Here is a 70191-nt window from a genome sequence, read left to right as displayed (position 1 = left end):
AATTGTAAGTAGCGGAGTAGTTTGATAGCAAGATAATTTGTAACGAGCAAGTAACGATAGTAGTAACAAAAGTGCAGCAACGTAGCCCAATCCTTTTGAGGCAAAGGACATGCCAAAACGGTCTCTTATGATAAGCAAAGCATTCTTGAGGGTACACGGGAATTTCATCTAGTCACTTTCATCATGTTGGTTCGATTTGTGTTCGCTACTTTGATAATTTGGTATGTGGGTGGACCGGTGCTTAGGTGTTGTTCTTACTTGAACAAAACTCCTACTTATGATTAACCCTCCCGCAAGCATCCGCAACTACGAGAAAAGTATTAAGAATAAATTCTAACCATAGCATTAAACTTTTGGATCCAATCGGCCCCTTACGGAATAGCGCATAAACTGGGGTTTAAGCTTCTGTCACTCTCGCAACCCATCATCTAATTGCTGCTCCACAATGCATCCCCTTACTCCCAAATATGGTGAAGTGTCATGTAGTCGACGTTCACATGACACCACTAAGGGAATCACAACATACATACTATCAAAATACCGAACACATATCAAGTTCACATGATTACTTGCAACATGATTTCTCCCGTGACCTCAAGAACAAAAGTAACTACTCACAAATGATAATCATGCTCAAGATCAAAGGAGTATTAAATAGCATACTGGATCTGAACATATAATCTTCCAACAAATAAACCATATAGTAATCAACTACAAGATGTAATCAACACTACTAGTCACCCACAAGCACCAATCTACAGTTCCGGTAACAAGATTGAACACAAGAGATGAACTAGGGTTTGAGATGAGATGGTGCTGTTGAAGATGTTGATGGAGATTGCCCTCCCCAAGATGTGAGAGTTGTTGGTGATGATGATGACGATGATTTCCCCCTCCGAGAGGGAAGTTCCCCCGGCGGAATCGCTCTGCCGGAGGGCAAAAGTGCTCCTGCCCAAGTTCCGCCTCGAGACGGCAGCGCTCCGTCCCGAAAGTCCTCTCCTTGTTTTTTCTAGGTCAAAATGACCTATATACCAGAAGATGGGCACCGGAGGTGGGCCTGGATGAGCACAACCCACCAGGGCGCGCCTGGACTCCCTAGCGCGCCTAGGTGGACTGTGCCCACCTAGTGGGCCCCCTCTGGTAGTTATTTGCTCCAATATTCCTCAAATATTCCATAAAAAATCCTCGTGAAGTTTCAACTTGTTTGGAGTTGTGCAGAACAGGTGGCCTGACGTAGCTTTTCCAGGTCCAGATTTCCAGCTGCCGGAATTCTCCATCTTTGTGTGTACCTTGTAAATTATGAGAGAAAAGGCATTAGAATACTCCAAAAAGCATTATTATGGATAAAACATCATAAATACCGGTAAGGAAACATGATGCAAAATGGACGTATCAGACTCCCACTTCCTTCTCTCTCCCCCTCTTTCCTTTCCCCCTTGTCCATACAAGGAAGGGGGCGCAGGAGGGCAGGAGCCCTAGGGCCGGCGGCTAGCCCCTAGGGGCACGCCATGGCTGCCCTGGTTGCCTCCCTGTCCCCTCCCACCTATATATACATGGGGAGGGGGCGCCACACAAGGACACGACATTGTCTTAGCCGTGTGCGGCGCCCCCGTCCACCGTTTACTCCCTCGGTCATATTTTCATATTGTTCTTGGGTGATCGTAGGGCAAATTTTTTGTTATCTACTACGTTTCCCAGCAAAAATATTGGTGCAAACATCTACTAGAGGGGGCCACCAGCTTCCCACAAGGCAGGGGCACGCCTACCCCCCAGGGCGCGCCCTAGTGCCTTGTGTGGCCTGCGTTCGACCGTCTGACCTAATCCCAGTCCTATAAGTTCCGTCTTCCCAAGAAAAAAAATAAGAGAAGAAGTTTCATCGTGTTTTATGATTGCTTGTATCTGCGTTGGTATTTCCCCGAAGAGTAGAGGATGATGCAGCACATCAACGGTAAGTATTTACCTCAATTATGAAACCAAGGTTATCAATCTAGTAGGAGAACCAAGCAACACTATGTAAACGGTACCCGCACACAAAGAACAAATACTTGCAACCCAACGCGTAAGAGGGGTTGTCAATCCCTCCTCGGTATTGAGATGGATTAAATTGTGTGAGATTGGATACATAGATCTGAAAAAAAAACACAAAAAAATAAAAAAGTGCAGCAAGGTATTTTTTGGGTTTTTTGAAATAATAGATCTGAAAACAATATGATAGGAAATAGACCCGGGGGTCGTAGATTTCACTAGTGGCTTCTCTTGAGAAAATAGCATACTGTGGATAAACAATTACTGTTGGGCAATTTATAAAAGAGCAAATAATTATGACAATATTCAAGGGAATGATCATGTATATAGGCATCACGTCCAAGATTAGTAGGCCGACTCCTGCCTGCATCTACTACTACTACTCCTCACATTGACTGCTATCCAACATGCATCTAGTGTATTAAGTTCATGGAGAAACAGAGTAATGCAATAAGAACGATGACATGATGTAGATAAGATCTATTCATGTAGGAATAGACCCATCTTTTTATCCTTAATAGCAATAATACATACGTGCCTCGCTACCCCTTCTGTCACTGGGTGAGGACACCGCAAGATCAAACCCATCACAAAGCACCTCTTCCCATTGCAAGAAAAATCAATCTAGTTGACCTAACTAAACCAAAGTTTCGAAGAAGAAATACGAGGTTATAATAATCATGCATTTAAGAGATCAAGGAAGACTCAAATAATATTCATAGATAGATCTGATCATAAACTCGCAATTCATCGGATCCCAATAAACACACCGCAAAAAGTCATTACATCGAATAGATCTCCAAGAACATCGAGGAGAACATTGTATTGAGAATAAAAAAGAGAGAAGAAGCCATCTAACTATTGCCTACGGAGCCGTAGGTCTAAGGTAAACTACTCACGCATCATCGGAGGAGCACCAATGAGGATGATAAACCCCTCCGTGATCATGTTCCCCTCCGGCAAGGTGCCGGAAAAGGGCTCTAGATTGGATCTCGTGGTTCCGGAACTTGCGGCGGCTCGACTCCCCTAGAGTTTCCGGAATATTTGGGAATTTATAGAGCTGAGAGGTGGCGGAAAGGACTCGCGTGGGCCCCACCACCACCTGGGCGCGCCAGGGGCTCTAGCATGCCCTGGTGGGTTATGGGCCCCACGGGCATCCCCTCTGATGCTTCCTTGGCTCCCAAGTTTTCTTTTGGTCCAAAAAATATCCAAAAAGTTTCGTGACATTTGGACTTCGTTTGGTACTCATATTCTGCGAAGTAAAAGACAAGCAAAAAACAGCAACTAGCACTGGGCACTATGTCAATAGGTTAGTCCCAAAAAATGATATAAAGTTGATATAAAATGAATGTAAAACATCCAAAGGATGATAATTTAACAGCATGGAACAATAAAAAATTATAGATACGCTGGAGACGTATCATTTTACGATACGGAGCAGCCGCCACCTCGTGTTTTTTATCAGGATGCCTGATCTGGAGTCTGTTCTGGGCTTCGAAGGGGGCAATTCATTGTCGTCGTCATCAACGACCATTCTTCATCAACAACCTCATGATGCTCACCACTGAGAGTTTGTAATTTCATCATAGTATATGATGACCCACAAGTATAGGGGATCAATTGTAGCTCTTTTCGATAAGTAAGAGTATCGAACCCAACGAGGAGCAGAAGGAAATGACAAGTGGTTTTCAGTAAAGCAATGTCTGCAAGTGCTGAAATTGTAAGTAGCAGAGTAGTTTGATAGCAAGATAATTTGTAACGAGCAAGTAACGATAGTAGTAACAAAAGTGCAGCAAGGTAGCCCAATCCTTTTGAGGCAAGGGACATGCCAAAACGATCTCTTATGATAAGCAAAGCATTCTTGAGGGTACACGGGAATTTCATCTAGTCACTTTCATCATGTTGGTTCCATTTGTGTTTGCTACTTTGATAATTTGGTATGTGGGTGGACCGGTGCTTAGGTGTTGTTCTTACTTGAACAAACCTCCTACTTATGATTAACCCTCCTGCAAGCATCCGCAACTACGAGAAAAGTATTAAGAATAAATTCTAACCATAGCATTAAACTTTTGGATCCAATCGGCCCCTTACGAAATAGCGCATAAACTGGGGTTTAAGCTTCTGTCACTCTCGCAACCTATCATCTAATTGCTACTCCACAATGCATTCCCTTAGGCCCAAATATGGTGAAGTGTCATGCAGTCGACGTTCACATGACACCACTAAGGGAATCAGAAGATACATACTATCAAAATATCGAACACATATCAAGTTCACATGATTACTTGCAACATGATTTCTCCCGTGACCTCAAGAACAAAAGTAACTACTCACAAATAATAGTCATGCTCAAGATCAAAGGAGTATTAAATAGCATATTGGATCTGAACATATAATCTTCCACCAAATAAACCATATAGTAATCAACTACAAGATGTATCTAAAGTTCCGGTAACAAGATTGAACACAAGAGATGAACTAGGGTTTGAGATGAGATGGTGCTGTTGAAGATGTTGATGGAGATTGCACTCCCCAAGATGGGAGAGTTGTTGGTGATGATGATGACGATGATTTCCCCCTCCGGGAGGGAAGTTCCCCCAGCGGAATTGCTCCGCCGGAGGGCAAAAATGCTCCTGCCCAAGTTTCGCCTCGAGACGGCAGCGCTCCATCCCGAAAGTCCTCTCCTTGTTTTTTTCTAGGTCAAAATGACCTATATACCAGAAGATGGGCACTGGAGGTGGGCCTGGGTGAGCACAACCCACCAGGGCGCGCCTGGACTCCCTAGCGCACCCAGGTGGGTTATGCCCACCTGGTGGGCCCCCTCTGGTAGTTATTTGCTCCAATATTCCTCAAAAATTCCTTAAAAAATCCTCGTGAAGTTTCAGCTTATTTGGAGTTGTGCAGAACAGGTGGCCTGACGTAGCGTTTCCAGGTCCAGATTTCCAGCTGCCGGAATTCTCCCTCTTTGTGTGTACCTTGTAAATTATGAGAGAAAAGGCATTAGAATTACTCCAAAAAGCATTATTATAGATAAAAACATCAGAAATAATAGTAAGAAAACATGATGCAAAATGGACGTATCAACTCCCCCAAGCTTAGACCTCGCTTGTCCTCAAGCGAAAACCGAAATCGAAAAACATGTCCACATGCTTTGAGAGAGAGGTGTCGGTAAAAACAAAATACAGACATAGAAGCATCATGTTCATTATTATAACAACAACAAATTTAAATAGAAGACTTTTATCATAGAACTTTTCATGAATAAGTGACAATTCATCACACAATCGAAGTATAAAGCAAAAACTCTATTAAAAACCAACAAACTATGTTCTCAGTCAACTTTGCAACTACAATTCATCATCTTTTCAGGAAGGGTCACGTATCGGAGCCTTTAGGCAAGTCCACATACTCAACCATCATATAGTCTTCTATGATTGCTAACACTCACCGCGTACACATGAGCAAAATGTTTCAACCGGACACATAGAAAGATAGGGGCTTATAATTTCGCCTCCCAACTTATTCACCTCAAGGGTGATGTCAACAATAATAACTCATGCTATCTATATTCTACTGGACATATGTGCCTAGATCTTTCCTCACCACATGATGCTTGCCAAAGGAGAAAAATAAAAAGGAATAGAAGGAAAACTTTGACTCTTTGCATAAAATTAAATACATAAAAGTAAAAGATAGGCCCTTCACAGAGGGAAGCAGAGGTTGCCATGCGCTTATTTGTTTGTATGTTCAACCCCTTAGTGCAAAAGAATGTCACGTTACATTGCCCCTTGTGATAGCGACCTTTACTATGCAATCTGTCGCTTTTATTCTTCACCATCACAAGTTCGTGCAACACTCAACTTTCTCTTACACTAAATGATCTCACACATTTAGAAGCAATTTTATTGCCTTTTTGCACCGATGCAACTTACTTGAGGGATCTTGCTCAATCCCTAGGTAGGTATGGTGGACACTTGAAAATAAGATTTGGGTTTAAAGGTTTTTGGATGCACAAGTTGTATCTCTACTTAGTGCGGGATTTTTGGCTAGCAAAGATAGGGGGCAAGCACCACATGTTAAAGGATCTATGACAATATGACTTCTATGTGAATATAAACAAGCATAAACCATTAAGTTGTCTTCCTTGTCAAACATCAACAATTTTGGCATATAATATTTTGATGAGGGCTCACAATCACAAAAGATTTCTAGGATAGTATATTTATATGTGAATCTTCTCTTACCTTAGTTATTCTTTCATGAGTTGCATCACTGACTAATGCTATGTTTGTCAATCTCTAATAAAATTTTCTACTTATACTTTTCCTTATGTGGTGTCATCACCTACCATAAGATTAGTATATGATCTTTTTGATTTATTTCATTTCTTTTATTTAATTCCTTTCTCTTTTTTCTTTCTTATTTCTTTTCTTTTATTTGCAACATGAAAGTAAAGAAAGCAAAACTCAAACTAAACTATATTATATAACTTGCACACGATTACAAGGATAGATCACTATGCAAACTCTCAAAGAAGAAAGGATCGAACTAAACTTTTATTCTTCTAAAGCAAAAGATCGAACTAAAATAAGTAAAGGCAAAAATATAGTGGGATGATACGATACCGGGGCACCTCCCCCAAGCTTGGCGGAAGCCAAGGGGAGTGCCCATACCCGATACTCAATTCTCCTTTGGTGGTGAAGAAGATGGTGGTGGTGATGAGGTAGTGTTCTCCAATATAACCATGGGTAGATCCTTCAAACCTTGAATCTCCCGAAGGGCTTGGTGAATTAATTCACTGTTTATCTTCACCTCAGCCATTATGTGTTTATTCTCCGGGCCCCATGGTTTTGTTCCTGCATTGTTTTCTCTTGGCCGGGATATGTCCCAGTTGGACGGTATGTGCCTACGAGGAGTGTTCTTGAACCCATAATTGTGAATCGAATTGAGAAAATTATTACGATGTAACCTGTGTAAGGGCCTCCTCGGTGGGAGCTCTTCTTGCTCTTCCAGGATCGCTTGATTGTTCGATGATCCCATGGCTTGATGAGGATTAGGGTGAGTAGAGATGCCAGCTAATGTACCCCTCTCGGGGCCGGAGAGTGAGTCCCAAAGGGACTTTCCTCTTCTTCCTCCATAGCAACCTCTTCAGCTTCATCCCTCCTTAGATCTTCCTGAACCAACCTTATGTCTCCTTCTCCATTGTTGAAGGGTGAGGAAGACATGACGTTGGTCTAGTTGAATCTGTCAGGAAATAGCAAGGAAAAGAAAACAGAGGATTTCTCCACGATACGGTGGTTAACAGGTTCGGGAAGTATATATAGATTTTTTTTATCTTGGAGGACAAGCATACGGTAGAAAAACGGATTCTAGAAGGTGTTCCAGGTGGGCACAACCCACCAGAGCGCGCCATGGTGTCTTGTGCCCACCAGGGTACGCTTCCTGGAAGTTTCTTATTTTCCTAATTTTCTAAATATTCCAAAACTGATAAAAAATATTTTTTGCGGATTTTTCGGAGTCCGTTTACTCACCGTATCACGTACCTCCTTATTTCACGATTTTGGAGTGTTCTGGAAGGACTCTTTTATGTGTTCTTCCGGTGTCAAAGTTTGGATAATATTACTTTCAACTAATGGGCGTACCTGAGATATAATGTTTTATTCGTTGCCCATTGACAACCTTCGGGTTAGTACCTTCGGCATTATTTATTTTGATGGCTCCAGACCGATAAACCTCCTCGATGACATATGGGCCTTCCTATTTTGAGAGGAGTTTTCCTACAAAGAATCTGAAACGCGAGTTGTACAAAAGAACATATTCTCCGACTTTAAACTCGCGCTTTTGGATACTTTTGTCGTGCCATCTTTTAACGTTTTCTTTGAATAATTTTGCATTTTCATAAGCTTGGGTTCTCCATTCATCAAATGAGCTAATCTCAAATAACCTCTTTTCACCGGCAAGTTTGAAATCATAATTGAGTTCTTGATTGCCCAATATGCTTTATGTTCTAACTCAAGAGGCAAATGACAAGCTTTTCCATAAACCATTTTATAAGGAGACATACCCATAGGATTTTTATATGTTGTTCTATAAGCCCAAAGTGCATCATCTAATTTCTTAGACCAATTCTTCCTGGACCTATTGATAGTCTTTTGCAAAATTAATTTTATTTCTCTATTGCTATGTTTAACTTGACCACTAGACTGAGGATGATAAGGTGATGCAATTCTATGGTTAACATCATATTTGGCAAGCATTTTACGGAAAGCACCATGAATAAAGTGTGAACCACCATCAGTCATTAAATATCTAGGGACTCCAAACCTTGGGAAAATAACTTCCTGAAGTATTTTAATAGAGGTGTTGTGATCAACACTACTGGTTGGAATAGCTTCTACCCATTTAGTGACATAATCAACAGCAACCAAAATATGTGTATACCCATTAGAGGAAGGAAAAGGTCCCATGCAATCAAATCCCCAAACATCAAATGGTTCAACAGCAAGTGAATAATTCATAGGCATTCCTTGACGCTTACTGATATTACCTATTCTTTGACATTCATGACAAGATAAGACGAACTTACGGGCATCCTTGAAGAGAGTAGGCCAATAAAATCCAGATTGCAATACCTTGTGAGCAGTTCTATCTCCAGCATGATGCCCTCCATAAGCTTCGGAGTGACATTTCCGTAGGATTTGTCCCTGTTTATGCTCAGGTACACAACGTCTAATAATACCATCCACTCCTTTATAAAGATGTGGGTCATCCCAAAAGTAATGTCTTAAATAATAGAAGAATTTTTTCTTTTGTTGATAAGTAAAGCTAGGTGGTAAATATTTAGCAACAATGTAATTAGCATAGTCAGCATACCAAGGAGTACTATGAGCAATGTTTACTGTAGCTAACTGCTCATCAGGAAAACTATCATCAATAAGTAGTGGGTCATCAGGCAAATTTTCAAGCCTAGATAAATTATCAGCTATGGGGTTCTCGGCTCCTTTTCTATCAGTGATCTATAAATCAAATTCTTGTAACAAGAGAACCCATCGAATAAGTCTAGGTTTAGCATCTTTCTTTTCCATAAGATATTTGATAGCAGCATGATCGGTGCGAACAATTACTTTCGAATCAACAATATAAGGTCTAAATTTATCACAAGCAAACACCACTGCTAAGAATTCTTTTTCAGTAGTAGCATAATTTTGTTGAACATTGTCTAGAGTTTTACTAGCATAATGAATAACATTCAATTTCTTATCAACTCTTTGTCCTAGAACAACACCAACATCGTAATCACTAGCATCACACATAATTTCAAAAGGCAAGTTCCAATCAGGTGGTTGAACAATAGTTGGAGAAATTAAGGCTTTCTTGAGTGTTTCAAAGGCTTCTAAACAATCATCATCAAAAACAAAAGGAATATCCTTTTGCAAGAGACTCGTAAGAGGCCTAGAAATTTTAGAGAAGTCTTTGATAAATCTTCTATAGAAACCAGCATGACCTAAGAAACTACGAATACCTTTTATATCCTTAGGACATGGCATTTTCTCAATTGCACCAACCTTGGATTTGTCCACTTCAATACCTCTTTCAGAAATTTTATGACCCAAGACAATGCCTTCATTAACCATAAAGTGACACTTCTCCCAATTCACGACAAGATTTGTTTGTTCACATCTCTGCAAAAGTCGATCAAGATTGCTTAAACAATCATCAAAAGACTTCCATAAACAGAGAAGTCGTCCATGAAAACCTCAACAATCTTTTCACAAAATTCAGAGAATATAGCAGTCATACATCTTTGAAAGGTAGCAGGTGCATTACATAAACCAAAAGGCATGCGTCTATAAGAATAAGTTCCAAAGGTACAAGTAAAAGTGGTCTTTTCTTGATCAAGTTGAGAAATAGGTATTTGTGAAAAACCAGAATATCCATCAAGGAAGCAAAAATGTGTGCGCTTAGATAATCTTTCGAGCATTTGATCAATAAAAGGCAGAGGGTAATGATCTTTTCTAGTTGCTTTGTTTAGTTTTCTAAAATCAATTACCATTCTATAGCCTGTAACAATTCTTTGTGGAATAAGTTCATTCTTATCATTAGGAACAACAGTTATACCTCCTTTCTTAGGGACACAATGAACGGGACTTACCCATCTACTATCAGCTATAGGATAGATTATACCTGCTTCCAGAAGTTTTAATATTTCCGTTCTTACCACTTCTTTCATCTTCGGATTTAACCGACGTTGGTGATCAACAACGGATTTAGCATCAGGTTCCATATTAATTTTGTGCTGACATAGAGTGAGACTAATGCCCCTTAAATCATCAAGAGTATATCCAATAGCAGCTTGGTGCTTCCTTAGAACTTTCAATAATCTTTATTCTTCATGTTCTGAAAGGTTAGACCTAATAATAACAGGATATATCTTCTTTTCATCAAGATAAGCATATTTCAAAGTATGTGGCAATTGTTTTAATTCAAACACAGGATCACCTTTAGGTGGAGGAGGACCTCCCGGAGTTTCAATAGGCAAATTGTGTTTAAGCAGAGGACGTTGTTCAAAGAAAATCTTATCTATTTCATTTCTTTCATGCATATGTAAATCATTTTCATGGTCTAGCAAATATTGTTATAGTGGATCAGTAGGAGGCACAGCAATAGAAGCAAGTTCAATTAATTCATCTTTACTAGGCAATTCTTTTTCATGAAGTTTTCTACTAAACTTGGAAAAATTATACTCATGAGACTCATCACCAAAACTAACACCGATAATTTGTTTCTCACAATTTATTTTAGCATTCACGGTGTTCAAGAAAGGTCCACCAAAAATAATGGGACAAAAGTCATCTTGTGGGGAACCAAGAACAAGAAAATCAGTAGGGTATTTTATTTTCCCACAAAAGACTTCAACATCTCTAACAATCCCAATTGGTGATATAATGTCTCTATTGGCAAGTTTAATAGTAACATCTATATCTTCTATTTCTGCAGGTGCTATGTCATTCATAATTTCTTGATATAAGGTGTAAGGAATAGCACTCACACTAGCACTATGTCACATAAACCATGATAACGGTGATCTCCTATTTTAACTGAGATAACGGGCATGCCAACAACAGGTCTATGTTTATCCTTTTTATCAGGTTTGGCAATTCTAGCTGCTTCTTCACAGAAGTAAATAACATGCCCATCTATATCTTCTTCCAAGAGATCTTTAACCATAGCAATACTAGGTTCTACTTTAATTTGTTCATCAGGTTTAGGTGTTCTAATATAGCTTTTGTTAACCACAGTTGAAACTTTAGCATGTTCTTTATCCTAACAGGGAAAGGTGGTTTCTCAATATAAGCAGAAGGAACAACTGGATCAACGTTATAAAGTATAGTTTCTTCTTTAACTGGTATCGGTTCTTTGATTTCTTCTTTAACAGGTGGGTGATATTTAAACCACTTCTCTTTAGGGAGATCAACATGAGTAGCAAATGATTCACAAAAGGAGGCTACTATCTCAAAGTCAAGTCCATATTTAGTGCTAAACTTTTGGAAAGCATCAGTATCCATAAAAGATTTAACACAATCATACTTAAGCTTAATACCTGACTCTTTACCTTCGTCGAGTTCCCAATCTTCAGAGTTGCATTTCATTCTTTCCAAAAGATCCCACCAGAATTCAATAGTCTTCTTCATAAAAGAACCAACACAAGAAGTATCGAGCATGGTTTGATCATTACGAGAAAGCCGAGCATAAAAGTTATGGATACTAATTTCTCTTGAGAGCTCATGATTGGGGCATGAATATAACATTGACTTCAGCCTCCCCCAAGCTAGAGCGATACTTTCTCCTTCACGAGGCCAAAAATTATATATATAATTCCGATCACGATGAACTAGATGCATACCTTCACGAGGCCAAAAATTATATATATAATTCCGATCACGATGAACTAGATGCATAGGATATTTTTTTTGGTGGAACTCCAATTTCAACCGATTCCAATTCCAAGATCCAATATCATCCCATAGCCTATGCCATGCCAATGCTTTTCCCCTTCAAAGATAAAGGAAAAACCTTTTTCATAACTTCATCCCTGGGTAAACCTGCAAGCTTAAACAATTCACAAATTTGTTCCACATATATCAAGTGCATATCAGGATGTTCAGTTCCATCTCCTGCATAAGGATTAGCTAGTAGTTGTTCTATCATACTCGAAGGAATTTCATATTCAATATTTTCAGTAGGTGCAGTAGGTTGAGGGGTAGCTAATTGTGGTTCCGGTCAAGGTGAAGATACCCTGAACAAACCCTTACGGAATAGCGCATAAACTGGGGTTTAAGCTTCTATCACTATCGCAACCCATCATCTAATTGCTACTCCACAATGCATTCCCTTAGGCCCAAATATGGTGAAGTGTCATGTAGTCGACGTTCACAACTTCACACGACACCACTAAGGGAATCACACCATACATACTATCAAAATATCAAACACATATCAAGTTCACATGATTACTTGCAACATGATTTCTCCCGTGACCTCAAGAACAAAAGTAACTCCTCACAAATAATAATCATGCTCAAGATCAGAGGAGTATTAAATAGCATATTGGATCTGAACATATAATCTTCCACCAAATAAACCATATAGTAATCAACTACAAGATGTAATCAACACTACTAGTCACCCACAAGCACCAATCTATAGTTCTGGTAACAAGATTGAACACAAGAGGTGAACTAGGGTTTGAGATGAGATGGTGCTGTTGAAGATGTTGATGGAGATTTCCCTCCCCAAGATGGAGAGTTGTTGGTGATGATGATGACGATGATCCCCCCCCCGGGAGGGAAGTTCCGCCGGCGGAATCGCTACGCCGGAGGGCAAAAGTGCTCCTGCCCAAGTTCCGCCTCGAGACGGCGGCGCTCCGTCTCGAAAGTCCTCTCCTTATTTTTTCTAGGTCAAAATGACCTATATACCAGAAGATGGGCACCGGAGGTGGGCCTGGGTGAGCACAACCCACCAGAGCGTGCCTGGGCTCCATGGCACGCCCAGGTGGGTTATGCCCCACCTGATGGGCCTCCTCTGGTAGTTATTTGCTCCAACAATTCTCAAATATTCCATAAAAAATCCTCGTGAAGTCTCAGCTCATTTGGAGTTGTGCAGAATAGGTAGCCTAGCTTTTCCAAGTCCAGATTTCCAGCTGCCGGAATTTTCCCTCTTTGTGTATACCTTGCATATTATGAGAGAAAAGGCATTAAAATTACTCCAAAAATCATTATTATAGATAAAAACATCATATATAATAGTAAGAAAACATGATGCAAAATGGACGTATCGGCATACTAGAGGTAGATGGAGATGGATAGGATTTATCATGTAACCGAGTCAATTTGTTAGGGCTTGATCCCTAGTATCCACTACGCTCTGAGATTGATGTTGCTATAACTTTGCTATGCTTAATGCTTGTCACTAGAACCCGAGTGTCATGATTTTAGATCCGAACCCATTATATTTTCAAGAATATTTTTGAGTTCTTGATCCTATCTACAAGCTATATGCACCTATTATTGTCCTAAACCCTAGACACCAAGGTGACAATAATTGGGATACTCTCCGGGGATGACGGTAGTTTGAGGAGTCCATGTATTCACTTAGAGTTAATGCTTTGTTTCGGTTCTTTATTAAAAGCAGCGCCTTAATTACCCTTAGATTTCCATCAGGACCCAATTTCCACGGGAGGGTAAGACAAAAGATGTTATACAAGTTCTTATTATAAGCACATATGACTATATACGAAATACATGTTGACGTATAATTGATGAATTGGTGCTATTGCATATCGCTCTAGGTTTGTGACTGTTACATGATGAATTCCATCCAAATATCCATCGCTATTCCATTCCTACGCTTTGCTCATATATCTGTGTTAAGTTACTACTATTGCTGCTGTTGTTCCAATTACCACTCCATCCGTCCAGTGAAAAATGTACATATAGAAATTTTGAAACAAAGTATGAAGTAGAGTAAAAAATGCATTGGGAAGATGCAAATCACCATCTCTCTCCTTTTTAATTACCCAACCCACGGTGAGCTAAGTGCATGTAGAAATTAAGGAGACCATGTGTAGAATATTATTGGTCTTGATTACCGTGTGTTGAGAGAAATATATTTTTTCTACTTTAAAATGCATTGAAAAGATAGAAGTACACTCTTTTGTGGACAAATTTTAAAGCCAAATGTACACTCTTCACCGGACAGAGGGAGTACAAATCTGTTACTGTCACTGTTACTGTTACTATTGCTGCTGTTACCGCTGCTATCAAAACTATCATATTACCGTGCTACTAATACTTTGCTGCAGGAAAACAATTTCTCAGGTGTGGTTAAATTGACAACTCAACTGCTAAGGCTTATAAATATTATTTGGCCCTCCTTGTGTCGAATCAATAAATTTGATGAAATACTACCCTCAAAGACTGTTGCGATCCCCTATACTTGTGGGTCATCACGCAGCCGGATGTGGAGGCGACACAGATGATCACGGACGAGAACGGGAGTTGCGTGTCCTTCGCGCCGCCAACGACGTTTTGTTGGCACGACGAGCGTGCTGCCCCATCCACGCCCATCGTCGACCTCACGTCCACCGGCGACGGACAGGTTGCGGCCTCCGACAAGAGGATTATTCCATGGGAGGCGGCGGGGCCTCGAGTCCCAAGTGGGCCGATCTGTGTCTCATGTCCTACTCTTCCTCGCCTGTAAACACACCTTCACTTCACGGGTCTTATCCTCGCCGGACATGGACATGACCAACGCCGGAGGGAAACAACAAGAACTTGGAGGATGGGCGCCATCGTAGATTTAGAGTAAGGTCCAATTGCTTTTCTAGTGATATGTTATAAATGTAATGAATGTGCTTCGGTCTAAATGAAAATAATTGAATTGCACGTAATTCATCCAGTTTGTTGAAATAAAATGTATGTGGATATGGTTGGATGGCTAGCTTCAAGTCTCTCCTAAGACGACTAATGGCCCCATGCCAAGCCAGGAACATGCGCCCACGCGCACATCGGCGGAGCGTCGGCGGGACAATCCCGGACCTTGGCCCTACCCTTCTAGAGGAATTTTTGCCGGATAAGGATATGCTTATTTTTTGCTAATTGCTCTGCTAATCCCTCCAACGACTCTAATCATCCTAGCTTTTTTATATGTCATACACTCTGTTAGAGTAGTCATTATGGTATACGACTTCTAGTCCAAGTCAGTTTTGTACCCCTACCCCAAATCGGTTTGTACCCTCTTATATACTCTTGTATGCCGCACCAAATCATCAATAAGCAATAGTTTTATTCAGCTTTCATGGTATCAGATACCGGTCCCAGGGTTTAGGGTATGGCTCCGCCAACGCCACCGCCGCCGCCGCCGCCCGGCTACTTCGAGCGCCGGGCCGCACTCATCGCCAAGGCTGCCAACGCCGCAGCCGCTTCTCTCTCGGCCCTCACCATAGCTCCACAAAACTATCCTGCACCCATCCTCGCCGCACCAATATCTCTTGCTGACACAATCTCCGACGTCAGCCCCTACATCCCCATAGTTCTTGATCTCGCCGCCCACAACAACTACCATTGGAGACATCTCTTCGATCTCCACCTCGGCCGCTGCAACCTGCGCTCGCATGTCGCCGCCAACTGTCTTCCCCACCCCGACGATCCGCAATGGTTGAAAGACGATCTCGCGATCGTCCAGTGGTTCTACACCCGCATCACCACCGAAATCTTCAACATGCTCGATCACGACGGCGCCACCGCTGCCAACATCTGGCACTCCCTCCGTCAGCTCTTCCAAAGCAACACCGACGCTCGAAAAAACGCTCTCCACACCGAGCTTCGCAATATGGTGCAAGGAGACGCCCCGGTGAACCTGTTCTGCCAGCGCGTTAAGACCGTTGGTGATGAGCTCCGCGAACTCGGCGATACAGTTAGCGACTCACAGCTAATCAATATCGTCGTCGTCGGCCTCAGCGAAGACTTTGACAAGCAAGCCTCGTTCATACCAATGATACGGCCCCCTCCTACCTTCGCTGAAGTTCGTTCCTTGCTACAACTCGCGGCGGAAACACAAACTCGCAAGGACTCTCGCCCCAAGGTCTTTCATGCTGCAGCTCATCCTCCTCTGCCGTCTACACCAGCGCCGCCTTCCAGGCCGGCTCCTGCCGCCGGGCCGTCCGCATCGTCATCTGTTCAACCGCCCCCAGGCTGGCGTCCTAGTCCGAACTACCACGGCAAAAACCCTATCTACAGGCCGTCGTCGACTCGTTCGGTTCCGCCTACGACATCACCAGCACCGAGTCCTGCACCACCCACCAGTGCTTCATCTGCGGTTGCATGGCGGCCTCCTCATGATCCTTGGACGGGGCTTGTTCAAGCATGGCCCATGCCCTGGTCCGCTCCGTCCATCCTCAGTGCTCCGCCGGCATACTCAGGTGCCTGGCAACCCGGCCTTCGGCCGCCTACTGGTGCTCCCGGGGTTCTCAACCCCCGACAGCCGGCCAATGCCTATCACGCCGCCCCGACGTATGCTCCTTATGGTCATTACAGCACCGACAGCGGCGCCTACTACACACCTCAGCCGGCCGTGCTCCCGACGCCACCCCCACCACAGCCGGCCAATGCCTACTACACTCCCCAGCCGGCCCTACTGCCTTCACCATCGTATCCGCCGGCACTGCTTCCGACGCCACCCTCACCTGCGACGCCGAGCTGGGATCAAGCTGCCTTTCTCCAGGCCATGAATAACTTTGCTGCACAAGGAAACTCAGGTACGGATTGGATCTTTGATTCAGGGGCCTCTAGTCATATGTCTGCATCTAGTAATTGGTTATCTTCTTGCACTAAATCTCCTTTCCCTTCCATTATCCTTGGAGATGGATCATCTATTCCTATATATTGTGTTGGTCAAGCTCAACTTCCCTCTTCCACCAAACCTCTTTTACTTCGCGATGTTCTAGTTGCACCCGCCCTCATTAAAAATCTTATCTCTGTTCGCCAATTTACTTGCGACAATCTAGTTTCGGCTGAATTTGACCCTTTTGGTTTATCTGTGAAGGATTACCTGACCAAGGCCGAGATCGCTCGCTTCAATAGCTCCGGTGATCTTTATTCTCTTAATGGAGTTCCTGCCGCCACCCCTCCAACATCCATGCTGGCCTCCGTCGATCTCTGGCATCGTCGCTTGGGCCATCCCAACCCCGCCGTCTTAGCTTCTATGCTTAGTGAATTTACCATACCATGTAATAGGGACTCTCATAATTCTGTGTTTTGCGAGTCTTGTCAATTAGGCAAACATGTGCGTCTTCCCTTTAGTTCCTCTAGTTCTTGTAGCACTTATCCCTTTGAATTAATACATTGTGATTTATGGACCTCTCCCATTGCAAGTGTTTCGGGTTTTAAATACTACCTTGTTATCCTAGATGATTTCACTCACTTTGTCTGGACTTTTCCTCTACGCAACAAATCCGAGGTCCATTCTCTTTTTCTTAATTTTCAACGCTATGTGTCTGTTCACTTCTTCCTCCCAATTCGCTTTATCCAATGTGACAATGGTCGCGAGTTTGATAACATTAAAAATCGTACTTTCTTCTTACAACATGGCATCCTGCTTAGGTTCTCATGTCCCTACACCTCCCCTCAAAATGGTAAAGCAGAACGCTCTCTTCGCACCCTCAATGATATAGTTCGCACTCTCCTCATTCAATCATCTATGCCTCCCAAGTTTTGGGCTGAAGCCCTACACATGGCCACCTTCCTTCTAAATATTCGACCTTCCAAAGCTAAACCCAACACTACTCCCTATTATTCCCTCTTTCTTTCCCACCCCGACTACTCCGCGGTTCGTGTTTTCGGCTGTCTCTGTTTTCCCAATGCCTACGCCACTTCTGCAAATAAATTGTCACCACGCTCTATCCCATGTGCTTTTCTCGGCCTCTCTGACCAGCACAAAGGCTATCGCTGTCTCGACCTTCACACCGGACACGTTCATGTCTCTCGTCATGCCACGTTTGCTGAGCACATTTTTTCTTTCTCACAACGCACTACTACACCATCCAACACCCCTAGCTCCGCAAACACCCCCTCTCCCCGTCCTTTCCAACTATATACTCCCCTACCTGCCGAACACAACTTATCACCACCACCACTAACACCCACCATAGTCAATCCCAACCATACACTCACCCCACCCAAGACGTCCCCAACACCCCCGACCCCTGCTCCCTCCCCAACACCCCCGGCCCCTACTCCCACTCCACCACCCAGCCCTGCTCCCACTCCACTACCCAGCCCTACTCCTTCGTCCGACTCTTCCGCTGCGCCGGACTCACCAGTACCCACCTTACCCCCTCGTGCTATTCCTACAGCAGCCCCGATTAATGATCATCGCACGCGTACTAGGGCCAAATCAGGATTTCATCAACCCCAAGACCGCCTAAACCTTCATACCTCTGTATCTCTCACTTCTCTTCCAAAGAATTACAAAACTGCTCTACTTGATCCCAATTGGGCCGCTGCCATGCAAGAAGAATATAATGCTTTACTTCAAAACAACACCTGGCAACTTGTTCCTCGTCCTCCCAATACAAATATTGTTTCTGGCAAATGGATTTTTCGCCAAAAGTTTCACTCCGATGGGAGCCTCTCACGATATAAAGCCAGGTGGGTTTGTCGTGGCTTTTCTCAGCAACAAGGAATTGATTACGAAGAAACCTTCTCTCCTGTTGTTAAACCTAGCACCATTCGTACCGTTCTTAGTGTTGCTGTCTCCTCTTCATGGCCCATTCACCAACTTGATGTTAAAAATGCTTTCCTCCATGGTTCCCTTCAAGAAACTGTCTACTGCCAGCAACCTCTGGGTTTTGAAAATCCATCCTTTCCAACTCATGTATGTCTTCTTCAGAAATCTCTCTACGGTCTTAAACATGCCCCACGAGCTTGGTTTCAACGCTTCTCCTCCTTCATTCAAACAATAGGCTTCACTCCATCTCTCTCCGACACCTCTCTTTTTGTGTATCATCAAACTTCTGACACTGCCTATTTACTTCTCTATGTAGATGATATCATTCTTACCGCCTCCTCTCAAAAATTCTTAGATCATATTGTCTCTCTTCTTAGATCTGAATTTTCTATGACTGACCTAGGACTCCTTCATCATTTCTTAGGCATTGCTGTTGTTCGAGATTCCTCCAGCCTTTTTCTTTCCCAACGCCAGTATATTCTTGATCTTCTTAATCGTGCTGGTATGCTTGACTGTCAATCATCTCGCACTCCTGTCGATCCTAGTTTTAAACTTTCGGCTACCGGTGAACCCTTTTCCGATCCTACTCTCTATCGTAGCCTAACAGGTGCTCTCCAATATCTCACCATTACTCGTCCTGAAATCTCTTTTGCTGTTCAAAAAGCATGTCTCTATATGCATGATCCCCGGGTTCCTCACTATAATCATGTTAAACGCATTCTTCGGTATTTAAAAGGAACTCTCAATCATGGTCTCCACCTCAATAATTCTTCTCCAAACTCGCTTACCGCATACTCTGATGCAGACTGGGCTAGTTGTCCTGACACTCGAAGGTCCACTTCCGGTTTTTGTCCTGACATCCTAGTTTTATTCAGCTTTCACACTCATTTGCCACCCCTGATATTTGTTTCACGCTCCGCGCAAAAGCGTGAAGCAGGTCGGAACCGTCGGGATGTCACAGGTGACACCGGAAACTAGCTGGACAGCAGTTCCAAACGCGCATCGAGCCAAAAACCAACCATCAAGCCCGAGAAAGCCGTGCCGCTTTCCCACTGATGTCCTTGGCCCACAAAACTATGGATGGTAGTACTGGGAAAAAACCGCATCATCCGTCCAAGTCCAGCCTGCCGTGCCATCGCTTCCCAGTGGACTGAACAGAAAACAGGACACGGGCAGAAAGGCGTGAGCTAACCGGAAAGCGACCTCGCAGAGCGACAGCGCATGGGGCTATCGATAGCTAGGCGCTCGCGTTTGGTTGCGGGAATCCGCGGCGGGTCACGAAAAGGCACGCGGCGCACCACTGTCTCGGCGGCTATCCGAAGCGAACCCGAGCCCAGCCGCCCCAGCCGAGTGAGCGAGCGACCCCAATTCCGTCTTATCCCAAGGATCGATCGGAGGGCGTAAATGGAGACCAAGTTGCGCCCCACCCCTCAAAAAAAAAAAAAAAGAGTTGCGCCCGCCTGCCTGAAATGGATTCACCAGTCGCAGCAGCGGTCCATTTCGGCGTCTGGCGCAGTCAACCGCTCGGGTCGTCCACCCACGCCTCCGCCTCCACCTCCACCTCCACTCGCGCACTGGCGGCGGCGGCGGTTGCGCAGGCTGACTGCTTCCTTCCGAAGGAATCCTTCCCCAGGTGCGGTGCGGCGGCTGGCCAGGCTGATTGGTAGCTGCCCCTCTCCCCGTGCGTGTATGCTTCCTAGCCGAGCGAACGAGCGAAGAGAGCGCCTCACTCCCGGGCGAACGGCCAGGGTCCTTCCCGAGCGCGACAGCTAGGGTTCCTAGCCGCCGCCGGCTCTCCGCCGCGGCGCCCCCAGCTGGCCGAAGCCTCCGCTGCTGCCCCGCCGCCGGCACAGGAGCTACGCCGGCGACCAGTCCATAGGCAGGTAGACACCACTCCTTTCGTCCTTCCTTTTCCCTCATCCCCCTGCCTCCTTCCTCTTGGATCGTCTGTTTGTTAAATTTTTTGTCCTGATTTTTGTACTAGATGAGCACTTGCTGTAGATTTGATATCGTGAGCGTATAATTTTGATTATTCCTTGATGAGTACTGCACTTGCTGCATGATTTTTCCAGTGCATGTTCAAGTTTACATGTGAAAGGATTTTGCTTCATCAGGTGTTTGTGTCTTTGTGATAATGCTTCTAGGGGCAAATGTTTACAAATTGTATGTGCAATACTCGAATTAATGTCTTCAAGGCAAGTGAACATTGATTTGTACTGGTTTATGCTGTAGCCAACCATCTTCTTCTCTGATGATAGTGTACTTGAAATACCCATGCTTTTGTTTTTCTTTTATCGTGTGCTCCACACTGATCTGATTTTGTTTAACCAGGTAGCCGATGGATTGCTGCTACTGTGATTAATCTGTGCATATTTTCTAGCTGGGCAACTTCTCATAAGGAAGTCAATTGGTGCTACAGTGACAAATAAAAGGAAAGATGGAGCTGATCGGCATCATTATCACTTTGGCATTTCTGCTCTCATTTGCAGCGTCTGATCGCCAAGGTCCACTTGCATGTCTATCATCTGTATAGTCATTCCATCCTTTTGGAGCATATTCACAATCATGGATTAGATTAATTAATCAACATATATTCTTATGATTAACAGTGAAATATAATTTGTTTCCTTAGGTGATGCATTATATGATATGAAGCTGAAGCTGAATGCTACTGGCACACAGCTTACAGACTGGAATCAAAATCAAGTTAACCCTTGCACTTGGAATTCTGTTATTTGTGACAGTAACAATAATGTTGTGCAAGTGTAAGTTGCAGTTCTGGATCTCTCACCACTTTGCTTACTTTGTGTACTGCGAATATTTTCCCATAGATCATGTAGCCAGAAGCTGGGATTTATTTCGTTTGCATTCCATATCCATTTCTGGTAGCTCTTATGATTTGTACAAACAAGTCCAAGTATTATTTGAGGTGCATCTATTTTTGAAAAAGAGGCAAAAGATTCGCCTTATCCACTAATTAAGAAGGGAAGACAAGGTTTGGAACATAAGAGGAACCAAACTATATTAATACAAAGCCACTACTCCCCCGGCAATAAAGTACTCAAATGCTTTGACCCCGCGAAGAACCAAAGCTTTGCCTTGCACTTAATGTTTGCCAAAATAATTAGTGGTGCCATAGATTTCTTTCGGAATTCTCAGGCATTTCTCTCATTCCAAATGGCCCAATTGGTGAACATTATGAGGGATACCATCGCCTTGCTTCGTGTAGCCGTGTTGATCCACCAACTTCCGGTAGAATGATGAGTCGCTTATTGGGAGGGGTCGATGTCTGTGAGTCCTAACCAATCCTTGAGCATCCGCCAAAACCTCAATGAGCGTCGGACTCGTACTCACGCTTGCACGAAGGGCAAAGGCCACAATTTTTCCAACGGCGCCGCTCCAAGCGGTCGGCCGTCCACACCCTATTTTGGATAGCATGCCATGCAAAAAAGTTGACCTTTGGGGGAGCCTACACTTTCCGAATGATTTTGTTCATTGGGAGTGAGGATAACTCCCAAGAATTAAGCCTTGTATGCCTCCGCTGCCGAAGTATTCCCTGTTAGAAGAGAACTTCCAATGGATGGAGTCGTCAACATCCTAGTTCAAAGGAACTTGAGCAAAATGAGACCAAAGCTCGACGAATTCGGGACGTGGTTCCAAGAAAGACCATTGCTCATGCCAATCACTTTTATCCAAGCATCCTCATTCATGGGCAAGTTGACTTCCAACTTTTTGTGCTTGGAGGCTTTGAAGATGAGCGGGGCGATGTCTTTTGGCTTGTGCCATGCAACCACGGGGAGTCCCACCTTGCACTTCCCGCCCGTGACCATATCGGTCCTCGACCAAAGAAATGCTCTCTCAACCTTGTTAATACTTTTTAGGATGGGGGTGGGGGGTGGGGGGGGGTGACAAGTGGCGTAAGGTGGCGATCGTTTGTGAGAGGATCGATTCCACAAGCACCCCATGACCAGCCGAAGTGATGTTCATGCCCTCCCGAGCAACGAGCTTCACTGCGATTTTGTCCTCGAGGTGTTGAAAGTCTATCCGCCTGCGCTGCCACACCGAGAGCGGCAGGCCTAGATATCTCACGTGGAAGGAAGTGCGTATGTCAGGCAGCCCCTCGAGGATGTCCTCCAAGTCCAAGTACCCACACCAGATAGGCACAACCGAGCTCTTGTGGAAGTTTGATTGCAACCACGTCACCTCACCAAACCCATGTAGAGTACGGGCAAGGTTTTGGATATCTTCCTTTAGTGGTGCCATGCAAACAGCCGTGTCATCCGGGTATAGGTATGTCCTGAAGATGGTGCCACGTCCCCAGATTTTATGGAGGGGGCAAAGCCTCATGGCCAAGTCGAGAATTTGTTGCAGCGGGTTGATGGTAATGATGAAGCAGCGACGATTGCGGATCTCCTTGTCTAAGACCCTGGCCATGCGTAATTGAAGTGCTCAGCACCCTATTGAAAAGAGAAGTGCCAAGGAGGGCGGCAATCCAATCCTGAAATCTGCTAGGGAAGCCCCTCCGCTGAAGAATGTCAACTATATAGTCCCAACGCACCGAGTCAAAAGCCTTCCAGATGTCGAGCTTGAAAAGGAGGGATGGAGTTTTGTTTTGTGAAGATGTCGGGCAAGGTTCCTAACATACATAAAGGTTTCTAACATACTCGTTATGAAACTATATGACAGACACATATATACCTCCACTTTCTATAAATGCATTGTAACACTTGCTAAGCCTCCATATGGTTCTGTTTACCGTGTTATTCATATTTCTTACTAAGACATTCAATTTTATCATGAGTTAACCTGATACCCTCCTGCAGAACATTGGCTTCTATGGGGTTCACTGGAGTTCTGTCGCCAAGAATTGGAGACCTCGAGCATTTGAATGTTCTGTAAGTGTACTCGTCTAGAGCAATAGAATATCTTTTAGATGTTAAGTGGTTGTTGTGATGGAATAGCTACTGTATCTTACTCCTTTATTTTGCTGAAAAGACCACTCTATGTCTCTATCTTATGATTCTATAGGAACAGGTGTGAGAATGCTGACTATATTTCTATGCTTGCTAGATGAAGTGATGGTCGTATTGTGTCATGTGATCACGTTCTCCAACTTTTGTTAATCTTTGTGGTGCATGACATTGCAGGTCCTTACCTGGTAACAAGATTACCGGTACCATACCAGAGCAGCTTGGGAACCTATCTAGTTTGACAAGCTTAGATTTGGAAGAAAATCTGCTGGTTGGAGAAATCCCAGCTTCTCTTGGCCATCTTTCGAAGCTCCAACTCTTGTATGTATCGGAATTGTTACTACTTAATGTCATGAACATCAGTCATTTAACATTCCCTGATTCCCATTCACCTTTTGTTCTGTAACCAGGATACTAAGTCAAAACAGACTAAGTGGAACTGTTCCTGATACACTGGCAACCATCTCAAGCTTGACAGACATGTAAGCAGCAAACTAGTAATATTAATATTCGTGATTTCTGTCCACAAGAGCTCATATATATTATTCTTAATCTCCTATCATATACAATTAATTTCTTTCTTATGATGGCAGTCGGTTGGCCTACAATAATCTCTCCGGTCCAATACCTGCTCAACTATTTCAAGTTGCACGTTACAAGTAATGGGGGGTCATTATAACATTTAATTCTATGTGTGTTAATTAGAAGGTCTAACAAAGGTTTATTTCTTTCACAGCTTTTCTGGCAATAACTTGACTTGTGGAGCAAACTTCGCTCATCCTTGTGCATCAAGTTCGCCTTACCAAGGTAACCGGCCATATTTTCTTTTGTTTTTTCCCTGGGTCATATTTTTCTGTTCTGCATTGTACACTTGTCAAATAGCACGAAATGCAGAGTGTTGATTTGATGTCTGTAAAATGATTTTGAGGCATATGCTAATTTTATCACTCTTTAATAGGTTCATCCCGTGGTTCGAAAATAGGCGTTGTCCTTGGAACAGTTGGTGGAGTGATAGGGCTGCTCATCATAGGGGCTCTGTTTATTATCTGTAATGGAAGGAGAAAAGGTCATCTGCGTGAAGTTTTTGTGGATGTATCAGGTAGTGTATATGGTGCTTTGTTTGTTTTCATCTTTTTTTCCCCTGTAGTCTTGTTCATTAGCTTATCGAAACGAAGATGTGGTTTACTGGTTTATATATGCATACACAGCTTTTTTGTTACTGGCATATTATGGTTACTGAACCACATGTAACAGTGTTTCTGGCTATTATGGAAATAGTTAGTGTCCAGCATCTTTTGCGACTTCTCTGTAGCACCATCTGTGTTTTTGAGGCCCAATGTCCAGCTTACAATTTTGAAGTTTTCATGTGTTGCATTGCATTGAACTGATCAATCATATGTAGCTGAATGCATTCCTCGTATGCAGAGGCCGAGATTTTTCTTCGATTTAACTAACAGATCTGATAACTTCCACAGGTGAGGATGACCGAAGAATTGCATTTGGGCAGTTGAAAAGGTTTGCATGGCGAGAATTACAACTCGCTACTGATAACTTCAGTGAGAAAAATGTTCTTGGACAAGGGGGCTTTGGAAAAGTATATAAAGGAGCACTTCCAGATGGCACTAAGATAGCCGTAAAGCGGTTAACTGATTATGAAAGTCCTGGTGGGGAGGCTGCCTTCCTGCGTGAAGTTGAGCTGATTAGTGTTGCAGTTCACCGGAATCTTTTAAGATTGATTGGGTTCTGTACAACACAAACGGAACGTCTACTTGTTTATCCTTTCATGCAGAATCTTAGCGTAGCCTACCGTTTGCGAGGTACTTTCTTTCTTCTTAACCAATCAACCAGTTGATTTATCTCCTGCAATCCCACGGTTGTGCTACTCTATGAAGTTTCTCAGATCCTTCATCAATGTGCTTAAAGATTCTGTAACTGGTCTTGGACCTTCATTTAGGCTTAGTAACTTTTAAAAATTTAGATAGCTTCCTGTTGAAATCTTTATATTTCGTATGCTCTGTTTGCTTTACCAATGCAAGATGCCAGCATGCATAGACTTGTTTCTAGTAAGTCGTAAAATGATCTAGACAGTTACTTGGTAGGCAGTATAAATCCTGAGTAAAGAATAGATAGACCAAGATCAAAATGCAATATCAAATAATCTTCCGAGATATACCATCCAGGTAAGTGATGAAAGAAAGGAAAAAGGCCAGTCAGTAAAATCCAACATCCAGTGTTTATTAAATGATTAAAGTGAGTGAAATGCAATTTGCTTCTACATCCAGAACATGATTTTTCTTAAATGTTTTTCTAGTCTGCTTCGTTTTTGTTGTGGACATTCATTACCTTTCAGTTTACAATGACTAAATCTATTTGTTAGTTTTTCTGTTTTCTTTCCATCTGTATACTTTTCTCTTATGTGCTCCTTGTGTTGAATGGTGCAGAATTTAAACCTGGGGAACCAATATTAGATTGGAACGCAAGGAAACGAGTGGCTATAGGCACAGCGCGTGGACTGGAGTACCTGCACGAGCACTGCAATCCTAAGATCATACACCGTGATGTCAAGGCCGCGAATGTCTTGCTTGATGAAGGTTTCGAACCAGTTGTGGGCGACTTTGGCTTGGCAAAGTTGGTGGATGTACAGAAGACATCTGTGACCACTCAAGTCCGAGGGACTATGGGTCACATTGCACCAGAATATCTGTCCACAGGGAAGTCATCTGAGAGAACAGATGTTTTCGGCTATGGTATAATGCTTCTTGAAGTGGTCACCGGGCAGCGCGCCATTGACTTTTCACGTCTGGAGGAAGAAGATGACGTGTTGTTACTTGATCATGTAAGTCAACTCCACTTCCCACCCCATCTAAACTTGATTGATTCAAGCTGCTACGGAGTAAGCTTTGTGTATGAAGAACTCTATGGACAACAACTTAAGAGACTCGCACTAGTTGAACAAAAAGACATGCATTCTTGGTAGAGTAGCACTACACGACACTAGTTAAAATAAATCCTGGATGCCGCAGCATATGATCTAAAGCATAATGTTCGTGCCGCAAATGTGCAGGTGAAGAAGCTACAAAGAGAAGGGAATCTAGACGCCATCGTGGATCGCAACCTGAACAACAGCTTCGACAGGCAGGAGGTGGAGATGATGATGCAGATCGCGCTGCTGTGCACCCAGGGGTCGCCCGAGGACCGGCCCTCCATGTCGGAGGTGGTAAGGATGCTGGAAGGGGAAGGCCTGGCGGAGCGGTGGGAGGAGTGGCAGCAGGTGGAGGTGACGAGGAGGGAGGACTACGAGCGGATGCAGCAGCGGTTCGACTGGGGCGAAGACTCCATCTACAACCAGGACGCCATCGAACTGTCCGCCGGCAGATAACCGGCGTCAGACTGCTCGCTGTAGGTAATAATGCCATTCTTCGTAGCAGGGTCGGAGTCTTGTATATTGTGATGTTGTCGTAAGTCAATGTTGCTGACTGTATATTCGTGCTGCCTCCACGAAACCTTGGTTTTTGTGCCGGGGCGTTAGCTCTGGACTGGACAGGCAAAAAAGAGGAGTAGATATGCAGGTGCTGCCGCTGGGGTGGCTTGAAATGAAAGTTGAAACTTTTATATGCACCATCTGCTTGGCGAGGCAGCACGTGCTTAGTGTATGTAAATCGATTTGTTTTGCATAGCCATTTGCCGACCCTTCATGCGTGGCTCCATATGGAGTTGGTTCTGCTGCCGCGCATCTTGCTTTGCTCCAGGGCCGAGCACACCTACAGGCTACAGCAGCAATAACTTTTGTACTGGGCAAACGAGATGGTGGGATGCAGGCGTGGCTATCTTTGCTGGGTGTCACCATAATTGGAGTGACATGTATCTAATAAACCCGTAGTTTCAACCATGGGGAAGATCAAATTTGAATATTGTTATTGTTCGGCTAATCAAGCGACACATGCGATAGCTAATTACAGTTTTTGTAATCACTTTTCTAGTGTTTGGACAAATGAGCCACCAGATTGTCTTGGTTAGTAAGTTCATAGACAGTATTTTTATCGTGTGATTAATAAAGCTAGTCATGATGGTCTTTTCTAAAAAAACCTCTTGTCACATTACTGCCGACACACCTGAGGAACACACCTCCACCCACCATGCAGGCCATGCTCCCGGACTTCTTCGTTGAACCGATGACACTCATGCCGTCAGTATGACCACGCGTTGTTGACATGTCGCACCGTCGGAGCAAGGCACCACACCGATCAACACGTGGTTGTATCGATACTCGCCCTTAAAAGAGGATGACATGTATTGATACTCGCCCTTACAAGAGGAAAAGACCGAACGATAGGTGAACGAGATGCTAGGCACCAGGGTGATCGTGCACATCATGAGCCCATACCCTGCTCTGTTTCTCCCGGTGATAAAGAAGGATCCGCAGCTTGAACACTGTCTCACATTGAAGAACAAGTTTCCCCTTCAAGAAGAAGGCCGATCTCCATCCCATGCTGGCGTACAAGTACTTCGGGTCATTCGCGGTCGAAGAGCGTGTCAGAACGATGGCCTACCGCCTGAAGCTTCCACAAGGCAACTGCATCCACCCTGTCTTCCACGTCTCACGGCTCAAGTCCTTCATCCATCACTGTGCGCCAGTGTTTTCGGAGCTGCTGCGCATTCTCGACCTCACAACCACCTCGCTGACACCAGTCGCCACCTGGACTGCCGCATGACGAAAGAAGAACAACGCTCCGGTCGTCCAACTTCGGCGCTGTTCGGTATCGCTCCGCTCCACAACTCCGAGAGTGGAGTTGGCGGAGCTGCAGTTTAAAATGGCGGAGTTGCAGTTCCCCGCTCCGCAGATTCCGGGAGCGGGTGATTACAGAACAGGGGCCTTCGTCTTCAATGGGATACGCTGCCAGCTGACACCGCAACATGGGAAGACTATGACATGCTCCGACGGCGGCCATCTTGAACGGGGGATTCCTCTTAAGGAGGGGCAACTGTCACGCCTGCAGTGCAGAGTACCGAACCTGCAGCGGACTTAAGATTGCAAGGGAGCTGCCTCTTGCGGCCGTGGGCCGTCGGGCTTGTAACGAGGGACCGAGAGTGGCCCAATGGGGGATCGGCCTAGTGCGTGGCTGTGTTCTTCTCAAAAAAGAAAAAAGGAAGAAGAAAAAGTGTGTGGCTGTGTTGTAAACTGTAAAGTGTAAACCTTGAGGTTTAAAAAGAAATGAGAAGCGTGTGCTCTCCTCTCACCTCCGCCGTCTCCTCCCTCAGCTGCTCTCCTCTCCTCTCACCTACCCTCCAGATCGGGTCGTAACTCGTAACAGGGATCAGGGTGGCCATGGCTCCGGTGAAGCTGTACGGCATGACCATGTCGTGGAACGTGACGAGGTGCGTGGCGGCCCTGGAGGAGGCCGGCGTCGAGTACGACGTCGTGCCCATCGACTTCGGCGCCGGCGAGCACAAGACCCCCGACCACCTCGCCAGGAACGTACGTATGCTTACCGCCTTCAGTTTGCAATGCCCTCCATATATGCTTCTACTCTAGTCTCAAAAGGGTTTCCGGTGCGTTTCCGGTGCACTTGACTGAAACCCATGCCTGCTTGGTGTTCTTATGAAGCCCTGACTAAAATTTCAGAAACGAACACATGCAACATATGATCTCAGCAGGAGACCTAATCAACTGGTCATCAAAACAAGCGTTAGTTCCTAAGGGTCCATAGTGGTACTATTCGAAATTTCAGACTTGGCTTCTAAGCATTTTTTGCCTTTTGAGCAGATCTTTCCACACTCTGCTTTCTCGATCCCTTTAGTAGCTACAGTTTTGTTGAATGCGCAATTAGCCATAAATTTGAATGTCGAAGTATCTATGCATACAATTAGTCTGCTACTACGGGGTATGTTTAGCGGCTGTCTGTTCACCGGTGGTTCTATACTAAAAGAAGCATGTACAAGAAAATGGAAATGTTTGCATGTTATCTTGTTCATATAGGTTTGACCAACCGATCTTAGTGTTATGTAACTGTGGCATTTGATGATTCCTGTTTTTTAGAGGTGTGACATCCGATTGACAAAAACCTCACTGTCTTCATATGGTCCTCTGCAGCCCTTTGGTCAGATGCCGGTTTTGCAGGATGGCGACTTCTACGTCTGGGGTATGATGCTAACTCTTGGAGATGTGTCTCTTTTCCATCCATTGTGAATATAAACTTAAAAGGGACAAGATGCTCTAAGCATTATTGTTGCTTTGCTGTTGATGTTGCTGCCTTATTTCCCAAAAGTGTGTCTAAGTTGGCATTTCCAGTTTTCCACCTTCGTTGAAATATAATGGTACCTAAGCTGTCAGTCTAAGATAGCGTGATGCAAAAAAGTATCAATTATGTATAAATTGTCAGCTGTTACTATATTAGGAGCCCCCCCTCTTGTTTTCCTTTTCGATTTTATTATTTGTATGTTTTCCTTGATGTTGTAGTCACTTTGGCAGCAGGCTCCCATTGTTTCATCAAAAGAAAAAAAAGGAGTACAAATTTTGGGACTTGGTTGCTATGTGAAACAATATTTCCACTAGGCAAATAATGAAATGTTTTTCTCATTATAGAAACCAAAGTAATCGCGGAGGACCAAATCATAGGGAAGTACAACACAACATCATTTCTATGAAAGGGACGTGGTCGTTCTTGGATAAACGATGACCCACAATCTTATTAGAATGAAATGGCATTTGCTACGTACTGAATTGCCATCAACCTATTCTAGTATGCTCAAAACATCAGCTTAACCAGAAAAGAGAAGAAAAATCACATGTCTTAGTTATCCAGGATTCGAGGCAAATGCATATACTTATGTTTGCTTTAGAACAATTTATGTTAGAATCGCGTTACTACCGTTGCTGATTATCACAACTCTGATTATGTTTTTTCTTTTCTTGTTAGAATCGCGTGCTATTTGCAAGTACACATGCCGCAAGAACAAACCGGAGCTGTTGAAGCAGGGCAACCTCAAGGAATCGGCAATGGTAGATGTGTGGCTCGAGGTGGAGGCCCATCAGTACACCGCCGCACTGGAGCCCGTTATCCTCGAGTGCCTCATCCGTCCTATGTTCGGGCGAGCCACTGACCAGAAAATTGTTGAGGATAACCTTGTGAAACTGAAGAAGGTGCTGGAGGTGTACGAGGCGCGACTGAGCAAGTGCAAGTACCTGGCTGGAGACTTCCTCAGCCTCGCGGACCTTAACCATGTGTCTGCTACCGCATGTCTGGCGACTACACCCTATGCTTCTTTGTTCGACGCGTATCCGCATGTGAAAGCCTGGTGGTCTGGCCTGATGGCGAGGCCGTCCGTCCAGAAGATCACTGCACTAAAGAAGCCGTATTTTCAGAATAGTGTCTAGCACAGTTTTCGCCGCGGCCCACGAAATAAGCCGGGCTGTCTCCCGACGTTTGTCGTGTCCAGGCGCGCGTTGTTGTAATAATTAGACAACACCCCACGCGTTGCTGTGAGACTTTTTAGCAATAAACTGTGAAATGATTTATTGCTAAAAGATAAAAAATAAAATCTATGATGTGGAGGGTTTGCATGTGTTTGATGATGGGGAGGTTTTGCATGTGTTAAAAAAAGATTGCATATGATTGATGATATGGAGGCTTGCATGTGCTAGAATGAAAACCAGAACAACGGCGCAAGCGCCAAGAGAATCTTCAGTTTCTCTCTTTCCAAATGTTTCACATGATATACATCGCAACAATAGTCTTCCATTTTCTCTCCTTGGATTTTGCCTTTTTTCTGTTAGATCAGTCCACCAACCTCCCAACAGGCGTGTTGTGTTCAGGTAATCTGCCTCTTGCCTCCACCCTACGATAAAACATCATGCTAAAAATTAAGACTTTCTGAGTATGTGCAAGATATATTGACCCTTTCTCATCTTCACGAAATAATCTATCAACCACACAATCATATGATTGACATATGTTTGCCATGAACATTCCCACACTTGGCATCAAGTAAATGCGCGGCGAAGAGACTTGACACCATAACAAGGCATGGGCTCTTTGGCATGAGGTTTGACACCATAACAAGGCATGAGGTTTAACGTCCAGTTGATGCGTGATATGAAGAGAGGTTTGACACCATAACAAGGCATGAGCTCGTTGTTGTGTCGAGATGGCATAGCAAGGAATGAGAGGCCAGGACGATGTGTGAGCTCTAGATCAAGGCGATGTGCGAGCTCAATGGACGGGGTGAGGGGGAGGGGGCGGCCCCGTGTCTCCGCCCTCTGATAAAGCATCAGGGGTATAAAGTCAGACCTACCGAGTATGTGCAAGAAATATTGTCCCTTTTTTCCTCCACCAAGGAATCTACCAACCATACCATCATATGATTGATACAGCTTTGCCATGAGCATCCCTACACTTGACATTGGGTTGACACATGATGAAGAGGCTTGACACCGTAACAAGGCATGTGCTATTTGTGGCGTCGAGGTGTTGACATGGCATACAAGGAATGCTTGAGGCCGGGACGAGGTGTGAGCTCTAGATTAGGGCGATGCATGAGCTCAATGGAGGGGGGGTTGCCCCTGGCTCCACCCTCTAATAGTAAAGCATTGGAGGTATAAATTCATATCTACCGAGTCCGACTATATGTAAGATATATTGTCTCTTTTTCTTTCTGACAAAAGAACGTATCTATCATACCTTCATAGTATGATTGATATATAGCTTTGCCATTTCTTCTTTTTCCACGGAAAAGAATACAAGGGGCCTCTGGGTCTGGTAAGCACTACCACTACGAAAAAAGAACAGCACAGCACATGCCACAGAGCTCACACACAACTTTGCAACCTTCCTTGCCTTTACTTTGGGCGACGGTGGCTCGCATACCCGGCCTAGCTAGAACATCCCGCAGGATCAACTGCCAGGTGTCCCGTGTGACATGGCTCGCGATCGAGCGCAAACCTTCGGGCCTAAGAAACATGCATGGCAGCTCGGCCCAAAGTCGACACCCAGCGGAATGGTCGGAAAGAGCGGAAAGGAGAGGAGAGGAAAAGGACGTGGCCGCCCGGCTGCCGATATAAAGCACATGGCCGAAGGAAAGCTCACCCCGCACTACTTCTCTGGCGTACGTAGCGCGGCCACACACACACACCAGCAGCTATCGTCGTCGAACACTGGAGCCAGCCAGCAGAAGAGAGCGCGCACTAGCTCCAACCTCCACGAACACTTCGCCGATCGTTATGATGGCGAGTCCGGCGTTCTTGCTGCTGCTCTTGCTGGCCGTGTCGATCAGGGGATCAGGTGAGTGAGATATACTTACGTGGATTTCGCCGTTGTGGCGCGGTGGTGAGTGGCTGCATGTATGTGACGCCGGTTGTGTCGTGTGTGTGTGTGTGTGTGTGTGTGTTTCCGGCCCGTGCAGAGGCGGAGTGGTGCGTGTGCAGGTCGGACGCGAACGAGACGGCGCTGCAGGAGACGCTGGACTACGCGTGCGGGCAGGGCGCGGACTGCGCGCCGGTGGCCACGGGAGGGAGCTGCCACAGCCCCGACTCGGTGGTGGCGCACTGCTCCTACGCGGTCAACAGCTACTACCAGAGGAGCAGCCAGACCAAGGGCGCCACCTGCGACTTCGGCGGCACCGCCACCCTCTCCTCCGCCGACCCCAGTACGTACCGTGCCTTCTCACCCTGTCACTCGTGACTCCATCCATCAGCATGTTGGTTTCTTGTTCTATCGATCTCACCATGCATGTGTGTTCATAACGTCTGCAGGCTCGGGAACCTGCAAGTACCCTGCAACCGCAAGGTAATAATCCCTTGTACCCGGGCAAATCATAACGAGTACTGTAGTACTTACCAAACATTTATCATTGCATGATGAGCTGACGTATTTTCCCTATGTAAATTGCACAGTGCGGCTGGGACGAGCACCGGGAACGGCACAGGGACAGGCTCCGGCGCCGGCACCAACTCGTCTTCCCCGGGCTCGACGAACCCAGCTACGCCCGGCATGGGAGGGAGCTTCACCACGCCGATCGGCAGCGCGTCCGGCCCTACGGCGAGCATCATAGGCCCCGAGAGCAGCGGTGTCGCTGCCGCTGCGGCCGCTTTCGCTGGCGTCCGTGGCCTCGTCGGCGTCGCCGTGGCCTCCGTCCTCGCTTTCTAGGTGCGGTGTTGATCATGAAGCAGCGAGAAACGTAGTGCATTCTTTTTAATCATCTCCAATTCCTAGTGCGTTGTTGCTTTGGTGGAGACGTGCTGTCGTTCTGCTTTAGTGTTTGTCTGTGTACGCCTTTAATGCTCTTTTAGTCCATGTATATGGAGTTTTATTTCTTTGCCTCATGTCGATGTCGTATTTGTGTCCCGTGAAACAATTTGCATCATGGATGTGATGTTACTGCATTTTTTGCCTGGCGGATGATGTTATTGTGCCATTTTTTAAACCAAGCTCACTTTATATATCCAAAACGGGGTTTGCTAAGATTGAAACTTAATCAAGTCCTAGTCGAGGTGGTGCACGAACCAGACATGATGTCCAAAATTACTCCGAGCATCTCCATTGAAAGGCCTTGTGTAGGCGCTTAAAGAGGAAAAGATAAATATTTAAAGAAAAGAACTGCGAAGCGCCTATTAACCCAACGCTGAGCGCTGTACATGCCCTTAGGCGCTAAACTAGCCACTGATCAATCACTGCACACACACACGGTTTCTACAGGCACGAAGAAAAAAAATGTTAAGCGGCCGCCTCCACATGTTGCATCGATGCCTTGGTAGGCGTCAGGATTAGTTAGCTTAGCTACCGACCAGCATGAAGGAAATAAATCGTAGCGTTCACCCCTAGCGTCCTATGTTGTACGTGCCTCAAGGACCTATTCAAAGAAATTCTAGTTGACGGGATGGTTTGTGCATTCCGAATTCCATGCTCCATCATATGGCATTCAGATCAAATCATGAGGGCAAAACACAAGATTTCAGTCAAGAGAGTTGTTTTTCTAAGCCCAAGCACATTGTAGCCCTTATCCTCATCCTCCAACATTGCTTTAAAATATGTGCTAGTTAACTAACTTACTATATGAATGTTTATTCCTTTTGTTTTTCTCAAATAAAATAATATTTAGAGAAACAAAAAAGAGAAAAGCTCATGAACGGACCGTGATGCAGAAAATAGGTGGCTAGATAAGGGGGTTTCAGTGTTCCTGGGTTCTACCACACCTTTCCCTTAAATCAAAGAAGACAAGTGCTAGGGTACGATCCGAAGGAGTAAGCAGAGGCACCACAAACATATGCAAGCTAAGTTAGTCCAAGTGGATTTGGCCCACACCTTAGATGTTGTCACACTAAAAAAAGCACAAGAGCGTTGTATTCATACTCAAGACTTATATCACTTGATGCTGATATGTGAATTAAAATTCAAAAAAGTTTAACAAGAGTGTCATAGATGACTTTAATCTCTTTAAAATCCTTCATCCACTCAGCATTACCGAGTTGTTGCGCATCTATATCAAAGGTTAGTCTTTCAGGATTAGCCAAACTTAACATGACAGTTGTCGAAGCAAAACATGTCAAACAAACACTAAGATAGGTAAAAATTATTTGTGTAAACAAAATCATAATCCACGGCAATACCAAACACTACCTCAGTTGCTTCACTCAGTTAGGTGATTGATATATCATGTTTGCTGCATTTGCACTCAAGTCCTCTTTGCTTTCACTTTGATGTCATATTGAATTGCCAACACATTCAAAAGTCTTAACTTATGATATGATAGCCAGGGTCACGTGTTACACTCCAAAACAAGCACATATTCATCTAGGTGAAGTGCGAACAAATAATCGAATTTTAAACTGGTATTTTTGAAATGTGTCCTACACCTGTCTGGCCTTGGTTGATGAGCCACTTGCATAAATTGTACTTGTCTCTGTGCTAAAGTAAGAGCTCAATGAATTCCATCCTTGTGGAGGCCACACAAATGTTGGTTTCTTAGGAGGAACGGTCGGCGGTAGCTTTAATTTGGTGATAACCTGCACCACTTCCGCCATGCTTGGCCGGTTCGACGGGTTTGGGTTGGTGCACGCCAAGCCAAGCAACATTAGGCGTTTGGCGTCATCATCGTCAAACCCCGCCATGGCAAGCACGGGATCCATGGCATCGAGCAACTTTCCCTCCCAATGGAAACGCCATATCCAGTCTGTGATGTGACCTTCAGACGGGACATCCCTGTCGAGCGCTCGTCTACTGGTCACGATCTCGAGGACGACGACACCGAACGCATAGATGTCAGTCTCCCTCGTAGCTCTATAGCTACAAGCGTACTCCGGCGCTATGTAGCCCTGTGTCCCGGCGAGGCCGGTGACGGAGTTACGGTCGAGAGGGACCGTGCAGGCAATGCCGAAGTCACCCAGGCGGGCACCAAAGGTGGAATCGAGCATGATGTTGCTCGCCTTGATGTCGCGATGAAGAACCGTGGGCTCATACTCATGATGAACGTAGTGCAGGCCGGTGGCTATGTCCCTCACGATGGCATAGCGGGTGTCCCATAGGAGAATTGGTGTTCTTAGATGGAAGAGATGTTGGTCCAAGCTGCCATTGGGCATGAGCTCAAAGATGAGGAGGGGCTCCCCGCCATGGTAAGACCAACCTGCAATATTAGTTGTTACAAAGTGAACCCCTTAAAAAAGAGTTGTTACAAAGTCAAGCAAACTGGTCATTTGTAAATATGCATAGTGATTAGGGCTGCAAATTTGAAACATTTAGGGTACCTCGGACCTTTCTTAGTTAAATTAAATAAACTAAATTGTCAAAGAACACATATTTCTGCAAATTTAGCTGTTTCTTTAATAAAGAGGGTCCCAGGATACCCTAAAGATTTCAAATATGAATCCTGCCATGTTATGGTACCTTCATCAAATAGAGCAAGTTTTAATTTCTAGCTAGCAAGAAAAAAATCATCAACCCCATTGAAGATGCGATGTTCTTTTTTTCGGAAAGGAGCACACAATCATATACTATTGATTATTCAATGATGATATACAAAACTCAGCATCATTACTGAACAAATTGACTTACAACAGAAAGACGATAGAAAACCTGATACTCCCTCTTTTCCACAACGTAGTGTGCCCGCGCTTTCCGAGATCTAAGTTTGACCATAAATTTAACTTAGATCTCGCGAAGCACGGGCGCACTACATTGTGGAATGGAGGGAGTACCATTCAACGCGAACCTACCACAAACTCTACAATAACGACTGGACAACGGAAAAATGATACTCCTAGGTTTGGCTACTGAAATCCAAAGAATTTCCAAGATGGGGCGAGAAATACAACTACCGTAGATACTAGAAAATACCAGGTAAATACGCTTAAAAAATCTAAACTAAATTTGAATTCAATTTTAGTTGAGGTAGGTATTTATTTGTATTAAGCTCATATTGTTTCGAAACTCGCTACCAACGCAGTGGTAGTCCTCCGCACGTGTCCTTAGCGTTTTGAGTATGTGAGTTCAATCCCCCGACTGGTCTTTAACCTTTTACTGTACATGTTTACCACTACACCATTTTACTGCTTATTACTCCGAGAGTTTCCGTATTATTTAACTATACGTGCATTCATCAAATTCAATAAAATTTAAAAAATGGTTCTTTTGTACATATTTTTCTTGCGGGGTAGCCAAAAACACACCGGACGGCATCCGTGTTTTTCGCCCGGTGCCCAATACCTTTCCTAGACAAACCCATTCAAGAAGGAGAACATATATAAATAAAGGAATGTTAACGTGTGCACGTGGCTACCTACCGATGAGAGGGACGATGTTCTTGTGGCGCAGACGGTTGATGACGCTGACCTCCTCCAGGAAGTCATCGAAGCGCCGGTCCTCGTTTCGCGTGAACTTCTTGACGGCCACCTCCATTTCTGGACGGCCCGTTTCTGGTGCTGCAGGAAGCCTGCATCTGTACACGGAGCCAAAGGTTCCTGATCCCAACTTCATTGTGCCGTCGAAGTTCTTGGTGGCCTTCTTAATGTCGGAGAAGTCGATCCGACATGGCATCCCCGGGAGTCGTTGCATGGACTTGGCCAGCTGCTCCAGGTCCTTCTTCCACCTCCTGTACCTGGAGTTGTAGTAAAAAGCGACGGCGGCGGCCACGGCAGCCGTGGAAGCCACAGATCCTAGAACGGCGAGCAGTATCACCAGCCATGACTTCTTATTATCATCCTTCTCGGCAGCCGGCGAGAGCCTCTCCACCGTCAGATCCCAGCCGCGGATGCCGGCGAGGACATAGGTCACCCTGGAGGCGGAGAAGCCGACGAACGCGGACTGGTTGGTGCGACCCGTCATGTTGACGGCCGAGCCGCCAACGAGCTGATCGCGGGGCTTAGTCCGGCCGGCGGGGCCGACGAACACTGAGAGGCGGGACACCACGGCGTGGTAGTCGATCCACACGGTCACGATCCGCGTCGCGCCGCTGGGCGTGACGGTGACGTTGAGGCCCACGCGTGGAGACTCGGGGGCGTACGACTTCACCGTGCCAACCTCGACGGCGGCAAAGCGGTTGCTGCCCCGCTGCGTGGGGTCGCCGGGGCCCGAGATGAACGTCGTCACGCTGATAAACTTTCCCTTATACGTCGGGAACCGGTCGAGGAGGACGACGAACGCCACAGGGGAGGTCCCGTCCATGGTGAAGCTTGTGTTGAAGGATGCCTGGCGGGGAGGTCCCTGCCGGCCATCACCGCCGCGCCAGAGCTCGACCGTCCGCGAGAGGACCACGAACCCGGCGGACTCGTTCACCGCGGAGAGAGTCGGGTGGTCGATGCCGAACAGGGTTGGACCTGACACTACCTGTGACTGGTTGGTGACGACCGTCAGGCCGCTGGCCGTGGTTGTGTTGATGGTGGCTAAGCTGTAGGCCACGACGTCGTCTCGCGCCGCCCAGGAGGAGATCATCGCTGAGCAGAGCAGCAGGAGAGCTGCTACAAGAAGGTTATGGTATCCCAGACCCAACATCTTACTGCTCCTCTGTTCTTAGAAATGGAATTGGACTGTGGATTAATCATAATGAAAAGTACGGATGTGGGGTTTTATAGATGAGATTGAGACCTATCTGCATGGTTAGTCAAGAACCTAGGATTGGCTCCAAAGTAGGTGAAACGATCCGCACAGTTATTTTTTTTTCAAAACAGAAACGGTCTGCGCATGATACTTGCCTCACTAACTTTTGTTCATTCCTGTATTTTATTCAATGGTTAGAATAGTTGATGACAAGTTATAAGATTACCTTCAGGTGAAGAATAACTTATTCTGCATCCTGAATGATGAATAGACTTTCTCTCTCTCTATATATATCCCAATAAAAAATTATGAACACATCACAAAGTTTACACATGGGGATATAACATTGGATTGCTTATATCAGTAAAAATGTCTGAGTCAAAATTTGCAATCATACCGTAGAGTTGACTGAAGGGGTTGAGAGGAACAACTGAATTGAGGTTATTTATGTCAGTGGTTCGGTTGAACCATAAGGATATATACATAAACTAGATGATCTTCAACTTTTCATTGTCAGAATATTGTCGAGGTCATTGTCAAATTAGTCCAACATCCAATCCTTCATGATCGTGGAAAAAGTCTAAGCTCAGCTATTTCGTGCTAGACGCAGATTCTGAAAGTCTAGCTAGCTTGGAGGCAAAGGATGCTATATTAAAAACGGTGAACATTAACAAGCTCTTTAGCTTTTGCAATGTCTACGCTTTGGTGAAGTCGTTGTCACACCTAGTAGTAAGACAACGCTGAATCCGTCATGGCCGTAAAAAATGATTAATCCCAGCAATTTTGTGCCGTAGGGAAGTTCCCAAAGCCTAGCTTCCTTTACAACATAGTAGTGCCTAACTGCCTATTCAGTACTGGGTATTGCACATAAAAAACTCAGACTGCACAAAAAGCTTACTATGCACATAACTTATTTGTATTTTAAAACTTATTTAGATATATTTAAAAGTGGTCCCGTTTTAAAGTCTCCATCATCATAAACACAAATATGCAAACAATTTATAAATTATACTTTTGGTACAAAAGATAGAATAGATTTAAACTTAGAAATAAGATGAAAAGGTCTGGGATGGTGGAGCGTAAGGCTGCATAGCTGAACAGTGTCCTTGCATGTGGTGAAAGAAACAGCGGGTCAATTTTGAGTAACTATGCATGTTTCCGGATTTCAAAGCAAATCAAGGACTCTCCCATGCACGGGACTCCCGTGCATGGTAGAATTGATTTTCTCCCTAATATTGGATATTGCAAACATTCAGTTAGGTGTCGTCTAGTAGCAAAATAAAATAATTATCTCATCTACATGTTCCACATTGGATATGCACAATGCAACCATCATGTAGGCTCACACATATGAGGTTCCTACAAACTATTAATCGCAAAAGGCAGCAGTAGGTTCACCAAACTTCAGTATGAACAATCAACTCTACAGCCACTACAAAAGGTCAGAGATCACCCTGCTAAGACAATTGACAGATAAACAGTCATGCAGTTTAGGATCTTTCCCAGGCACGGTAAACCAATTAAGCTAACAACTTGCACCATAGTAACCACCATGTAAGTTCAGATAAATAAGGTGGTCAAACTGGATACATACTAAGGCAATTTATTTGCTTGGTAACTACTGATCACCATACCAAGTTGGAAGCAGCTGGAACAGCAATAACATCTTCACTTCAGTGATTCAGTCCTGAGGGAAGAGCCATGCTGCAAGACACATCTCATCACAACGTTTCCAGGAGATCATTGGATGAGGGGAAGAGACCTTGCCGTCTCTCATGTTATAGGCACTGCAAAAGGTGTTCTCATCATAGCCGTATTTCACACGATTCACTTCGTCATCATCCAAGAAAAAGATGCGATCACCCGGCAACCCATACTGAGACACAGAGACAGCCCTGGAGCACCTTCTCCCAAGAAACAGAACCTGGTCATCCCCCACAGTTGTCACCTTCACCCACCGTGAATGCTCAAAGTCAGCCTCGAATACCTCAAACTCATTCCCGAAAGAAAAATCTCCGTCTTCAAGTTCAGGAACCCAAATCTTCCTGCATACCATCAGCAATTTACCGCGTGATTCAACCAGGTAGAGCTTCTTGCCGGGCGTGTTGTCGTCTTCGGACGCAACTGTCTGCCAGGGATCACCCTTGATGACCTGTCCAACTCGAGAAACCTGTGGATCCCCGGTGCATTGGTCCTGGCTGATGTTCACCACAAAGAGGTTCTCATCATTGGCAATGGCATAGAGCTTGCCCTGGTAGAACGCCATGTCTTCATAAAGCCTACACTTGTCGTAGGCGCGTACTGACCACGACGAGGCCCCCGGCTGGCACATTAGAATCTGACTGGGGCCTCCTGGATGGCATATTGGAAGGTGACAGGGTCTTCCAACACCGACCAGCGCAGCAACAAGGTTGGGGGAGCACAATATTATCTTGCTCATGCGCAGCTTCCCTTCCATGTCCTCTATATGCATCCATGTGGTGTAAGGGTCGGGGGAGCGCTCCCCGTCTTCCCATTTTGTCCATTTCTGGACTGCGTTTGAAGGACGCAGCCGGACGCGGGAGAGAGGAGGTAGCCTGACGGTGGCCCTGGCGAACGGGTCATGCAGGAAGCACTCGTCGTCGCGCGGGAAGACGAGCCAGCTGCCGCAGACGCCCTGGTACCCGGCGAAGCCGAATCCCGGGAAGCGGAAGGGCTTGGCGTAGGGGAGGCTGTAGAAGGTGCCGTCCGGGAGCGCGAGCAGCGGCAGCGGCGGGTGCAGGCGGAGGAACTGTTGCGCGACGTCGCGCCACTGCGGGCACACGGCGGCGAAGCGGGCGCGGTCGGCGTACGCGGGGAGGAGGCGGAGCACCAGGCTCGCCAGGTCCAGCGGGATGGCCGACCACGACGGCGGCGGCGAGCGCGGCTGCGTCTCCGCCATCGGTCCTGCGAGAATACTCAGTAGGTGAGATCCTGGTTCATCGCAACCGACCAAGCACACGAAGCGTCGAGCAGTTGGCGTGCACGGTTCCGCAGATAAGGTTACCACCAGTCCACCACCGGAGTTTAGAGGAGAGGGAGGAGGAAGAGGCGCATACCGGATCTCAGAGGTGGGCACCAGATGTCATAGGCTGGTGGCGGAGTCGGCGTCGATCGCGCCGGCGAGGAAGCTAATCGTACCGCCGCCGCCGCCGCCGCTGCTGTGTGGAAGTTAAGGTAGGGTCTGCTCTGCCTTTTTTTTTTTAGTGGAACACAAAGGTCTGCTCTGCCGGGCGGGCCGTGTGATGTTTGGAGAAATGGGCCGCGGCCTGGTCTGGTCCAGGGCGCTCCCGGCGAGACGCTGCTGCATGCATGCAGGCAGCTCCCGCCTCGCCTCGACCTCCGGGCTCGGCGGGATCCACTAATTCCTCGCTTCCAATGCATGGCGTCCTGCTCCTACATGTCCCCGACCTTCCCTCTCCTCTCGTTCCTTCCTCCCTTCCCCCTGTTTCTCTCCCTCCCACTCTCCCGTCTGTCGGGCGTCCTGCTCCCGTTGGCCGGTCGGCATTATTGATGCGGTGGTGGTCGTGTCATGAGGAAGCTGTGCCCGAACAATGACCGCGACGACTCCCTGGACACCGTGCTGGAGGTGCCCATCCCCGATGAGATGCTCGCCAACGCCCCCGGCGCCGACAAGCGCCGGGGCGGCGGTCCCAACATGCGCGCCTGGCTCAAAACCCAGGCGTTCGACCGCGCCACCGCCGACGGGCCCGCCGCCGCCGCCGCCAACGCCGAGCTCCAGCTCTTCCTCAACGTCGTCGGCTCGCCGCTCATCCCCTGCCCCGTCCCCCACGACCGCGCCTTCAGCCGCTCCATCCGCGATTCCTCCATCGTAAGCCATGCATGCATGCTCCGTGCACGCCACAGCAACAGCAGCACAAACGATTGAATTGATTCTTGACACGCGTAGCGTACGTGTGTTTGGTTGTGTGGATGCATGAATGAAGCAAGCGTCGACGGCAAAGTACATCATGCATCAGTACATCGCCGCCACGGGCGGGCAGGCGGCACTGCAGGGCGTGCAGAGCATGTACGCCGTCGGGAAGGTGAAGATGTGCGCGTCCGAGTTCCACCTCGGCGACCAGACCGTCACCGCCGCCCAGGGACGCGCCGAGGTCGGTGGCTTCGTGCTCTGGCAGAAGTGCCCCGAGGTCTGGTACTTCGAGCTCATCATGGCCGGTCACAAGATGAGCGCCGGCAGCGACGGCAAGGTCGCCTGGCGCCAGTCCGCCGCCGAGAACTCCCACGCCTCCCGCGGCCCGCCCCGCCCCCTCCGCCGGTCCCTCCAGGTACGCCCACGTATCCTACCAATTTGACATGTACTGTACGATGTATTCCACCAGATGCATCGATCAATTCGAGACCTGCTTGACGCATGCATGCATGGCCTGCAGGGTCTGGATCCGCGGTCGATCGCGAACCTCTTCTCCGACGCAGTATGCATCGGCGAGAAGGTCATCAACGGCGAGGAGTGCTTCATCCTGAAGCTGGAGGCGAGCGCCACGACGCTGCGGGCGCGGAGCGCGGCGGCGTTCGACATCATCCACCACACGGTGTGGGGATACTTCAGCCAGCGCACGGGCCTGCTCATCCAGCTCGAGGACAATCACCTGCTCCGCATGAAGTCCGGCAAGGGCGCGCGACGCAGCGAGAACATCTTCTGGGAGACCAGCATGGAGTCCGTCATCAACAACTACCGCCACATCGACGGCGTCAACATCGCGCACGGCGGCAAAACCACCGTCACGCTCTTCCGCTATGGCGAGGGCTCCGTCAACCACAAGAGGAAGCTGGAGGAGACGTGGACGGTGGAGGAGGCCGACTTCAACGTGAAAGGCCTCACCTCCGACTACTTCCTGCCGCCGTCAGACCTCAAGAAGGAGGGCGACGACCAGCCCGGCGGATGACCGGACACCGCGAATAATCAAGTGTGCTCGCGGTAGTGCTAATTTGAAACAACAACGTTAATCCAAGGACATCGAAATCCATTAATTCCAGGCTAATCTTTTCTGTAGACGTGGCCATAGCTGTATGTGTGTTGATTCTTCTTTCAACCAATCGCAAAGTACGCCATGATCCAGGAATAGAATTACTTAAAGTTTCTTATCTCTTCTATGGGAAAACATGCATGTCTATGAAGCAAGAGTATAAGTCTTTGACCACATACGGAGCAAAATTAGTAAATCTACACTCTAAAATGCAACTATATACATCTGTAGGTGGTCTATAGTGAAATCTCTACAAAGACTTATATTTAAAAACGGAGGGAGTATTATTTTTTGAAATTGAAGTAGTACATAAATATGTACTTGGAAATTGCTGTGGTAGAGACTCTAGGTCCTCCCAGGTAGCCGGAGCAGCATCAGCACCGCTCCACTGAACGAGTACTTGAGGAATGGTATGAAGTCTACGCTGTCGACCCGGTGGTGGAGAACCTGGACAGGCACTGCTTGAAGTAAAGCATCTCAGTATGGAAGAGATGGTTGTACCTGAAGTGGATAAGTAACATAACGTTTCAACTGAGGAACATGAAACACTGGATGAACTCTGTTTGACCGGGCAATTCTAATCGATAGGCCGGTTGGCCAATCTTTTTAGTAATGGTATATATGGCCCATCGTACTTGGAGGACAATTTATGATTAGCTAAACTAACAACAAGGATTGGACATAAGGCAGCAGTTTCAAAAACACCTTGTCACCAACTACAAACTGTCTGTCAGATATGTTCTTATCCGCTTGAGATTTCATCTTTTGCTGAGCTCTGTGAAGATGTTGTCTGACTAAATCAATAACAGGAGCTCTCTGTTCCAGCCAAACAACAATATCAGGAAATGCTACAGTGTCAGAAGCAGAGATATCAAAGTATCTTGGAGCTTGTCCATATAAAATCTCAAATGGGGTCTTGCCAACAGAGGAATGTCATTGGTATTGTACCAGAATTCACAAAGAGAAAGCCACTTGGATCAATAGGATGGATGAGCATTGATGAAGCACATGAAATAGTGTTTTGTCTGCTGGTTTACCTTCTCAGTTTGGCCATCTGTTTCAGGATGGTCGGTTGTACTCATTTTCGGTTCACTTCCGGTTGCCTTGATTACAGTTTTCCAGAAGGAACTATATTTGGCATGATATGTAACTTGTATACATCATCAATGAAGGTTTCTGCAACAACTTGAGCAGAGAAAAGATGATGTAAAGCGATAAACTGGCCATATTTAGTGAAATTATCAATTACCACTAAAATGCAGTTATACCCCCCAGAAGTAGGCAAGCCACTATAAAAATCCATTGTGACCATCTCCCAAGCTTGACGAGGAATGAGTAATGGACATAACAACCCATGATAAGCAACTCTTTCAGGTTTAGCTTGTTGACAAATAAGACAAGCCTGAACGATTTCCTTAATAAACTTCCTCATGACAATCAAATAGAAAAGACTATGAATTCTCTTGTAGGTTGTTGGAGAACTAGAATGACCATCTACATGACTGCCATGAAAAGCTCTGACAATGGAAGCATGGAGAGTAGGTATATTACCAATCCAAATACTTCCTTTGTACTTAATCAGACCATTTTGCAAATAGTAACATGGTTGAGAAGTAGGAGATACACTTAAGTATTGGAGTAATTCATGAGCTTTAGATCATTGTCATAGCTATGGAGAATCTCTTGGAACTGCAAAGGAGTTATTGCGGAGAGTGCCAGCACATGAGAATCACTGTGTGGCATTCTAGAAAGAGCATCAACAGCTGAATTTGTAGTACCTTTCTTGTATACAATTTTGTATTGCACGCCCATCATTTTAGCGAGGGCTTTTTGATGCCAAGTTGTATGCAAATGCTATGTTTCCAACTCTGCTAAGTTCTTTTGGTACGTTTTTAATTGTGAGCTCCATAACCTGCACATATGGCCTCCAATGCTCAAGTGCTAACAGAGTAGCTAGATATACCTTTTCATACACTGACTGATTGGTCCCAAGGCCTTTCTCACATAAGCGAGAGGATGACCTGGCTTCATTAAAAGAACACCAACTTCTTTGTCACATGCATAAATTTGAATAACAAAAGGCTTATGAAAAAGGAAGAGCCAAAAGTAGTGCAGTCATAAGTGCCTTTTTTGGTGTTTGAAAAGCTAATTCAGTTTCAGATGTCCACAAGAATTGAACTCCTTTCTTGATAAATTGAGTGAGTGGTTTGCTAATTAACCCATAATGATGAATGAATTTCTAGCCTGTAATACCCATAAACCATCCGATTTCTTTCCCATCCACTAGAACAGGCCAAGTAGCTATAGTGGCAATTTTGCTTGGATTTGTACTGACTCCCTCTTGACTAATAACATGTCCCAAATAACCAATACTTCTCTGACCAAAAGCACATTTGCTCAACTTAACTTTCCACTGATTATCTGATGTCGCTTAAAGCTACGTCGGTTTTTCCCCAAAGAGGAAGGGATGATGCAGCACAACGGCGGTAGGTATTTCCCTCAGATATGAAACCAAGGTTATCAAACTAGTAGGAGAACCAAGCAAACACAACGTAAACAGCCCCTGCACACAAATAACAACCACTCGCAACCCGACGTGTTAAAGGGGTTGTCAATCCCTTTCGGGTAACAGCGCCATAAATTGGCACGGAGACGGGAGAAATTGTAATAGATTGAAATAATAGATCACAAATAAAATAAAGTGCAGCAAAGTATTTTTGTATTTTTGGTTTAATAGATCTGGATAAAAAGAGCAAATAAAATAGATCGCAAAGCAAATATATGAGAAAGAAGATCCGGGGGCCGTAGGTTTCACTAGTGGCTTCTCTCGAGAAAAATAGCAAACGGTGGGTAAACAAATTACTGTTGGGCAATTGATAGAACTTCAAATAATTATGACGATATCTAAGCAATGATCATTACATAGGCATCACGTCCAAGATTAGTAGACCGACTCCTGCCTGCATCTACTACTATTACTCCACACATCGACCGCTATCCAGCATGCATCTAGTGTATTAAGTTCATGAAAAAACGGAGTAATGCAATAATAACGATGACATGATGTAGACAAGATCCGTTTATCTATATGGCGGTAGATATAGATCTCATCTTTTTATCCTTAGTAGCAACGACACATACGTGTCGGTTCCCTTTCTGTCACTGGGATCAAGCACCGTAAGATCGAACCCACTACCAGGAACCTCTTCCCATTGCAAGATAAATAGATCAAGTTGGCCAAACAAAACCCAAATATCGGAGAAGAAATACAAGGCTATAAGAGATCATGCATATAAGATATCAAAGAAACTCAAATAACTTTGATGGATATAAAAATATATAACTGATCATAAACTCGAAGTTCATCAGAACCCAACAAACACACCGCAAAAGAGTTACATCATATGGATCTCCAAGAGACCATTGTATTGAGGATTCAGTGAGAGAGAGAGAGAAAGCCATCTAGCTACTAACTACAGACCCGAAGGTCTACAAAGAACTACTCACACATCATCAGAGAGGCACCAATGGAGGGGGTGAACCCCATCCGAGATGGTATCTAGATTGGATCTGGTGGTTCTGGACTCTGCGGCGGCTGGATGAATATTTCTTCGACACATCTAGGGTTTCTGGAATATTGTGGTATTTATAGAGCAAAGAGGCTGTCCGGGGGCACCCGAGGTGGGCACAACCCACCAGGGCGCGCCTGGGCCTCCTGGCGCGCCCTGGTGGCTTGTGCCCCCCTCGGGGCACCCCCCAGGTGCAATCAGGGCCCATCTGCTTCCTTTTGACCCATAAAAAATCATCGTGAAGTTTCGTGGCATTTGGACTCCGTTTGATATTGATTTCCTGCGATGTAAAAAACATGGGAAAAATAGGAACGGGCACTTGGCACTATGTCAATAGGTTAGTACCAAAAAATGATATAAAATGACTATAAAATGATTATAAAACATCTAAGATTGATAATAAAACAGCATGGAACAATAAAAAATTATAGATATTGGAGACGTATCATTATCCACCAGTAGTTGTAACACTTGCTGAACATGCATTAAATGCTCTTCCAAAGTCTTTTGTATATTAGAATATCACCAAAGAATACTAGAGCACATCTTCTGAGAATGGTGGAGGGAGAGAGGGAGAGAGAGTGTGTGTGAGAGAGATAGTTGTTCATTACTCCCTGAAAGATGGCAGGTGCTCCAGTTAAACCATAAGCCATGATAGTGAGTTCAAAGTGGCTATTGTGTGTCTGAAAGTTGTTTTGTATTCCTCTCCTGATGCTAATCTGATTTCATGGTAACCATCTTTTAAATCCAATTTAGAAAACCAACTGGCTCCTACAAGCTCATCGAACATTTCATCCGTGATAGGTGGAAACTTGCTCTTGATTGTCAAGGCTTTTAAATACATGTAATCCACTGCCATTCTTGAGGTATCTTTTTTATTGACTAATATAAATCGAGAAGAAAAGGCACTTTTCTGATCATGCCTAATTTTATTAAAGCAGAGACTTGTGCTTCTAAGTCATCTTTAAGATATGAAACCACTCTGTAAGGTCTTATAGACACAGGCCTAGCACCAGGTAGTAAAGTGGTTGTGTGATCATAATCTCTACTTGGAGGTAAGCCTTCAGGAGAAGTAAAAACTACAAGATACTTATCCAACATCAGTTTCCAGTAAAGAATGAACTGATACTATAGTGAATAAACTGGTTGTAGCTTCAGGTTCCTGCAATGTTACCAACTACCCTTTTGACAATCCACAAGTGTATGGGATCGCAACAGTATTTGAGGGAAGTATTACAACCCAAATTCATTGATTCAGCACTATGCTACCTCTTGAGCTTGCGTTGGTTTTTCCCTTGAAGAGGAAAGGGTGATGCAGCAAAGTAGAGTAAGTATTTCCCTCAGTTTTGAGAACCAAGGTATCAATCCAGTAGGAGACAACGAACAAGTCACCGAATACCTACACAAATAATCAACAACTTGCACCCAACGCGATAAAGGGGTTGTCAATCCATTCACGGTTACTTGCAAAAGTGAGATCTGATAGAGATAGATAAACGGTAAAGTAAATATTTTTGGTATTTTTGGTTTATAGATCGGAAAGTAAAAGATTGCAAAATAGTAGATCGGAAACTTATATGATGGAAAATAGAAGATTATATGATGGAAAATAGAAGATTATATGATGTAAAATAGACCTGGGGGCCATAGGTTTCACTAGAGGCTTCTCTCAAGATAGAAAATATTACGGTGGGTGACAAATTACTGCCAAGAAATTGATAGAAAAGCGCAATGTTATGACGATATCTAAGGCAATGATCATGAATATAGGCATCACGTCCGTGTCAAGTAGACTGACTCCTGCCTGCATCTACTACTATTACTCCACACATCCACCGACTCCTTCCTGCATCTAGAGTATTAAGTTCATAGAACAGAGTAATGCATTAAGTAAGATGACATGATGTAGCGGGATAAACTCAAGCAATATGATGAAAACCCCATCTTGTTATCCTCGACGGCAACAATACAATACGTGTCGATTCCCCTTCTGTCACTGGGATCAAGCACCGCAAGATTGAATCCAAAGCTAAGCACTTCTCCCATTGCAAGAATAACCAATCTAGTTGGCCAAACCAAATTGATAGTTCGAAGAGACTTGCAAAGATATCAAATCATGCATATAAGAATTCATAGGAGATTCAAATAATATTCATAGATAAGCTGATCATAAATCCACAATTCATCGGATCTCGGCAAACACACCGCAAAAAGTACTACATCGAATAGATCTCCAAGAACATCGAGGAGAACATGGTATTGAGAATCAAAGAGAGAGAAGAAGCCATCTAGCTACTAGCTATGGACCCGTAGGTCTGAGGTAAAGTACTCACGCTTCATCGGAGAGGCAGTGGTGTTGATGTAGAAGCCCTCTGTGATCGAATCCCCCTCCGGCAGGATGCCGGAAAAGGCCCCTAGATGGGATCTCACGGGTACAGAAGGTTGCGGCGGTGGAAAAGTGTTTTTGTGGCTCTCATCATTGGTTTTGGAATATTTGAGAATATATAGGCGGAAGAAATAGGTCGGTGGAGTCACGAGGGGCCCACAAGGGTGGGGGGCGTGCCCTACCCCTGGGCGCGCCCTCCATCCTTGTGGCCGCCTCGTGGCTTCCCTGACATGCACTCCAAGTCCTCTGGATGTCTTCTGGTCCAAGAAAAATCATCGCAAAAGTTTCATTCCGTTTGGACTCCGTTTGGTATTCCTTTTCTACAAAACTCTAAAACAAGGAAAAAACAGAAACTAGCACTAGGCTCTAGGTTAATTGGTTAGTCCCAAAAATAATATAAAATAGCATATTAATGCATATAAAACATCCAAAACAGATAATATAATAGCATGGAACAATCAAAAATTATAGATACGTTGGAGACGTATCACGCATCCCCAAGCTTAATTCCTGCTCGTCCTCGAGTATGTAAATGATAAAAACAGAATTTTTGATGTGGAATGCTACCTAACATATTTATCCATGTAATTTCTTTTATTGTGGCATGAATGTTCAGATCCGTATGATTCAAAACAAAAGTTTAATATTGACATAAAAACAATAATACTTCAAGCATACTAACAAGGCAATTATGTCTTCTCAAAATAGCATGGCCAAAGAAAGCTTATCGCTACAAAATCATATAGTCTGGCTATACTCCATCTTCATCACACAAAATATTTAAATCATGCACAACCCCGATGACAAGCCAAGCAATTGTTTCATACTTTTGATGTTCTCAAACTTTTTCAACTTTCACGCAATACATGAGTGTGAGCCATGGACATAGCACTATAGGTGGAATAGACGGTGGTTGTGGAGAAGACAAAAAGAAGGAGATAGTCTCACATCAACTAGGCGTATCAATGGGCTATGGAGATGCCCATTAATAGATATCAATGTGAGTGAGTAGGGATTGCCATGCAACGAATGCACTAGAGCTACAAGTTTATGAAAGCTCAAAAAAGAAACTAAGTGGGTGTGCATCCAACTTGCTTGCTCACGAAGACCTAGGGCAATTTGAGGAAGCCCATCATTGGAATATACAAGCCAAGTTCTATAATGAAAAATTCCCACTAGTATATGAAAGTGACAATATAGGAGACTCTCTAATCATGAATATCATGGTGCTACTTTGAAGCACAAGTGTGTTAAAAGGATAGTAGCATTGCCCCTTCTCTCTTTTCTCTAATTTTTTTATTTGGGCCTTCTCTCATTTTTTGGCCTTTTTTTAATTTCGTCCAGAATCTCATCCCAACTTGTGGGGGAATCATAGTCTCCATCATCCTTTCCTCACATGGGACAATGCTCTAATAATGAAGATCATCATACTTTTATTTACTTACAACTCAAGAATTACAACTCGATACTTAGAACAAAATATGACTCTATGTGAATGCCTCCGGCGGTGTACCGGGATGTGCAATGAATCAAGAGTGACATGTATGAAAGAATTATGAACGATGGCTTTGCCACAAATACGATGTCAACTACATGATCATGCATAGCAATATGACAGTGATGGAGCGTGTCATAATAAACGGAACGATGGAAAGTTGCATGGCAATATATCTCGGAATGGCTATGGAAATGCCATAATAAGTAGGTATGGTGGGTTTTTTGAGGAAGGTATATGGTGGGTTTATGGTACCGGCGAAATTTGCAAGGCACACGAGAGGCTATCAATGGTGGAAGGGTGAGAGTGCGTATAACCCATGGACTCAACATTAGTCATAAAGAACTCATATACTTATTCCAAAAATCTATTAGTTACTTAAACAAAGTACTACACGCATGCTCCTAGGGGGATAGATTGGTAGGAAAAGACCATCGCTCGTCCCCGACCGCCACTCATAAGGAAGACAATCAATAAATAAATCATGCTCCGACTTCATCACATAACCGTTCACCATACGTGCATGCTACGGGAATCACAAACTTTAACACAAGTATTTCTCAAATTCACAATTATTCACTAGCATGACTCTAATATCACCATCCTCATATCTCAAAACAATCATAAGGAATCAAACTTCTCATAGTATTCAATGCACTTTATATGAAAGTTTTTATTATATCCCTCTTGGATGCCTATCATATTAGGACTAAATTCATAACCAAAGCAAATTACCATGCTGTTTAGAGACTCTCAAAACAATATAAGTGAAGCACGAGAGTTCATCAATTTCTATAAAATAAAACCACCGCCGTGCTCTAAAAGATATAAGTGAAGCACTAGAGCAATATTGTCTAGCTCAAAAGATATAAGTGAAGCACATAGAGTATTCTAATAAATCACAATTCATGCGTGTCTCTCTCAAAAGGTGTGTACAGCAAGGATGATTGCCGAAAACTAAAAAGCAAAGACTCAAATCATACAAGACACTCCAAGCAAAACACATAGCATGTGGTGAATAAAAATATAGCCTCAAGTAAAGTTACCGATAGACGAAGACGAAAGAGGGGATGCCTTCCGGGGCTTCCCCAACCTTATGCTCTTGTTTATCCTTGAATATTACCTTGGGGTGCCTTGGGCATCCCCAAGCTTAGGATCTTGCCACTCCTTATTCCATAGTCCATCAAATCCTTACCCAAAACTTAAAACTTCACAACACAAAACTCAACAGAAAATCTCATAAGCTCCGTTAGTATAAGAAAATAAATCACCACTTTTGGTACTGTTGTGAACTCATTCTTTATTTATATTGGTGTAATATCTACTGTATTCCAACTTTTCCATGGTTCATACCCCCCGATACTAGCCATAGATTCATCAAAATAAGCAAACAACACATAGAAAACAGAATCTGTCAAAAACAGAACAGTCTGTAGCAATCTGGATATTTTGAATACTTCTGTAACTCCCAAAATTCTGAAACATTAGGACGACCTAAGAAATTTGTTTATTAATCTTCTGCAAAAAGAATCAACTCAAAAGCACACTTCTGTAAAGAATGAGAATTATTTTCCCGGGCACAAAAGTTTCTGTTTTTCAGCAAGATCAAATCAACTATCACCGTAAGCTACCCCAAAGGTCTTACTTGGCACAAACACTAATTAAAAAACCACATCTAACCAGAGGCTAGATGAATTATTTAATGCAAAACAGAACCTAAAAAGAAAAATAAAAAAATAAAATTGGGTTGCCTCCCAACAAGCGTTATTGTTTAACGCCCTTAGCTAGGCATTGAGATTTCAATGATGCTCACGTGAAAGATAACAATTGAAACACGAAGAGAGCATCATGTAGCATGTGAAACACAAGTTCAAGTCTAACATACTTCCTATGCATAGGCATTATATAAGCAAACAAATTATGAAGACAAGCAAAAACTAGCATATGCAAGGAAGAAAAAAGAAACAATAACAATCTCAACATAACGAGAGGTAATTTTGTAACATAAAATTTCAACAACTATATTTTCCTCTCTCATAATAATTACATGTAGGATCATAATCAAATTAAACAATATAACTATCACATAAAATGTTGGGGATATACCCCGCAGTATGACCCGGCCGGGACTTGGTATTTCATTGATGACAAGGCAGATTGTAAGTCAGATTGTAAGCCAGATGGTAAGACGGCGGACAGATTATAAGCCAGATTATAAGTCAGATTGTAAGCCAGATGGTAAGACGGCGGACAGATTATAAGCCAGATTATAAGTCAGATTGTAAGCCAGATGGTAAGTCGGCGGACAGATTATAATCCATATTATAAGTCAGATTGTAAGCCAGATGGTAAGCCGGCGGACAGATTATAAGCCAGATTATAAGTCAGATTGTAAGCCAGATGGTAAGCCGGCAGACAGAGTCGCCTGGGGTTAATAAGCCCGAGACGTTAAGAAGCCCATGGAGAGAAGCCCGTGATGAGAAGTCGGAATAGTTTAAGTCCTAATCCGAGTTGGACTCTACATGTAACCCGCCCCTTCAACTTATATAAGGAGGGGTAGGGCACCCCAAGGGGGGAGAGGTGGAATAATCGTTAAGGCTAGACACAACTAGGAGAGTCGGAGATAAGGCGACTCCCTCGTGATGATAATGAGACCTAGCCACAAACAACATGTACGGTTGTTACCGGATGATGTTTCCCAGGGCCCGAAGCTGTCTAAACCCTTGTCTTGTGTTGCGTCTCTCGATTTCGATCAACCCCTCTCAAGCTACTACATAGATGTGTTGGCCTCACAACTAAGTCCTCTCACTAGGACATCTGCCGTGACTATTCCACGACAGTTGGCGCCCACCGTGGGGCCGCACACGGTGGTGATGAGTTCTTGAAGGGATCTTTCACAGGGATCGAGAGGTTTGCAATTTCCGATGAAGAAGAGCCAGATGGAAAGGATCTACATCAACTTTGATCTTATGACTGCCGCAAGTCGCCAATACCATCGTCTCCCTCTATGGCCTATTTTGCCCTCGGTGTGTCAAGTTTCCATCAGTACCTCGCCGCTTCGTTTTTTGGGTTTGCCAATTAACCATCATCAAACAAGGAAAAAGTCAAAGAAAGAGAGAGGCAAGACGTGAATTGTCCAAGACGCCTACAACCCGGATTCGGTTGCCTCGTGATCGCTGACCCGTCACGCCACTGCCGCGGTCTACTTTCAACCCGCCACTGCCGTGGTCTCGCAACCGGTTTTCTGCCGTAGTGCACCTCGAGCTCGCACCACCATGCGGCTTGCCTCCAGCTCGCCTCGCAGAGCCGCCCGAAGCACGCAAGACACTGTCGAGCCGCCTCCTATACAGCGGGTGAACATGTCTGGCGTCACTTCTAAGTCGCCGGGGTCCGTGTGCCCTCGCCCTGATCCGTCCCCACCTCCGATTGGCCACCTGACGCCATCGCCAAGTCGCCCCCAAGCACTTGGTGCCTCACCGAGCCGCCGCAGCGGTCTCTGCCTCCGCCACGGCCTCGCACCTCCGAGTTGCCCCCGCTCGGCCTCGCGCCGCTGCCGTTGGCCGCCTCACTCCACCTCCACCAGGGCCCGTTTCCGCCTCAGGTCTCCACTCCGAGTCCCCACTTGACTTGCCTTGCTACAACTCTGCTGGCTCCGTTTCGGCCAGAGCTTCAAGTCGCGGCGAGTCCGAGTCGCCTCCGCCGGAGCTTCTAGTCGCCCGTCTCGCGCTGAACCGCCTCGTGCTAAGTCGCGGGACTCCGTCGCCTCGAGTAGCCGCCGCTGTGGTCTTGAGCCGCCTTCACCCTCCTCGGCAACAAGCCGCCTCCGCCGCAGCTGAGCTCCGCCGGCGCGCCCTCTACCACAGCTCACCTGTGCCCTCGTCTCTGAGCTGCCTCCATTGTGGTTGTGCCTCACCGACATGCTTCTGCAGCTGGGCCTCGCCCTCGCTGAACCGCCATCGTGGCCTTGACCCGCCCTCATCTCTGAGCTGCCTCCGCCGTGGCTGACCCGCTGGCCGCTGCACCTCGCTATGGCATCGGAGCGACGCACCCCTCATTTCGGCCATGAGTCGCCACCGCTCAGCCGGCCAGTGTCGTCAAGTCGCCGCCGTTTCCACTCCTACAAATGCTGCAAGCCACCTGGTTCCACTTTAAGCCGCCGATCCGGGTCACCTTCCACGGCCCTGTCGTCGCGGACGCGCGTCAAGCTTGGTTGACCCACCTCTGCTACCTCGAGGCACCACCGCCATCGCTGGCTCACTGCTTTTCACCCGTCGGTTTGCCGGTGCCTCTCTACTACCGCGGCATTGACGCCTTGAGCCGCCACCGTGGCCTTGAGTCGCTGCTTCTAAGCCATCTTTGTTGTTGCTCGCTTCCATTTCTGAGCTGCCGGGCCGCCTCTCGGCTGTCGCGACCGTGCCGCTTTGAGTCGACATCTTTCTAGCGCCAAGCCACTGCCACTTCACCAAAACCGCCATTGCGGCATCTCGTCGGCGGCATTGGATAAACTGCCGCTGTTCCGAGCCGCCTCGGACCACCGCGGGTTGCTCCTTGCGGCAACCCGCTTCTACGCGCCTGCAACGCCCGCCGCTACCAGAGCCGGCCCGGCCCCTTCGCCGTGGCCTCGCTTTTGCGCTGAGTTGCCACTTCCGCGACCTGTCTCACTCCACCGTAGTGGCCGGTCTCTGCCACTTCATCGACCCAGGCCTCGCCTGAAAGATGCCGCCACCAGGAGTTGCTCCTGTAAACCAAATCGCCTCTACTTCGATGCTCGAGGCCCTGCCTCCGCGCCCGTGGGTCGTCGGTTGGATTTAAGTTGTTTTTAAAAGCCGGGGCTCTGAGCCGCCGTCATTAGCTTGTGCCTCTAAACCGTCGTCCATTGTCGAGCCACCGTTCCCACGGCCTTGCCTCAGCCGCCACCGGTCTTTTCCTTTTCTATCTCTGTACATCAGTGCCTTGCAAGCCGCCTTTCTGAGCCGGCGATGTGGGAATTATTTTTCTCGTACTGCTGCAGGGAAATCTCGCCAATTATTTTATTCTCTGTGTCAACCGTGGAGGATGTGAGCTTGAGCAGCTGTTGAAGGGAGTTCAGAGTCAGGAGGGTCTTCGACAAGAAGAGATATTCCAAAACTTTGACACGCCAGCTCTCTAATGCCATCGTTTGACTATGACAGGATGTGGAGCTAATGTTCTGAATCACAAACAAGCCAATATTGCTACTGAGCTTGACAATATATGCTTGCTTCTACAAAGTTGCACTTACTTGGAGGGTTGCGGCGAAGAAATTCCACTGCTTTGGCCGGTTCTAAATTGGAACTTGGTGCTACCCAGAGGGCATTGCTTGGTCGAATTGCTATGGGTACTGATCCAGCATCGGTACAATTATTACATTCACCCGGAATTTCCTATGGGTATGGACGCCAGCGAAGAAACAAGGACCAAGGAGTTTTACTCAGTGTGGTCAGCTCAAAAATTTATCAGAGTACACATGTCAGTTATTACGAATGTCTGCAACTCGCCCGCGGTGGACTTCAATTATACCACAGTCACCGTCAACCTCGTGGTTGATAGTTTCCGACAAAATATGCCAGGACAATTATTTCAAAATGGCGTTATATCGTGGATGATTGTCCTTGCCGTGCCGCTCAAATAGAAGCGCCTAAGTTGCTGCTCTTGCAGACCAATTTACATCAGCACATCAGGGTCACACTGTTGGGGAACGTTTCCTACGCACACGCAAGATCCATCTAGGTGATGCATAGCAACGAGAGGGGAGAGTGTTGTCTACGTACCCTCGTAGACCGAAAGCGGAAGCGTTATGGCAACGCGGTTGATGTAGTCGTACGTCTTCACGATCCGACCGATCCAAGTACCGAAAGTATGGCACCTCCGCGATCTGCACACGTTCAGCTCGGTGACGTCCGACGAACTCTTGATCCAGCTGAGTGTCAAGGGAGAGTTTCGTCAGCACGACGGCGTGATGACGGTGATGATGAAGTTACCGGCGTAGGGCTTCGCCTAAGCACTATAACGATATGACCGAGGTGGATTATGGTGGAGGGGGGCACCGCACACGGCTAAGACAATGTCTGTTGTGTGTTCTAGGGTGCCCCCTGCCCCCATATATAAAGGAGCAAGGGGAGGCAGGCCGGCCCTAGGGCGCGCCAAGGAGGGGAGGAGTCCTCCTCCTAGTAGGAGTAGGACTCCCCTTTTCCTAGTCCTACTAGGAGGGGGGAAGGAAGGAGGAGAGGGAGAAGGAAAGGGGGGCGCCGCCCCCCCTTCCCTGGTCCAATTCGGACCCAAGGGGGAGGGGCACGCGGCCTGCCCTGGCTGGCCCTTCTCTCTCTCCACTAAGGCCCATGTGGCCCATTAGTATCCTGGGGGGATTCCGGTAACCCTCCGGCACTCCGGTTTTCTCCGAAATCACCCGGAACACTTCCGGTGTCCGAATATAGCCGTCCAATATATGAATCTTTATGTCTCGGCCATTTCGAGACTCCTCGTCATGTCCGTGATCATATCCGGGACTCCGAACTACCTTCGGTACATCAAAACACATAAACTCATAATACCGATCGTCACCGAACGTTAAGCGTGCGGACCCTACGGGTTCGAGAACTATGTAGACATGACCGAGACACGTCTCCGGTCAATAACCAATAGCGGAACCTGGATGCTCATATTGGCTCCCACATATTCTACGAAGATCTTTATCAGTCAAACCGCATAACAACATACGTTGTTCCCTTTGTCATCGGTATGTTACTTGCCCGAGATTTAGATCATCGGTATCTCAATACCTAGTTCAATCTCATTACCGGCAAGTCTCTTTACTCGTTCCGTAATGCATCATCCCGTAACTAACTCATTAGTTACATTACTTTCAAGGCTTATAGTGATGTGCATTATCGAGAGGGCCCAGAGATACCTCTCCGACAATCGGAGTGACAAATCCTAATCTCGATCTATGCCAACTCAACAAACACCATCAGAGACTCCTGTAGAGCACCTTTATAATCACCCAGTTACGTTGTGACGTTTGGTAGCACACAAAGTGTTCCTCCGGTATTCGGGAGTTGCATAATCTCATAGTCATAGGAACATGTATAAGTCATGAAGAAAGCAATAGCAACATACTAAACGATCAAGTGCTAAGCTAACGGAATGGGTCACGTCAATCACATCATTCTCTAATGATGTGATCCCGTTAATCAAATGACAACTCTTGTCTATGGCTAGGAAACTTAACCATCTTTGATTCAACAAGCTAGTCAAGTAGAGGCATACTAGTGACACTCTGTTTGTCTATGTATTCACACATGTACTAAGTTTCCGGTTAATACAATTCTAGCATGAATAATAAACATTTATCATGATATAAGGAAATATAAATAACAACTTTATTATTGCCTCTAGGGCATATTTCCTTCACACACCCGCTCATGCGAGCTGTCCAATGGACGTGTGCAAACGGTCGCCATGTGGTCTGGTCTATATTATCAGCCGTCGTCTGCACCGTCTGCATGAGTTGTTTATTGAGTGCAAGCAAGTCATTGCTTGGGTAGCCCGGTTTTTTCTTCCAACAATTTGAAGGCCAATTATCATATATTATCAGCCTCCGTCTGCACTGGATGGTTCAATGAGCAGGCGCACAAGTTGCCGCACTACAATTTGGTTAACTTCAAAAACAGCCTGTTGGGATGAACCATTGGCCGAGTTGATGACACAGCTCATATGGGATCATTTATAACCCATTGTAGTCACCTCAACCTTCTGTGGATTCACATCGCATTATCAAACGCCAATAATACACCTCTTATGCTATAGTTCAAATATGAAGAATCTCAAGCCAACTCCTCGAGTCGTCTTAAGACTCAGGGGCTACAATGATAAGACTCAGCAAGTCTTGACGGTTTCAGCAAATTCAAGAACCCCAGGACGTTGAAGGGGAAGATAACCCGGTCCTGGAGGCAGCTGCCATATTGATGAAAATTTAAAGGCCGTCAGAAAATTTCTGGCTCAAAATGAAGATTCCGGTTTAAAATCCGGCTCAAGAGACATCTCTCTCCCATAAAGCTTTGAAGCTCTCAATATCTGGTTTAACATCCGGTTAAAAAAGATTTCATCTCTCGCAAGTTCGAGTTCTCAGAAAAATTAAAGGTTGCCAAATAGAACTTGCTGCCATGATGCGCGGTTCAAACATGGGTATCCTGCCTTATTGGCTTATCATACCATTGGTCACTTGGGGGTTTCCTGCTCAACGAGCATAGCTATGACTACCCTTTGATCCGGCTTATACGCCATGATTACAAAATACTTGGGGGCTTCCTGCTGAATGAGCATAGCTATGACTACCCTTTGATCCGGCTTACAGGCTGGGCTGTAAAAGTCACTTGGGGGCTTCCTGTTCAAACATAGGTGTATTCACCAAAGAGAACATAGCGTCACTACCCTCTTGACTGGCTTGGAACACCAGGTGTATTCACCAAAGTTTCCAGGTTATCTTGTTCAAACATAGGTGTATTCGCCAAAGAGGACATGACCTTTTTGGTGTGGAATGCCAGGTGTATTCACCAAAACTTTCTGGGTTATCCTGTTCAAACATAGGTGTATTCACCAAAGAGAACATAACCCTTCAGGCTTGGAAGCCAGGTGTATTCACCTAAAAACCCGGGTTATCCTGCCTTTTTAAGTCTGCCACTCCGCCCAGGTAATCCTGGAACGACCCGCCGTACTTTTGACAAGTCAATCTTATACAGACCCTGAACTTGTCAAAGTTAAAATGACGATTGGTTATGTGAGGTCCGGCTTATAAGGTTTGTATGAAGGTTTAACTCAGTGGCTGTGCTGCCCTTGAAAGTACTTGAGTTTTAGGCTTGTCAGCCTATGAAAGCCTTGTTTTTTGGATTTCTGTTTTTTCTGAAACCTTTGGATTCATACCCTTCTTCCATATTAACATATGGTTTTCACAGGCCATGTAGCCTTGATTCTATGACTCATATTTGAGCATATTTTGGGTTTTGATAACCCGTCCTGATAGAGGGCATTAAAGTTGCCAGGATATCTTTGCCTTGAGCAATTAAAATTATGATATTGCATGCCTACGGGTAAATACCAGCGACGGATTATATTATTCAAATCTTGAATAGCCAACATGGCTGGATTTTTATTATGGTTATCAATAACCAGTATTATGATTGAGGTTTTCAAAGTCGCTTTAGCGCAATGGCTATTATTTTATCAATGGATATGATTTATTCTACAATGGAAGGAATAGTCTCGAGTCGCTGCAGGCTTACGACCCGACACTTGGGGGCTACATTATTCAAGTTGAGATTACATCAAATATGCAAGTCCCATGTCACTGCCAGCATGCACCATGGCACTTGGGGGCTAATGCAAAGTCATTTTTACTTTCCTTATTGAAGACCCAACTCATCACATCGTAATGAGCCGGCCCTTGGGGGCTACCAATTGCTCCTGTTAAAAATTCAAGGTACACAAGTTAAATCCATTATATTGAAGGTTCCATTGCTCAGTTGGTAAAGCACAAGGCTCTTAACCTTGTGGACGTGGGTTCAAGCCCTGCGATGAAGGCTACATCATATGATGTTATTTTCAATGATCATATCTGCAAACTCCCTGCTCATTATTGCATAATGACCCGACCCTTGGGGGCTACAATGGTTGAAGTTTTTATGAGCATGACAACCCGGCACGTGGGGGCTACATATGTGGAATATTCAGTTTATGACTAGTGACTGAGAAGAACAACCTAGATTTCTTCAAGGTTGTGACATTTATATTGAAGCAAGTCTTAAGCTGTTACTACGCTCCCTTCTTAATACTTGGGGGCTACAAGTGATATGCATATAAGGGAGGTACATTTTCAAGATTGATGTTAGCAACAATTATAACTCAGCAAGCTCTACATCTTTAAACCGGCTAAAAATCAGATGAGTATTTCAAGACCAATATTTTTTATCAAGTTAGAGCATTGGAAGCTGAATCAAATGAATTATTCTTCACAATATTTTTCCGTGAGAAACCAATATCAGCAAATTGATTATGAAGCTGGCCTATTGACCCAGATTTTCTAGAAGAAGGAAATGACAAGGACTTAAGAATGATCAGGTCCCGGCTTACAAGAATATTTAACCCAGAGCACAACCTGTCAAATTTGTTCTTGTGTTTATGTTGCAGGATCAGTTTAACATGGATAAATCCAAATCAAACAGGGGGATAATGTCGGGGATATACCCCGCGGTATGGCCCGGCCAGTGATATGACCCGGCCGGGACTTGGTATTTCATTGATGACAAGGTAGATTATAAGCCAGATTATAAGTTAGATTGTAAGCCAGATGGTAAGCCGGCGGACAGATTATAAGCTAGATTATAAGTCAGATTGTAAGACAGATGGTAAGCCGGTGTACAGATTATAAGCCAGGTTATAAGTCAGATTGTAAGCCAGATGGTAAGCCGGCAGACAAATTATAAGCCAAATTATAAGTAAGATTATAAGCCAGATGGTAAGCCGGCAAACAGAGTCGCCTGGGGTTAATAAGCCCGAGACGTTAAGAAGCCCATGGAGAGAAGCCCGTGATGAGAAGTCAGAATAGTTTAAGTCCTAATCCGAGTTGGACTCAACATGTAACCTGCCCCTTCAACTTATATAAGGAGGGGCAGGGCACCCCAAGGGGGGAGAGGTGGAATAATCGTTAAGGCTAGACACAACTAGGAGAGCCGGAGATACGTTGACTCCCTCGTGTTGATAATGAGACCTAGCCACAAACAGCATGTAGGGTTGTTACCAGATGATGTTTCCCGGGGTCCGAAGCTGTCTGAACCCTTGTCTTGTGTTGCGTCTCTCGATTCCGATCAACCCTTCTCAAGCTACTACATAGATGCGTTGGCCTCGCAACTAAGTCCTCTCACTAGGACATCTGCCGTGACTATTCCACAACATAAAATATTCTCAACATGATCCTCATGCATGCAAAGTTGACACTCTTCCAAAATAGTGGGATTATCATCAAATAAAGTCATGACCACTCCAAACCCACTTTTATCAAAAATTTCATAAGACTTATCACTCTCCAAAGTAGTGGGATCATTGTTACCTAGAGTTGACACTCTTCCAAACCAACTTCCAATATTATTGCAGACACTATTATCATGAGGCTTAAATAAATTTTCAAGATCATAAGAAGAATCATCCCAATCATGATCATTGCAATAAGTAGTGGACATAGCAAAACTAGCATCCCCAAGCTTAGGGTTTTGCATATTATTATCACAATTGACATCAATAGAATTTATAGTAAAACCATTGCAATCATGCTTTTATTCAGGGATCTCTCGTGAATCACTTCATAAAGCACTTCATCACAATTTTCAGATTCACGGATTTCAAGCAAAACATCATAAAGATAATCTAGTGCACTCAAGTCACTAGAAATTAGTTCATCATAATTGGATCTTTTAAAAAGATTAGCAAGTGGATGAGGATCCATAAACTTAGTTTTTTAGCAAGCGAAGATGCAAGCAAATAGAGGGCACATGGTAACACAAACAAAATAGCAAATGAGCAAACAAAAAGCAAGTGAAAAGATGAACGGAAGAAGGGCGAAAGAAAGGGCAAATCTTTTCGAAAATTGTTTTAGAAGTGGGGGAGAGGAAAACGAGAAGCGAATGGAAAATAATGTAATGCGAGAGATGAGAGTTTATGATGGGTACTTGGTATGCCTTGACTTGGCGTAGATCTCCCTGGCAACGGCACCAGAAATTGGCAAGTTGACGGGAGATCAAATCTTGACTTGACTTGGCGTAAACCTCCCCGGCAACAGCGCCAAAAAATCTTCCTGCTACCTCTTGAGCTTGTGTTGGGTTTTCACTTGAAGAGGAAAGGGTGATGCAGCAAAGTAGAGTAAGTATTTCCCTCAGTTTTGAGAACCAAGGTATCAATCCAATAGGAGACAACGAACAAGTCACCGAATACCTGCACAAACAATCAACAACTTGCACCCAACGCGATAAAGGGGTTGTCAATCCCTTCACGGTTACTTGCAAAAGTGACATCTAATAGAGATAGATTAACGGTAAAGTAAATATTTTTGGTATTTTTGGTTTATAGATTGGAAAGAAAAAGATTGCAAAATAGTAGATCGGAAACTTATATGATGGAAAATAGACCCGGGGGCCATAGGTTTCACTAGAGGCTTCTCTCAAGATAGAAAATATTACGGTGGGTGAACAAATTACTACCGAACAATTGATAGAAAAGCGCAATGTTATGACGATATCTAAGGAAATGATCATGAATATAGGCATCACGTCCGTGTCAAGTAGACCGACTCCTGTCTGCATCTACTACTATTACTCCACACATCGATCGACTCGTGCCTGCATCTAGAGTATTAAGTTCATAGAACAGAGTAACGCATTAAGTAAGATGACATGATGTAGCAGGATAAACTCAAACAATATGATGAAAACCCCATCTTGTTATCCTCGATGGCAACAATACAATACATGTCGATTCCCCTTCTGTCACTGGGATCAAGCACCACAAGATTGAACCCAAAGCTCGCACGCAAGGAAGTGCCTCCTTATTACGCACAAAAAATGAACACTCCCCCTGCTAGCTGGGACCAACCTTAGTTGGAGGCTGACTTGTGGGCCTACTGAGGCGGACGGAGGGCTTTGTCAACTTAGTCAATCTGAACGATTCTAGCTTCAGTGACCGTACGATGTCCATCCAATGGCCGTAGTGCTTCTTCAACCTCTGGTCTTCTTGCTCCAGCCGCCCAAACCAGCGTCGGTCGTGCCGCCTGCTCCTGCCTCCCGTGGCCGGCTATGCTGCCGCGGAGGCCTCACTACCCCCTACTACTCCCACCGTTGGCCAGGCCATCCCTCTACTCACCCACACGCCCTGTTATTCTGCAGCGACGACAACCTCACACCGCAGCCGAACCAGTCAACCTTCATACTCCTCTCCGCGTGGGCATCCACTATCGCGTCTTCCTCGGCTCCGCGTCATCCCCTTCCTAGGCCTCGCCATCGTCCACCGCCTTGGTGCTCTCAGCGCGGCGTGGTCAATGTGGTCAAGGAACGACTTCCATCAGAAGAGTACTGTACGTGGAGAGGCTGCCAGCTGGGTCCACGGCCACAACAAGGAAGTGCAACCTTATTACGCGTAAAATAATGATTCCTCCACCTGACAGCACGGACCCACCGGATGGGCCACCATATTTCACAAAAAAATGTTTCCCCCTGACTGCTGGGACCCACTAGCTACATCTTCGCATGCAAGGAAGTGCGTCCATATTACGGGCAAAAAAATAATTCTCCCCCTGACAGCTGGGACCCACCAGCAATAACTTCGCACGCAAGGAAGTGCCTCCTTGTCCTCCCTGATAGTCGCGACCCACCTGGTCGAAGCGTATGTAGCATTGTCGTTCTGGTCGTGAACGTGTACGTACATACTGGTCGATCGGTCTGTCTGCAGGCTGCATCGATGAACCGTGGCCGAGTAAGGAAGTGACGTGTCATAGTAGAGGCGCGGACGTAGCATGCCATGTAGTCCTGTCAATATCGTGTACACGTACGTACAGCCAGGGTGCAAAAAAGTAAATACGGCCACGTACGTACATATGAGCGGGGTCTCGAACGCCTACTCGCGCATACGTACGGCCAGGGCTCATGTACATGGAGAGGCAGCGACGACATCCTGTTCATCGGCAGCAAACCGGCTGGGTCAGAATGGAGAAACTGCGTCGTCGTGTTCATCAGGAGGCAACCGAATGCGTCGTGTTCATTGGGAGCCAACCGGCTTGGACGGAACAGCCGAAACGAGGCCTGGCGAACCGTAGAATGAAGGAAACGGCCTTGTGTTCGACCGCCTACGGTTGAAAAGGGATCCTGTTCTCCGGGAGGGGTCTGGTGTACCGCAAAACGGAGGAAACAGACTTCTCTTCGACCTCCTACGGTCAAAATGGGGTCCTGTTGATCGGGAGGGGTGTGGCATACCGCAAAAAGGAGGAAACAGACCTCTCTTCGACCTCCAACGGTCGAAATGGGGGTCCTGTTCATCGGGAGGGGTGTGGCGTACCGCAAAACGGGACTCCACGGGCTACTGTTTATCCACCGTGTACTGCCTCGCTCCAGCCTCCACGGGCTACTGTTCATCCACCGTCGACCTCCTCCAGCCTCCACTTGCGACTGGTCATCAACGGCGTCTCCCTCCTGCCTCCACCAGCTACTGTTCATCCACGGGCTCATGTTCATCCAGCCTCCACCACTCCTCCACCGGCTACTGTTTAACCAGCCCTCTCCACGGGCTCCTGTTCAACCACCCCTCCACGGGCTACTGTTCATCTAGCCCTCCACCGGCTACTGTTCAACTAGCCTTCCACCAGCTGCTGTTCATCCAGCCCTCAACGGGGTCCTGTTCATCCAGCGGCAATGACCTCTACTACCATGGGGTCCTATTCATCCAACCCCCATCGGGAACTGTTCATCCAACCGCGAACAACGCTCATTGTTCATCAAGAGGCAACAGGTTGATGTCTACTACACAACCTTCTTCTTGTAGACTCGTGTTGGGCGAAGAGTCTCTTGTGTCCCCAACACACCCAATACAATGGTAAATTGTATAGGTGCACTAGTTCGGCGAAGAGATGGTGATACAAGTGCAATATGGATGGTAGATATAGGTTTTTGTAATCTGAAAATACAAAAACAACAAGGTAAAGAGTGGTAAAAGTGAGCGAAAACGGTATTGCAATGCTTAGAAACAAGGCCTAGGGTTCATACTTTCACTAGTGCAAGTTCTCTCAACAATGATAACATGGTTAGATCATATAACAATCCCTCAACGTGCAACAAAGAGTCACTCCAAAGTCACTAATATCGGAGAACAAACGAAAAGATTATTGTAGGTACGAAACCACCTCAAAGTTATTCTTTCTGATCGATCTATTGGGCTATTCCTATAAGTGTCACAAAGAGCCCTAGAGTTCATACTAAAATAATACCTTAAGACACACATCAACCAAAACCCTAATGTCACCTAGATACTCCAATTTCACCACAAGTATCCGCGGGTTTGATTATACGATACGCATCACACAATCTCAGATTCATCTATTCAAACCAACACAAAGAACTTCAAAGAGTGCCCCAAAGTTTCTACCGGAGAGTCAAGACGAAAACGTGTGCCAACCCCTATGCATAAGTTCACAAGGTCACAGAACCCGCAAGTTGATCACCAAAACATACATCAAGTAGATCACGTGAATGTCCCATTGTCACCACAGATAAGCACATGCAAGACATACATCAAGTGTTCTCAAATCCTTAAAGACTCAATCCGATGAGATAACTTCAAAGGGAAAACTCAATCCATTACAAGAAGGTAGAGGGGGAGAAACATCATAAGATCCAACTATAATAGCAAAGCTCGCGGTACATCAAGATCGTGCCAAATCAAGAACACGGGGGAGAGAGAGAGATCAAACACATAGCTACTGGTACATACCCTCAGCCCCGAGGGTGAAATACTCCCTCCTCATCATGGAGAGCGCCGGGATGATGAAGATGGCCACCGGTGATGATTTCCCCCTCCGGCAAGGTGCCATAACAGGGTCCCGATTGGTTTTTGGTGGCTACAGAGGCTTGCAGCGGCGAAACTCCCGATCTAGGTTCTGTTCTGAAGGTTTTGGGATATATAAGAGGTGTTGGCGTCGAGAAAAAGTCAGGGGAGTCCACGAGGGGCCCACAAGGTCAGAGGGCGCGCCCGGGAGGGGGGGGGGGTAGGGCGTGCCCTCCACCCTTGTGGAGGCCTCGTGGCTCTTCTGGCCCAACTCTTTTGCTTCAGGGGCTTCTTTTGGTCCAAAAATCATCATCCTAAAGTTTCAGGTCAATTGGACCCCGTTTGATATTCCTTTCCGCGAAGCTCAAAAACAAGGAAAAAACATAAACTGGCACTGGGCTCTAGGTTAATAGGTTATTCCCAAAAATCATATAAAATAGCATATAAATGCATATAAAACATCCAAGATAGATAATATAATAGCATGGAACAATAAAAAATTATAGATACGTTCGAGACGTATCACAGGTTCGATCGACTTCAGTTAGCAGCAGTAGCGATGGAATCGCTCGATCGGGTTCAGTTAACAGCCAATCGATCAATCGCTCTAGTTCAGTAACGCGTAGCCTGCAGTGCAATCGCTCGGGTTCAGTAGGTGAACGCCTCGCTCGGGTTCAGTTAGAGCCCAATGCCTTGCACCCACGCGTGTACGTGTATGAGAGAAACGCGCAATCCCTCTGTGCATCGCTCGGCCCCGACCACCCACCGTAACCGGGAACTCCCCGATATTTTCCTCGCCCTCGCTTCTACCGCGGTTTTTTCCGTCATGGACGGCCCAAAGAATGTCATGCAGCTGTTTCTCCGGCCCGCCCAGGAGGAAAATCCCATTTTCTTTCATGATTTTTTGTCATAGAAGTAGGAGCCCACCACATCTATGATGATACCGGGTTTTGTACAATTATCGTCATAGAAGTGTCATGAGCATGACAGAAAAAAAATTCGTTCGGCCCAAAATGTCACAGATGTGTCTTTTTTTTGTAGCGATTCACATTACTCATAAAGAACTCATATACTTATTGCAAAAGTTTATTAGCCCTCGAAGCAAAGTACTACTATGCATGCCCTAGGGGATAGATTGGTAGGAAAAGACCATCGCTCATCCCCGACCGCCACTCATAAGGAAGACAGTCAATAATAAATCATGCTCCAACTTCATAGCATGCTTCAGGAATCACAAACCTTAACACCAATATTCTTACTAACCACAACCATTTACTAGTACCTCCCACATATTCCATCTCTATATCACAAAAATATTGCAAGGAATCAAACACATCATATTTAGTGATCCACAAGTTTAATGTAGGATTTTATGACTAACCATGCAAATGACCAATTCCTGTTGTATCTCTAAATAGATATAAGTGAAGCATGAGAGTTTAATTATTTCTACAAAAGACTTACACATGCTCTAATAAATATAAGTGAATCAAAAGAGCATTCTACAAACAACGGTTTTCTATGTGAAGAAAAACAGGCAATCCAAACTTCAAATGATATAAGTGAAGCACATGAAGCATTCTATAAAGCCATACTCAAAAGACATAAGTGAAGTGCAATGAGTATTCTATAAATAAACCATGGACTATCTCATACCATCATGGCGCAAAAAAGAAAAGTGAAAACTAAACACAAAAGACGCTCCAAGATTTACACATATCACATGAACGAAACGAAAATGAAAACATACCAATACTTGTTGAAGAAATATGGGATGCCTTCTGGGGCATCCCCAATCTTAGGCGCTTGAGTATCCTTGGATATTTACTTGGGGTGCCTTGGGAATCCCCAAGCTTGAACTCTTGCCTCTCCACCTTCTCCTCATATCGAGACCCCTTTGATCTTTGAACACTTCATCCACACAAAACTTAACAGAAAACTGGTAGGATCCGTTAATATAATAAAGCAAATCACTACTTTAAGTACTATTGCGAACCAATTCATATTTTGTTTTTGCATTGTAGCTACTGTATTATAACTTTTCCATGGCTTATACCACGGATAGAATCGATAGTTTCATCAAAACAAGCAAAACAATGCATCAAAAACAGAATATGTCTTAAACATGACAGTTTGTAGAAAACTGAACTCTAACCATACTTCTGGTACTCCAAAAATTAGGACAAAATAAACAATTTATATAGCAATACTGTGCAGAAAGTTTCAGAAACTTTCGACATTCGAGTAAAAAAATGTAAAATCACGCACTACAGCCAAACTTTCTGTTTTTGCACCGCACATACCAACCAATCTAATCATCCTTAAGGCAAATCTTGGCACATTATTTTTATGATACAATGGATTTGTACAAGGGGATAATTATTTTCATGAGAAACTTCCATGAAAAATTTACATTGTTTCCAAGAGAATGAACACAAGTGTTCAAGGTCGACCCTCACTTCTCCAATGCATCACCTTTCAAAGGTTTTTAGGTTCCCCTCTATATTTTTTGTTTTTAAACTTTATAAAAGCACTCAAAAGAAATAAATGACTCTCTAAAACTTCCGGGTTGTCTCCCTGGCAGCGCTTTCTATAAAGCCATTAAGCTAAGAATAAAGTGCTCAAGTAATGGATCTACCCGGATCCCAAGGTATATCAAAGCCAACTTTAATTAACAATTATTTAACATTTAGTACTGAGCACAAAGCAACATATATCATGCAATGACGAAGTCTAACTCTCTTCCTATGCATCGGCATGCCATACAAGAACAATTCATGCACATCAAGTAAAGTCCAATACATAGTATAAGCAATTTCTTGCAATTTTATCGTGTTGGAAACATAGAGAGGTGGAGATATAGTTCCTCTCTCATAATAATTGCAAGTACGAGCAGCAAGCACATGCATATTATATTCATCAAAATCATCATGTGCAATGGTAAAAGGCAACCCATCAATGTAATCCTTAATAAGTGCAAACTTCTCTAATATAGTGTAGTTGGGAGAATTCAAAAAGATAATAGGACTATCATGTGTGGGTGCAATAACAACAATTTCATTCTTAACATAAGGAACTATAGCAATTCCATAAACATAATTCATATTGGCATCTTGGCCACAAGCATAGCAAGCAACAAGTTCATCAAAAATGGATATTTGAAATGAATCAACGGGATCACAACAATTATCATAGCATTCATCCTTCGGTAAGAACAAAGGAACATTAAATAATGTATGAGTTGAAGAGTTACTCTCATTAGAAGGTCGGCACAGGTAGCTAATCCGCTCTTCCTCCTTTTGTTCTCCACTCTCCTCGTCATCTTTTTCATCCAATGAACT

General features: G+C 45.2%; 6 protein-coding genes across 8 annotated transcripts; 4 read left to right on the top strand and 2 right to left on the bottom strand.

Annotated features, from left to right (window-relative positions):
• The first annotated feature begins 20077 nt into the window (after positions 1-20077).
• LOC109757556 (LRR receptor kinase SERK2) lies at positions 20078-27439 on the top strand. 3 transcript variants are annotated; one of them, XM_020316377.4, is made up of 12 exons: positions 20078-20693; positions 21142-21314; positions 21443-21575; positions 23634-23705; positions 23958-24101; positions 24191-24262; positions 24374-24439; positions 24517-24587; positions 24739-24879; positions 25256-25597; positions 26222-26616; positions 26845-27439. In XM_020316377.4, exons 2-12 carry the CDS (start codon positions 21248-21250, stop codon positions 27157-27159), a joined length of 1818 nt encoding a protein of 605 aa, XP_020171966.1. In that variant the 5' UTR covers positions 20078-20693; positions 21142-21247; the 3' UTR covers positions 27160-27439. The 3 variants fall into 3 exon arrangements, with proteins under 3 accessions (XP_020171966.1, XP_073366835.1, XP_020171969.1); XM_073510734.1 differs by having other exon boundaries at positions 20308-20693; positions 21146-21314; XM_020316380.4 differs by having other exon boundaries at positions 20313-20693; positions 21230-21314.
• Positions 27440-28967: 1528 nt separating this feature from the next.
• Positions 28968-31332, top strand: LOC109757565 (glutathione S-transferase 1). Its single transcript, XM_020316389.4, has 3 exons — positions 28968-29256; positions 29872-29920; positions 30698-31332. Exons 1-3 carry the CDS (start codon positions 29107-29109, stop codon positions 31153-31155), a joined length of 657 nt encoding a protein of 218 aa, XP_020171978.1. The 5' UTR covers positions 28968-29106; the 3' UTR covers positions 31156-31332.
• A 1513-nt stretch (positions 31333-32845) lies between these two features.
• On the top strand, positions 32846-34098 carry LOC109757570 (PLASMODESMATA CALLOSE-BINDING PROTEIN 1). The gene is made up of 4 exons (XM_020316392.4): positions 32846-33058; positions 33180-33422; positions 33529-33562; positions 33670-34098. Exons 1-4 carry the CDS (start codon positions 32998-33000, stop codon positions 33920-33922), a joined length of 591 nt encoding a protein of 196 aa, XP_020171981.1. The 5' UTR covers positions 32846-32997; the 3' UTR covers positions 33923-34098.
• Positions 34099-35462: 1364 nt separating this feature from the next.
• LOC141042442 (probable L-type lectin-domain containing receptor kinase S.5) lies at positions 35463-40055 on the bottom strand. The gene is made up of 2 exons (XM_073510733.1): positions 37552-40055; positions 35463-36395 (listed from the first exon to the last, which is right to left on the bottom strand). The coding sequence occupies exons 1-2, from the start codon at positions 38756-38758 to the stop codon at positions 35623-35625; spliced, it is 1980 nt and encodes a 659-aa protein (XP_073366834.1). The 5' UTR covers positions 38759-40055; the 3' UTR covers positions 35463-35622.
• Positions 40056-40172: 117 nt separating this feature from the next.
• On the bottom strand, positions 40173-42220 carry LOC109757569 (uncharacterized). The gene is made up of 2 exons (XM_020316391.4): positions 41881-42220; positions 40173-41728 (listed from the first exon to the last, which is right to left on the bottom strand). Exons 1-2 carry the CDS (start codon positions 42203-42205, stop codon positions 40485-40487), a joined length of 1569 nt encoding a protein of 522 aa, XP_020171980.3. The 5' UTR covers positions 42206-42220; the 3' UTR covers positions 40173-40484.
• Positions 42221-42242: 22 nt separating this feature from the next.
• Positions 42243-43833, top strand: LOC109757564 (uncharacterized). The gene is made up of 3 exons (XM_020316388.4): positions 42243-42653; positions 42769-43110; positions 43216-43833. Exons 1-3 carry the CDS (start codon positions 42354-42356, stop codon positions 43726-43728), a joined length of 1155 nt encoding a protein of 384 aa, XP_020171977.1. The 5' UTR covers positions 42243-42353; the 3' UTR covers positions 43729-43833.
• Positions 43834-70191: the final 26358 nt, after the last annotated feature.

The sequence above is a fragment of the Aegilops tauschii genome, chromosome 3 (genome assembly GCF_002575655.3).
Source record: "Aegilops tauschii subsp. strangulata cultivar AL8/78 chromosome 3, Aet v6.0, whole genome shotgun sequence".
Classification (NCBI taxonomy): Eukaryota; Viridiplantae; Streptophyta; class Magnoliopsida; order Poales; family Poaceae; genus Aegilops; species Aegilops tauschii.
The sequence above is the reverse complement of the archived record's forward strand: the minus strand, read 5'-3'. Positions and strand labels throughout refer to the sequence as shown.

What these genes read in the sequence shown, in the direction of transcription:
- LOC109757569 (XM_020316391.4), bottom strand. Translation starts at nt 42,205, where the DNA reads ATGCATTGGAAGCGAGGAATTAGTGGATCCCGCCGAGCCCGGAGGTCG. An exon ending in GTGCCCACCTCTGAGATCCG is followed by an intron (nt 41,729 to 41,880) that starts GTATGCGCCTCT and finishes GTATTCTCGCAG; the next exon opens with GACCGATGGCGGAGACGCAG.
- LOC109757570 (XM_020316392.4), top strand. Translation starts at nt 32,998, where the DNA reads ATGATGGCGAGTCCGGCGTTCTTGCTGCTGCTCTTGCTGGCCGTGTCG. An exon ending in CGTGTCGATCAGGGGATCAG is followed by an intron (nt 33,059 to 33,179) that starts GTGAGTGAGATA and finishes CGGCCCGTGCAG; the next exon opens with AGGCGGAGTGGTGCGTGTGC. An exon ending in AAGTACCCTGCAACCGCAAG is followed by an intron (nt 33,563 to 33,669) that starts GTAATAATCCCT and finishes TAAATTGCACAG; the next exon opens with TGCGGCTGGGACGAGCACCG.
- LOC141042442 (XM_073510733.1), bottom strand. Translation starts at nt 38,758, where the DNA reads ATGTTGGGTCTGGGATACCATAACCTTCTTGTAGCAGCTCTCCTGCTG. An exon ending in GAACATCGTCCCTCTCATCG is followed by an intron (nt 36,396 to 37,551) that starts GTAGGTAGCCAC and finishes CTAATATTGCAG; the next exon opens with GTTGGTCTTACCATGGCGGG.
- LOC109757565 (XM_020316389.4), top strand. Translation starts at nt 29,107, where the DNA reads ATGGCTCCGGTGAAGCTGTACGGCATGACCATGTCGTGGAACGTGACG. An exon ending in CCGACCACCTCGCCAGGAAC is followed by an intron (nt 29,257 to 29,871) that starts GTACGTATGCTT and finishes GGTCCTCTGCAG; the next exon opens with CCCTTTGGTCAGATGCCGGT. An exon ending in TGGCGACTTCTACGTCTGGG is followed by an intron (nt 29,921 to 30,697) that starts GTATGATGCTAA and finishes TTTTCTTGTTAG; the next exon opens with AATCGCGTGCTATTTGCAAG.
- LOC109757564 (XM_020316388.4), top strand. Translation starts at nt 42,354, where the DNA reads ATGAGGAAGCTGTGCCCGAACAATGACCGCGACGACTCCCTGGACACC. An exon ending in CCATCCGCGATTCCTCCATC is followed by an intron (nt 42,654 to 42,768) that starts GTAAGCCATGCA and finishes GCATGAATGAAG; the next exon opens with CAAGCGTCGACGGCAAAGTA. An exon ending in CCCTCCGCCGGTCCCTCCAG is followed by an intron (nt 43,111 to 43,215) that starts GTACGCCCACGT and finishes CATGGCCTGCAG; the next exon opens with GGTCTGGATCCGCGGTCGAT.
- LOC109757556 (XM_020316377.4), top strand. Translation starts at nt 21,248, where the DNA reads ATGGAGCTGATCGGCATCATTATCACTTTGGCATTTCTGCTCTCATTT. An exon ending in CTTTCGAAGCTCCAACTCTT is followed by an intron (nt 24,102 to 24,190) that starts GTATGTATCGGA and finishes TTCTGTAACCAG; the next exon opens with GATACTAAGTCAAAACAGAC. An exon ending in CGTAGCCTACCGTTTGCGAG is followed by an intron (nt 25,598 to 26,221) that starts GTACTTTCTTTC and finishes TGAATGGTGCAG; the next exon opens with AATTTAAACCTGGGGAACCA.